The sequence below is a fragment of the Mytilus galloprovincialis genome, chromosome 4, assembly GCF_965363235.1.
Source record: "Mytilus galloprovincialis chromosome 4, xbMytGall1.hap1.1, whole genome shotgun sequence".
Taxonomy (NCBI): Eukaryota; Metazoa; Mollusca; class Bivalvia; order Mytilida; family Mytilidae; genus Mytilus; species Mytilus galloprovincialis.
In genome coordinates, this window is record NC_134841.1 from 90,744,407 (window position 1) to 90,805,354 (window position 60,948).

The following is a 60,948-nucleotide window of genomic DNA, read 5'->3' on the forward strand; positions in this document are numbered from 1 at the left end:
ATGTACACGGGTTTTAAGGGGATTATGAGAGGTGACCTTTGGTGACACCCTTCGCTCAATAACAAGATAAAAGTCTATGGGGGGCGCTTGAAGTACATGTTTCCCTAAACCACCAGCGTATTCTACTAACACATTTATGCAGTCTGTATGTATGGTGTCTGACTGTTAAATGCAGCCTGTATATATGGTGTCTGTGGTTGTTAGATGTAGTCTATATATGCCTGTTGTCTGTGGTTGTAAGATGTAGTCTTCGTATATATAATGCTGGTGTGACAGTTAGTTAAAGTCTGTATATATATGACGTCTGTGGTTGTTAGATTTAGTCTTTACATGGTATCTGTTGTTGTTAGATGTAGCCTATATATGGTGTCTGTGATTGTTAGATTTAGTTTTTATATTGTGTCTGTGGTATTTAGATAAAGTCTGTATAGATATTATGTCTTTGGTTAGATTTAGTTTTTATATTGTGTCTGTGGTATGTAGATAAAGTCTGTATAGATATGGTGTCTGTAGTATGTAGATAAAGTCTATATATACATGGTGTATGTAGATATAGGAAGATGTGGTGTGAGTGCCAATGAGACAACTCTCCATCCAAATGTGGTTGTTAATTGTAGTCATATTATGGTATATGTTGTTGTTATATTTAGTCTATATATGGTGTCTGTGGAAGATAGAAGTCTGTGTATAAATGGTGTCTGTGGTTGTTAAATGTAGTCTTTATAAGGCATCTGTGGTAGTTAAATGTAGCCTTTATAAGGCATCTGTGGTAGGCAGATGTAGTCTGTATATATATGGTGTATGTGGTAGTGAGATAAAGTCTTTATATGGTGTCTATGGTAGTTAAAAGTCTGTGTATATATGGTGTCTGTGGTTATTAAATGTAGTCTAAATACGGTATCTGTGGTATGTAGATGTAGTCTTTATATGGTATCTGTGGTAGTTAAATGTAGTCTTTATATGGTGTCTGTGGTTGTTAAATGTAGTCTTTATATGGTATCCGTGGTAGTTAGGTATCTGTGGTAGGTAGATGTAGTCTGTATATGGTATCTGTGGTAGTTAAATGTAGTCTTTATATGGTGTCTGGTTGTTAGATATAGTCTTTATATGGTGTCTGTGGTAGTTAGATGTAGTCTTTATAAGGTGTCTTTGGTTGTTAAATTTAGTCTTTATAAGGTGTCTTTGGTTGTTAAATGTAGTCTTTATATGGTATCTGTGGTAGTTAGATGTAGTCTTTATATGGTGTCTGTGGTTGTAAGATAAAGTCTGTATATTTAAGGTGTCTGTGGTTGTTATATGTAGTCTTTATATGGTGTCTGTGGTTGTTAGATACTATCAACGTATAACAAAATAGAAGTTGTTTTTATATGGTGTCTGTTTTTGTTAGATACAGTCTGTATAAGGTGTCACTGTTTGTTAGTTACAGTCTGTATATGGTGTCTTTGGTTATTAGATGAAGTCTGTATATGGTGTCTGTGTTGTTAGATACGGTCTGTATGGGGTGTATGTGGTTGTTAGGCACAGTCTCACTCTGTATTTGGTTTCTTGGGTTGCAAGATGCATTCCGTATATGATGTATGTGGTTGTTAGGCACAGTCTCACTCTGTATTTGGTTTCTTGGGTTGCAAGATGCATTCCGTATATGATGTATATGGTTGTTAGATAATGTCTACGTATAACAAAAACAAGTAGAACATGTGGTGTAATTGCCAATAACATAGTCAAACTCTCAAGGGGAACCAAAACAATGAAGTGTTACAACTTTGAAATCGTATAAGGGGAAAAGAGGAGGGTAAACGTAATAGTAAATGCATGTTTTCAATTATTTAGTGACACGGATTGAGTTTTAAAGGTATGCAAAGGAAAGTTATTGCTTTTCATAATTATGTTTATTATTTACAATCAAGTCTATACAATATGGCAGCGAACACAATCATGGAACATGATGTTATGTGATTTAAACCCGCTTTGAAATTAAGCAACACTGATTTTTATTTTAACTTGATACTCCGAAAGGTTTTATTGCAGAATTAAGGACACAGGTCACCATACCAAGTCCCATTAACTAGTGCGATTGGGCTGACCAGTATTTTTCCTATTGAACAATTACTTGCTTTGAATCGAATGTTTATCCATAGTACGAACATATAATATGATAAGTGCATGTCTTTTGCTGGACTTCTGATGCACGTAGTTTTACATTTATGTCAAGGTAGCACTGTACAGTTAGAAAAACATTAATTAAAATTGAACCACAAAATGTTTCATCATCCTCTATTCATATTTTTCAAATACATTAACATAACTGTTTGTGTTATACATGTTCAAATGTATCTTTCATAGATTTGATTTTCAAAAGTTAAAAGAGAGAAATATAATTCCTGTTTTGTGTATCCATGGGAACATTTTGCAAAAAGAAGGGTGAAAATGTCACATATTCCCCAAAAATTTGAATCAAACTTGAAGTTCAATGCCTTTGAGTGATACCTTTTCAGAAACTGTTGACAATAATCTACCCAATGATCAAATAAAAAATGGGTGTCTCTCGACCCATTTTTGTCGCAAAATTAATCACAAAGTTCGTGCAACAAAAAGTTTTAAAAACATATTACAATAATTGACAAACCATTGCCTGGTCTGGATATGCAAAGACAGACTGACATACAGAAAACAGGCCACATTTCATACATTATATACTCTTGATGCTCACTATGAAGGCTATTTTAATCATCTTAATCATCAGCTATCCAAAAAAGAATTTTATTGAACACTAGCTCTTATATTTGAAAAAGTGATCAAAATGCGAAACTACACATCGAACTGTGGAGTGCTACCTAAATCATAGTTGTGGTATAAATAGGAAGAACTAATGTACATGAATGTCGTGTATTTCCAGTACTCATTATATCACTGTATTGATCATGAGTTCTTTCTGTAAGTGTATAAGTAAATTGCGTTGCTTTAAGCTTAGTACATTATTATACAAAAGTATTTTTTGTGAAACAAAAATTTGACAAACTCAGTGGCAGATCCAGAAATTTTCATGAATGGGGGCCAATTGAATGCCTAAGTGGGGGCCCGCTCCGGTCATAATTTGTTCATTTCCTGTATAAGCAAATAAAATTTCTCCCAAAAATAGTTCATGCATGTAGGTTCTCAGATACTATCAGAATTTAAACCAAATCATTCTGAAAAGCACCTAATGTATTACTCTCCTCTCTGGTTTTAACTGGCATTTAATTTCAGTTATTTTATAAGAATCATTTGGTAATGCATGCAATTAGCGTCTCCTACGTGAAGTCTTTAACAATAAAACCAGAGATAAATCGTACTATAGAAAAATGAAAACCCACTCAAATCAGAAATGATCATTATATCTTAAATTGATGCTATAAAGGTTTCTTAATCTTTGTTACGTTCGAAAGATGTGTTTTTCAATACTGCAGTAACCAATCGGCATTGTAATGAGAAACAAACGTGTTTCTCTTCTTCTCGACTTGTTCGTGCATTTACCTGTTTACATTAGCTTCTAAAGACGAATGAAAAGCAGCTATACAGATATTTGCATCTCACTGAATAAGTCAAGTTTGATGACTATGTTACGTTGAACGCATTGATCTCATCGATCATGAAATAAAAGGATAAAACATATATACAATTAAGTCTGTCTTATAACTTGCATCTTTAATTGACAATGAGGGTCGGTTAAAAACAAATCTGTTGATTTTTACTGTTTTTGTATACAAGGGTTTAGACTAAAAGGAAACAAGTAAGATTTCCTCAGTATTTTTGTTGAATACTAGTAGGTGCAATTTTGGTACTCGGTGCGATTCGGGTACTGTGACGTTAGATACCTTCCAAATATCGTGGTGTATGTGAAACCATGCCCCCTTTTATACTCAGTGACGTGAACGACAGACATGATACATCGTATATTTTGTTTCTCTTTAGTTTAGCTACACTCTGTCAAGTTCATTAAGAATGAAATGGATTGGTTGAGTTGACACCAAAAAAATATTTGATTGTTCTTAATATTTTGTTTATGTATGACACGTTAAATTTTATGGAAAAGTGTTTGGTTATTGTAACAGATATGAAAAATGACTGAATGATACTCAGCTACATCATGAAGGAATAGACCAATATGGCATATTTAAATGTGTCGGACTGTTATCAATTTAATGATGACTCGGGCATAGGAAAGACTTGTTAAAAGAAACAGTAGGCATTTATTCTTTACTATTTATATAATACTAAATACAACAGAACATTTTCTTTCAATGTTTACATCGATTCTGACAAAAAAGAAGCATAATCAACGAAAAACAAGAAAATTAGTATGTACACATTATGCACTTCAATGTTGTTCTTTGCATCAACAGATCAAACATCTTATGCGCGTATATATTCGGGTCCATATATTCGACAACATGGTGACATAACAGATAATTATCATAAATAATAAATGAGCTGCGTCGGATAGAAATCGACCGTATGCAAATCAACATCAATGTATCTGTTAACCTATTTAGGTTTGAAAATGAATTCAACGGAAGGCCTGCAACTGTTTGTAAGGTGAATGTGTAAACGAATGCTACAAAATGGATAAAACTTCATCTTTTATTTTATTGTTTTTCGTAAATGAATGCTCCAAAAATAAATCAGAGTGTTGAACATGTACATATTTGCCTTAACATGCATAAGGTCGATTTCTATCCGACGCAGCTCAAATGTTAAATCTGTAAATGTCTATCGATTTAACAAATGTTGTGATATTACGCCTGATAACAAGTTGAACAATTCTTTGGCCTGTGTTGGAGTTTCAATGACATCGAATTCTCCGATATCTAAAAACGTGAGAGTATTTATTAATTGTCTAAATTCTTCTTTAGTGCCTCTAGGTAGAACAGCATCCGTGTATATATCAGTTAAGTAATCCAATACAACTATGTCGCACGGCAGTTCATAAGAGCAGTCATATTTATCGTAAATAAAAGGTTGGTAGAACATAACGTCAGGTATACCATGTGGACATTCAACATTTCTTTGAGATCTTATTCTGTCAATAGCTTTCAAAACTAGTCTAACCGTGTGTTGTGAAGCTCTTACGCCTAGGCAGCGAAGTACATTCCATAAAGATCGATAACCTATATTGGTATATCCTGCATTTCTTAACTGTAGAATTTTTGTAACAATATCAGCAATAGCACTTTCAACTCCTCTTTTTTGCAATCTCAAACGTTTTTTAATTCTATAAAAGGGGGGGGGGGGCAAGGGGTTTAACTGTTATGCTGTTATGGGGCATTTTAATTCTTTGTTATCTGTTATTCTGAAAATATATTTACTGTTAGCTGTTATTGTCTTATTCTTTGTTAGCTGTTATAGGACTATTGTCTATTTTGTTATCTGTTATTGTGAGAATCTATTTGCTGTTAACTGTTATTGAAAATTGGAATGTTAGCATTTTGACAGCCAATCTTCCGTAGAAATTGAAGATGATTGAAAATTGTGATTTGAATAGATAATAGTCTCATTGGCACGCTTACCACATCTTCTTACAATGTATATCTATTGGGGTCTTTCTACTGGTAATATCGGGTGGCCCTGTATTTGCAGAAGAATTTTAGTAACATACATCACATAAACATATAAAATCAATGGTCCTGGCAATTGGACCGCCAGGACCATTCCAGTATATATTATTATTATCCTTTGTAATAAATTCCATTGTCTGTGAACATGTAGCATTTTGTACAAATTATAATTCGCTTATTACTTGCACAATAACTTATAGTATGGATTTTGTTATAATAAAAAAGGCATTGATACACCCTATAGATTTTTTTATTCAATGACCACATAATAATCTTTATGTTGTACTATTACACCACTGTCCCTGATTAGGGGAGGATTAGACACCAACTAGCATGCTTAAGTTGACGCAGTAACATCCTTTTTGTGCCTATTTCCAAGTCAGAAGCCTGGATTCAGTGGTTGTAGTTTGTTACTGTGTTACTAAGTTTCTCGTTCACTATATATTTTGTGGATAAATTAGGCAGTTAGTTTTCTTCTCCTTTAAATTGTTTTACATTACTAAGTGGTGTGGGTTTGAATTATGGCTTTGGGAATTATACAACATCTTTTTCTTTTAGCATTTATATTATAAATAAACTCATCATAGATACCAGATCATACCAGGACTAAATTTAGTATATACGCCAGACGCACGTTTCGTCTACAAAAGACTCATCAGTGACACTCGAATCCAAAAAAGTTAAAAAGGCCAAATAAAGTACGAAGTTGAAGAGCATTGAGGACCAAAATTCCTAAAAGTGTTGCCAAATACTGCTACGGTAATCTATGCCTGAGGTAGAAAAGCCTTAGTTTTTCAAAAAATTCAAAAATTTGTAAACAGTAAAATCAATATAACCATATCAATGACAATTCATGTCAACAAAAAGTGCTGACTACTGGGTTTGTGATACCCTCGGGGAAATAAATCTCCACCAGCAGTGGCATCGACCCAGTGGTTGTAAATAAACTCATCATAGATACCAGGACTAAATTTAGTATATACGCCAGACGCGCGTTTCGTCTACAAAAGACTCATCAGTGACGCTCGAATCCAAAAGTGCTACTCCCTCTCTTTTCATTTACATGAAAGAGAACCCTGACCACCATATTTTTAAAAGCTTTTTAACTGCTTCACATGGCGAAAATTGAAGTTCTATTATCAGAATAACCATAACTGGCATGCGTGTTTCAGTTACACGTCCTGTCTCTCCACTGATCTGGGTATTTTTGTATTTTATAAGTAATTTTTTTTCATGAGGTCATTAAATAAAAAAAATATATTGTGCATCAATGTTTTTTTTTATTACTTGTAAAGTATATATATTGCTTTTCAGAAAAAAATTTCTAAAAATCAAATTGATAATAAAGTGTCACTGGCTGCACTATTTTCAAAAATTTAATAAAAAAACCTAAATCATTAAAAATTCAACATCCATACTATAACTTATTGTACAAGTTACGGAAAAAAAAATCAACCAAGGCAGAACTGCCTCAACGGCCGAAACGTCTTGTTTACACAAATTACAATTTTCTAGGTCCATATCACAAGTTATATACTAAGACCTACGAGTCATCTACTGGATTGGTCCTGGACAGATTTATTTTCATATTTCATTCACTGTTATCTGTTATTGTCCCTTTTCAATTCCTTGTTATCTGTTTTTCACCAAATCAATTCACTGTTTTGCTGTTATGGGGACCCCCCTTGTCCCCCCTCATAAAATGATCTTTCGCTCAGCATTATATGATGTATGTTTAGTAAAAACCCGAGTACTTCTTTTGTTGTAAATGAAAAACTTGTATAGTATACAACTAGTTCGTCTAATGATGCATCTATGTCTGGATATGGAATAGCACTGGCCTTGCAGAACAGGAGAAGAGCAAGTACCATCTGAAACATAAAAGTGTACAACATTAGACTGTTATGATATAGCATTTGTTCCACTGAAATGGTCTTATCCGATGTATAGTAAACTTGGGGAAGATGTTCAGATTGCCTAAAAGATTGGATCAAAATGAATGTATGCAAAGATATTTATCAGTAGATAACTGTCTTATATTTTAAGCTGCGACGGCAGCAATTCGCGATTGGATGATTGCAAATTAACTTTACTGGCAACGCGCTGGCAGAGCCAGTAAACGGGTATTTGCGATCTTCAAATCACCAATTGATGCCGTGGAGCTTAAAATAAATATTGTTATCTTCATTCTTATGAAACTGAGAGAAAACTCAAATCATCAATTTAAAATCTGCCATGCATCGTATGCACTTGTGTGTACATTATCACAACATCATTTGTCAATTGATGCCATGAAAATTAATGACGTTATCCTATCAAATGGAACTGAAATACTGAACTCCGATGAAAATTCAAGACGGAAAGTCCCTTATCAAATGGCAAAGTCAAATGACAAAACACATCAAACGGATGGACAACGACTGCCATATTCCTGACTTGGTACAGGCATTTTCAAATGAAGAAAATGTAGGATTGAACCTGGTTTTATAGCGCTAAACCTCTCACTTGTATGACAGTCGTATCAAATTCCATTATATATAAAACGATGTACATGTATGAACAAAACAGACATAATAGGTCAAATAGTCACAATATTGGTATAGCAGTCATACTTGTGTCACAATCTCAAAACAAACAAATATTTAACAAACAGTCACCTATCAAATTAAAAACCCGCAAAGGGTTGCTAGCGAACTCGTACGAGCTTTCTAAAAACTTTTTTTTCTTCAATGCCAATTTTATAGGTCTTATTTTGAGGTTAATATTGGATTATGTGTATGAATGTTGAAATATTGAAATGACTTAAGGTTAATTTTGTTCTACCAAACAGATCATATTGAAATTCTATCACGATGTTAATGTTGATTAAAGAAAGATTTGTGTGGAAAATTTGGATTGTACTTTCAACCGTTTCTTAATCACAGTTACCTTGTTGACCAGACTAACATCCGCCCCTTTTTATTTTTGCTTATTTCTAACTTCCTCTGTGGTAGGTTTTTTGACATAAAAGTAATAATTTAAAACATTTTAAATTAAACCACGGAAAGTCATGAGCAGTACAAATCTATTTCAAATAATTCATGCTCTTAGTAGTTCAAATGTAAAGAAACTGTATTTTTGCTCATTTTGATATGCATGCAAGGTGTAAAAACTAAAGTTGATTATTTTCCTTTCTTCCTTTCAGGCTGAATCGGAACCAAACAATTTATTTAATCTATTTCCCTTTGGATCAGAAAGCATGCACTACTCAAAATTATTTTTTGATGACACATGTAAAATTGTATATGATTTGATATGATTAACCATATATGCCTGTTATAAACAGGTCGGGAACTCTAGATTTTCTGACGTGAAAATATTTTGCATAAATATGGCCTTAAAGTACTGACCAATCGACTCAATGAACTACAATGCATTGTAGGCTACTTCGAGTTTACTATGACTCGGAAACACGTGAAATAAGTAGGAAAACTGTCCACTATTATAGTTTCTCGGACTCTCATAATAGATGGTGTTGTTCTGTGAATATGTCTAATGTAAAATACATAACATAATATTCAATTTGCATGTTCAGATTAAAATAAAAATTGTTTACTGGCTTCACGATTCTATTTTCCTTTTCGCCTTGTAAAAGTAGTTGAACTGTTTTTTATACGCCTGTCAAAATTTTGACGGACCTATTATGGTATATAATTGTCGTCTGTCCGTCCGTTTTGTTCAGTAGTTTAGGTTGATCTTGCAGTTGCGAATAAGAAATGAATACCCGTTGATAAGGGATGGCAAAGTCCATATTTTGCTATGGAAAACCCCAAAAAATATAAATTTCAATCAATATATGAAATAAAAGGAGCACAGAGGCATTATATTATAAAGAATTTGTGAAAGTTTTATTAAGTTTTGTTCAATGGACAAGGAGGATCTCGGAGTTGCAGATAAAAGATTAGTACCTCCTGCATGACTTCCATAACGGACGGAAAGACGGACGGGGGTAACGATTACTATATCATGACCCCCACGTTTCAAGTGGGTGGTATAAAAAGAACAAACAGTAGCTATTATGTTGATACAATGAAATATTTACTTACCAAAAGCATTGTTCAGAATGAGGGGTAGCTTTCTTTGAATGTAGGTCCACTTAGTCTTCTCTAGTCAAATGAAGAAATTATTAAACAAATGATTCATACGGGAGAAAATGGTCTGGTTGATCGGGTGTTGATCATAACGAAAATGGACGTTGAATGGCTGCTCACGCTACATATGTAAATTGAAATGTGCTATCGCAATAATTATGATGACTTAGCTTTAACTTCCGAAATTTAAAGCGAAAAAAATTGTAAATCGCGTTAAATAAGTGGTACTGTTTTTACACAATAAAATCATCGCAATAACAAAGACGTCTTGTTGTTAGATATAACGAAATATTGCCATAAATAAGGCGACTTGTGGTATATATATAGCAAATATTGCGATAATTAAGTCTTCTTAGTGTTAAATTTAACAAATCATTGCGCTAAATAAAGTGCCTTGTTGTTAGATACAGCGAATTATTGTGATAAATAAGGCGTCATTTTGCAATATACAAAACATTATCGCAATAATTATCAAATATGGTTTAGTTATAAACAATTACACAAGGCAGCTCCAGGCTTCCGTAGATAACAAATCGATCAAAACACAACAACTTGTACATCACAGATCATCACAAACAATACATCGTGGTTAACATGGTCCGAGTACACAGTTATTTCGTAGTGCATTTCCTTTAGACAATAAATGGAAATAAAAAAAATCCCACCTGCGCTTTCTCCATAATATTTTTACAGTGTGTTGTACTACTTTTGGGACAAATTATATCAAAATTATAGAAAACTTCATCAGCTCTAACTCAAAATATGGACAATTTTATGTGAAGGGGGGCTTGAAATCTTTTGACAGCTTCCGAAATGCTAATTTTTGACCTTTTTCAACTGGACCAAATCACTACTTTACATAATAATTCATGAATCAAATTTTTTTACAGTGTAATTTTATCCCCCTTCTTGCTACTTGAGGCATAAAACATAAATAAATAAATTTGGAAGGGGTATAAAAAAAATTGACAAGTAACACACTGTCCACAGTAGGGACTATATTCGTGGACAACGAAAATCAAGGGACGATAACTGTGTACTCGGACCACATGATTAATCAATGAGGGCCCTCATGGGGTTTTTGATTATGTGATTACTTGGCCGTTTTTTTAATGATTATTTGATTATTAAGCCAAATATTTCATGATTATTTGATTACCTAGGACTGTATTTTTAGTTTATGATTATTTGATTACTAAAGATAAGCAAATATTTAATGATTATGTGATTATATTGGCAAAAAAATGGTGATTATGTGATTACTAGGACCCCCCCATGAGGGGCCTCATCAATACATGAAGTTGCAAGAAGACACTTTGCTATGAGAAAACCACACATAAAGACAAATCGTACTACATTTAAACCAACTATGTAATTGATATATTTTTTTTTTAATCATTTACTGTTGATGATATTGATATCGTTCGATGATATTGTTCTAAATATGCCTATTGCTATTCTATGCATTATTACTATTTGTATACCAGTTGTATGGGCCATTGCCAATTATTGTAATTGTGTTTGTGCCAATAAAATATTTGTATTTGTATTTAAATGTTAAAATGTTAAAACGTATATAAACTGTTTTCATTGGGATTCTCGACAACGCAACATTGCAGTAAACTCCTTCCTAAATTTTGTTCCGCTCAATATGTATAACACAAAGCTAATAGCATTGTTTGAATACATAAGAATGTTGACAATGGCCCACATCATGTTGAAAAATGCGCTATCTCTTCCCTTTAATGTATCCCTCAAATGTTCATATTGTATCAAATATATACTTATTGGTATGTTGCAAACGAGAAACACTGAGTTCAAAGTAAACAGAGTAATACTCATTGATGCTAGTTTCGAAGACTGCGTGACACTAGATGGCGTTGTTACTGGTGAAATACGGCGCTGGATCGCACGCTTATGCTGAACCACTTTTATAATGATAAACAGATTTCCAGTAAATAAAATACAAAATGGAAAAAGAAAAAACACAATTAAATAAATCCAGGGCCATGTTGATGTGAAAAACTTCTTGTAGCTTTTTGACATGTAAGTACATTTGGTAATTGATTCCGTGCCGTTAATGATTTCTACATAGTCCCCGATTCCATAAACAATATGACTGTTTATTGCTAAAAGACAGCATGCTATAGCTACTAAACTTACAACGGCAGTGTGTCGTGAACATTTGTATTTACCAGACACTGGATACCAAACAGCACATAACCTCTCTATGGTGACGGCCACTTGAATCCATGCTGAAAAATCCAGCGAAAAATACAGAATCCAAGTGTGAATCTTACAAAATGTATTTCCAATGTGGCGGATATCAATGTCGAATGTCATAAACATCCATTGTCTCAATAATCCAGTATATAGTACCAGAAGATCGGAAACCGCTAAAGCAACGAAATATATGGTACAAACAGACCTTTTGAGGTTCTTTCTGCGTAATACTATAATTGAGAGAATATTTCCAGTAGTTCCGAATAGAAGGAGAAATGGTGGTATATATTTCCACAGTTTCATACCGATTACATATTCAGTGTATAGAGTTATATCGTGAAAAACAAACATAGAATAATCGAAAGATTCGGTCGTTGTCATTTCTGTTTTTCAAATGCCTTATTCTTGTTATTTTACTTTTTTTTATATCAGCTTAATGACGTACTTGATAGTACCGTGTGACTAATGAGACTATTGAAACGATGTAGTTTTGATGACCAAACGACTTTTACAATTGCAATTTATGGTAGAATTGTAATTAAAGGTGTGTTTGAACTTGATTGGACCTTATTATTATCGACAATACAGTAAAATGGCGCAACTATTTGCATTCAACTGTTTAATAACCAAAAAATCAACATAATAATTTACCTAAAATGGTGATGAAAGCTGTAATCATTATTCGATTTACTCTTCAATTCATTAACAATAAAAATTACTCGTTATAAATTGTCAAAACCCTTGTATTTAGAAATATTCATCATAAGTGGATGCAAGCAGTATAGATTATGAAAGTTTATTACAATTTCGACAGAAAGACAACTTAATATAAAAATAAGGACATGTGGTATGATAACCAATGAGGCAACTATCCACCAAAGCTCAAGTGAAGGGGTGCAATCAATGATAGGTAACCGTGCAGCCTTCAATGTTCAGCAAAAGACGAGACCGTATAGTCGGCTAAAAAGGGCCGACAGAAAAAATATGAAACATTTGAATAGAAAAAAATAACAGTAAAACAATTTACGATAGAATCATATTCAAAACAGTGTAGCTGTGGCCATTGATTGACAACCTTAAATTATCCCATTGACTGGGGCAGATTATGTGAACGTGTGTCTGTAACGACAACTGCTCACTACTTACTTATTATAGAATTTAAACTGTGGGGTCACCAAAGGTTCTTAACGCCTTTAATATTAAAATAGTTCGAAAAATTAATCAGGAATAACTTTATGTTTTGATTTATATTATTGATATAAATCAAAACATCGTGTTATTTCTGATTAGTTTTTCTAATTTCTTTATTTAGGTGTTGAGAACCTTTTGTGACCCCACAGTTTAGGTGCCTTTAACAAGTACATAGTGAGCAGCGGTTGTTACAGACAAACGTTCACATAATCTGCCCCAGTCAATGGGATAATTTAAGGTTGTCAATCAATGGCCACAGCCACACTGTTTTGAATATGATTCTAAACAAATATGACAGAAATAAACCAACGACAACTTCTAAACTACAGGTCTCCTGACTTAGGACAGGCACGTATACCTGTTTAAATTTTAAGTCAAAGTAAAAAAAAAAACCCATTCATTGGTTTAATTTATGTTCTTTTAAATTTTGCTGTTTACTTTGCTTAAAATTTCAAAATGTCATTTGAAAAATCTGTAAAAGAATATCTGGGACTATTGGTATACAACGTTTCTGTTTCTTTTAAACTCATATTGACTATGTTTAATCAATTTTTCCTCGATTGACTTTCGTGAATGTAGGAGCCTAAAGATATAAGACGATGGGGTATGAGTGCCAAATGAGTCCTTGTACAGGTATTGTAAAACCACTTACAATGTACTTTGTTATTCAATTTTTCACCGAAACTCAAAAGGGTTCCATGTGCATGGAAACTTTCCCATGTCACTCCTATTTTTAAGGGAAAGGGAAGTTGTCATGATCCAGTTAATTACCGACCTATTTCGCTTACAAGTATCATATCCAAAATTATGGAGAAAATTTTATTCAAGCATTTGTTTAATTACATGAAAGATCACAATTTATTATGTAAATTTCAATCTGGTTTTCAACCAGGTGATAGATAAGTAAATCAACTAGCAGAAATATATAATACTATTATTTCCAATCTTGATCAAGGAAAAGATATTGGCTTTATTTTTTGCGATATTTCCAAAGCTTTTGACAAAGTTTGGCATGATGGTTTACTATATAAATTGAAAGTTTTTGGTATCCATAGTAATTTAATTGATTGGATTGGAGATTACCTAGGTGACAGATGCCAGAAAGTTGTTTTGGATTGGTTTTATTCATCTCAAAAAGGTACCAGTGCTGGGGTACCCCAAGGCTCGGTACTGGGTCCATTTCTTCTTTTTTTTTTAACTTATATTAATGATATAGTGGAAAATATGAGTAATCATATTAGATTATTTGCAGATGACACCTCTTTATATGCCATTATTGATGATGACTATGATACTGTTTCTATGTCTTTGACTGATGATCTTGGGAGAATTAAAACATGGGCTGAAAACTGGGCTGTAACCTTTAATCCTTCCAAAACAGAAACCCTTTTATTTTCTAGAAAAGATATCAATCCTCCCCCTTTATACTTTGGCAGTGGAGGGGACCAAATAAAAGAAGTTAAAAGTCACTGTCACCTAGGTCTCAACTTTGAGAGTAAGGCTAATTGGAAATTACATATAAATGCAATTTATAAAAAAGAATGTTCTAGATTACATTTATTAAGACAAGTAAAATATAGTTTGGATCGAAATGTACTTATTACAATTTATACAGCATTTATTCGCCCTATTCTAGAATATGCAAACATTATATGGGATAATTGTACTTTACAAGAAGCTAACTTATTAGAAAGTGTTCAAATTGAAGCTGCTCGTATTATTACTGGTCTCCGACGTACAACTTCTCTTAAAAAATTATACACTGAAATAGGTATTGAAAAATTATCAGACAGAAGGAAGAACCATAAACTTACTACATTTTATAAAATAAAAAATGGATTTTCTCCAAGTTATATGATAGATTTATTAGAACCTTGTTTTCTCACACTGAATGATTACAATCTTAGGAGAGACTCTCAGAATTATACCATCCCAATGTGCAGAACAGTTTCATATTATAAAAGTTTCATACCTACTGTTGTTAAACTCTGGAATGAATTAGATACTAATGCTAAAAATGCTTTGTCGATTAACCAGTTCAAATCTGTACTTGATAAAATATATAAACCAGAGATTCCTCCTAAATATTTTTGTTCAGGTATAAGAAAATTTAATATTATTCATTGTCAATTACGAAACGATGCAAGTAATTTAAATTCTCACTTGTTTCATGATTTTTTGACAGAAGAACCTTCCTGTCCTAAATGTTTATATAAATTTGAAGACAACCAACATTATTTTTTTGATTGTCCATCATACACTATTAAACAGGATCACACTCCTTGATAAACTGTCTGCTTATGGAGTTGATATTGATTTAAACTTGATACTATTTGGTGATCAATCTATGAGTATTGAAGACAATGTGCAAATAGTTAAGGCTGTTCATGAATATATAAAAAATTCAGAGAGATTTGTATAATGAAATGTATTTTATAGTCCAAAACCAAATTAACTTTTACTTTGTATGTCTGTATTTTATATTATATTAAGCTCTTAGACCCGAACCAGCTGAAAAATAATTAGAATTGAAACAAAAGTTATAAGGAAACGACAGTACATTGAAATTAATATTATTAAAGCTAAAAAGCTAATAAATGGACTTTTATTTCTGTATATATTCAATTTGTATATCTTTAATTTCTTAAATCTATTTTTTTTTCTTTTATTATTAACATTCTAAATTCTTTTTATATTATTATAATTCTTTAATGTATCAATATGGTTACTACTCGCTGTCGTTTTTCTTCAGGTGCAATAATTTAGTAACTAGAGGCTCTAAAGAGCCTGTGTCGCTCACCTTGGTCTATGTGAATATTAAAGGAAGCAGATGGATTTATGACAAAATTGTGTTTTGGTGACGGTGATGTGTTTGTACATCTTACTTTACTGAACATTCTTGCTGCTTAAAACAATCTCTATCTATAATGAACTTGGCCCATTAGTTTCAGTGGAAAATGTTAGTAAAAATTTACAAATTTTATGAAAATTGTTAAAAATTGACTATAAAGAACAATAACTCCTAAGGGGGTCTATTGACCACTTCGGTCATGTTGACTTATTGGTAAATCTTACTTTGCTGAACATTATTGTTGTTTACAGTTTATCTCTATCAATAATAATATTCAAGATAATGACCAACACAGCAAAATTTCCTTAAAACTAACAATTCAGGGTTAGCAACCCAACAACGGATTGTCCGATTCATCTAAAAATTTCAGAGCAGATAAATGTTGACCTGATAAACAATTGTACCCCCATGTCAGATTTGCTCTAAATGCTTTGGGTTTTGAGTTATAAACCAAAAACTGCATTTTACCCCATGTTCTATTTTAGCCATGGCGGCCATCTTGGTTGGATGGCCAGGTCACCGGACACATTTTTCAAACTACTAACCCAAAAGATGATTGTGGCCAAATTTAGATTAATTTGGCCAAGTAGTTTCAGAGGAGAAGATTTTTGTAAAAGATTACTAAGATTTACGAAAAATGGATAAAAATCTACTATAAAGGGCAATAACTCCTAAAGGGGTCAACTGACCATTTCAGTCATATGACTTATTTGTAAATCTTACTTTGCTGAACATTATTGCTGTTTATAGTTTATTTCTATCTATAATAATATTCAAGATAATAACCGAAAAGAGCAAAATTTCCTTAAAATTACAAATTCAGGGCCAGCAACCCAACAACGGGTTGTCTGATTCATCTGAAAATTTCAGGGCAGATAGATGTTGACCTGATGAACAATTTTACTTCCTGTCAGATTTGCTCTAAATGCTTTGGTTTTTGAGTTATAAGCCAAAAACTGCATTTTACCCCTATGTTCTATTTTTAGCCATGGCGGCCATCTTGGTTGGTTGGCCGGGTCACCGGACACATTTTTAAACTAAATACCCCAATGATGATTATGGCAAAGTTTGGTTAAATTTGGCCCAGTAGTTTAAGAGGAGAAGATTATTCTAAAAGATTACTAAGATTTACGAAAAATGGTTAAAAATTTACTATAAAGGCCAATAACTCCTAAAGTGGTCAACTGACCATTTGGTCATGTTGACTTATTTGTAGATCTTACTTTGCTGAACATTATTGCTGTTTACAGTTTATCTCTATCTATAATAATATTCAAGATAATAACAAAACAGCAAAATTTCCTTAAAATTACCATTTCATGGGCAGCAACCCAACAACGAAATGTCCGATTCATCTGAAAATGTCAGGGCAGATAGATCTTGACCTGATGAACAATTTTACTGCCTGTCAGATTTGCTCTAAATGCTTTGGTTTTTGAGTTATAAGCCAAAAACTGCATTTTACCCCTATGCTCTATTTTTAGCCATGGCGGCCATCTTGGTTGGTTGGCCGGGTCACCGGACACATTTTTTAAACTAGATACCCCAATGATGATTATGGCAAAGTTTGGTTAAATTTGGCCCAGTAGTTTAAGAGGAGAAGATTTTTCTAAAAGATTACTAAGATTTACGAAAAATGGTTAAAAATTTACTATAAAGGCCAATAACTCCTAAAGTGGTCAACTGACCATTTTGGTCATGTTGATTTATTTGTAGATCTTACTTTGCTGAACATTATTGCTGTTTACAGTTTATCTCTATCTATAATAATATTCAAGATAATAACAAAAAACAGCAAAATTTCCTTAAAATTACCATTTCAGGGGCAGCAACCCAACAACAAAATGTCCGATTCATCTGAAAATTTCAGGGCAGATAGATCTTGACCTGATGAACAATTTTACTTCCTGTCAGATTTGCTCTAAATGCTTTGGTTTTTGAGTTATAAGCTAAAAACTGCATTTTACCCCTATGTTCTATTTTTAGTCATGGCGGCCATCTTGGTTGGTTGGGCAGGGCACCGGACACAATTTTTAAACTAGATACCCCAATGATGATTGTGGCCAAGTTTGGTTAAATTTGGCCTTGTAGTTTCAGAGGAGAAGATTTTTGTAAAAGTTAACGCAGGACGACGACGACGACGACGGACGACGACGGACGCCGGACGCCAAGTGATGAGAAAAGCTCACTTGGCCTTTCGGCCAGGTGAGCTAAAAATAAGTACATGATATCAAACATGTTGTTTTAAAAATGAGTTATTAAATTTATTATTTTAGATAGCTGACTGGAGACCATTTAATTTAATGTGAGACCTCTAAATCAATGTTGGAGTTTATAACCTAGAATACTAAAACTTTTTTTCATAATTTATTTTTTATTAATTTTCTGAGTTAACATTTGAAGAATTTTTAAAATAGTCATACTTTTGATCTGAGTTAACTATTTGAAACATCATTCCAGTCAGCTAAGAGGTATTTTTGAAAAATTAATTCTGTTTTGTCTTTATGTTTGTGTATGTGTTGCTTTGTTTGAATGTAATATATTGTACCTTGTTTTGTGGAGAGGGCTTACATAGGCTATGCCTGTTGCCCAATCCAATTCAATTTATTTGAATAAAATATTGTTTAAACTAAACTGTACAGACCGTCGACTTACCGTAGATGAGGCTACGGTAAGTGGTTAGCCTCATTTCACTTAAATAAATGATACAGCAATACTACTCCAAGTCTCAAACATCACTTATTATAAAAACCTTTTTAAATATCACCCAGAAGAAATAGGGATTGTTAACTAGTTTACCGTTGCCCGTATGTGCGTTCCGTGAAATCTCCGTCGCATTTTCCTTAAAAACTAAATATCAGAGTTTGCTAACATTTTGTATCAATCAACATGTGAACATGCTTTACCGTGTGATGCGTTTTCATATCCATCGAATAATAACTTGCTTTTACCAATATCTATATTATTATTAGTCAGTAAAAGCTTGAAGCATATCTTGTGCGTTAGGGAAAAATGCAGATTAATGAGGCAACACCGTGATATTTCATTCTTTTATATGAGGAACAACAAAAGTAAATTGTTAGAAAATAATGAGTTATTTTTGGATTGCTTAGATTGTTGTTTTCATGTGTATACAGTTAACTTTAAAACACTAACTAAGTTTATCCTTGGCACAGCTCATATTTGAACGATTTCAAAATCACTATTCAGCCTGCATGGAATCAATTGATCTTGTGGTTTTCTTGTCGTCGCAAAGTTCTGTTTCTTCTGATATCCTGCCATGTCGAATTTCAGTTGTAAGCGATACTACATAGTTGTCTTATATCAGAGCTACAGAAGCAGCAGTTCTCCATACTTTCTCCATAGAACTGCCCACATGCGCCACAAATTGTAGCATGCTTAACTAAATCAAGCATTGGTATTTCTAGAGGATCACATGGGTTACAAATGTGTCGTGGAACTGCAAAGTGGAAAACTGCAAACAATATTAAGATGTACATCTGTATAAGTTAAAAACAAAGGATGACCTTGATGAGTCTTATCACTTACTAATTTTAGAATGACAGAAGTTATTTTGTGAAATATATAGTCGATATAATGATGGTTAGTCCGATGACATATATCCGTTATAAGTACATTTAACTTAAATCACTTTCTTCACCCATCTCTTAACGAGTACTTTCATTTGTTGAATTGTTTTAACGGATATAAAGGTTCGGTTCTTATGCGTTTTATTATGCATCAAATATTCAAGACTTTCCCCATAAACGAGCTTCCGAAGGAAAAAACCAAAGCATTTGTATTTTTTTTTAATACCGTATCCATGTCAATCCTTTTTCTGCCTCTTTATTACGGTTGTTTTCATTGGAACAGAAGGCTATACATCCTCGTTCATTTGATATATCTAATAGTGGACTATTAGTCCCCGAAGGTTACATCATGAGTCCTTACTTGGTCGATCCATGTGATGGTAAACTATTAAAAGATCCGACACGATCACTCTTTCCTTTTCCTAATACATCGTGCGAGAATGCATGCATGCTAGCACGAGATCACTGGGGCGATTCAAAACGAAAAAATGTTGGGATTACGTGTTTTATATATAAGTTGGTAGTTTCGACTATATATATGTATATCAAAATAAGAAGACGAGGTATGATTGCCAATGAAACAACCATCCATCACAGACCAAATGATGCAATGATAGTTTACCCCACAGCCTTCAACAATGAACATACCATATAGTAATTTACAAAATGGGAAACAATTCAAACGAGAAAAACAACGGCCATGATTACTGCGGGGGGGATAACTTGGGACGATATTTACTAAGTTTTATAATAAGTAATGCACGAAGAACTCCACTATTAAAGGAGTGCAATTGGTGTACGTGACATGAATATACAATACGTGTCGATACACATTATTGTCGAAACGAACGTAGAGGTTGTCAACGAGAAAAATTACATTTAAACAAGCATATTTAGTTTTTCTGTATTAAAAGTTAAACAAAATGATATATTTGAAGCTCCCACAGGGTACCCCCCTCAGGTCGCAAGGTCGCTTTTAAATTCGTCGAGAGGTCGTTTTTAAGGGAAATGTACATGTCGCAGGTCGTTTTTCCCAATACAGAGAACGGAAGTCAGTCGGAGGTCATTTTTTTCAAATTTTACAGGTCGCAGGTCGTTTTTAGAAGGCACTCAGGTCGGAAGTCGCCTCTAAAAAGCCTAGAGGTCGCAGGTCGCTTTTGACCCTGCGGGAGCCTAATATTTAATCATTCAAGAATCTACAGTAAAAATTACTTGAGTGAATAAAAATCACTAACAAATCAGCAAGTAAGTAATCTTTATTCAAAGTCGAAAACACAAATAAACATGTACATACAATAACATGGAATATGGGTTCTTTTTTTTTTTTAGAACTATTATCACACGCTGATATATTATAAAAACATAACATAATTAATTACATATAATAAAAACATAGTTAGGCAATACATAGTAACACACCATGGGTAATACAAACTAAGGACATGCTTATAAAAACATGGAAGCATATTCACGGTAGGTATAGTTTCCGGCTAGGATCGAGGTTTTTCGAGTGATTCGGTCCACTTTTTTCAAGTGTAGTTCCGGCTTTTTCAAGTGATAACACATGCGATAAGTTCAATTAACTGCTATTTCGTAATTATAATAGTTGTTTACATTACTACCCATCTTACATTAAATACTTTACATGTTTCGATCAACAAAGAAGCACAATTTCCTTGTATTTAAACCAAAAATTCAGTGTTTATTATTGTCCGGGTTTTTTCGAGAGCAACTGTGAGAAATTGTCCGGATTTTTAGACAAATGGTCTTTTTTTTACAGAAAATTTGAATAAGGAAAAAGAATTCTAGACTTTAAAAAATGACTTTTCTAGTTTATACCTGTAATTTAAGGAATGAAAATATTATTTGTTCTCAATAAATCATAAAGACATAATACTACATTGATCAAAACTAACCTTTTTGAATTTAATGCAAGTTTTCTGTTCGGAAATCGTTCTACCACAACTTTCCAGTATTAAATAAGAAACTATTAGATCCTTTAAAAATGGTATTTAGAACAAAGTGCATGAATCATGTTCTTTTAAACTTCATTTCATGCTACTTTTGTTAGTTTAAACATATTTATTAATAGTTGATTAGGAAACAAGTTTTTGCAACTTATATTAAACCCTTTCCACTTTAGTACTTTTGTTGTCAAAGTAAATAAAAATTTCGTGGTGAACCATGGATGTTTTATACGGGACGTATTATGGTACCCTGTTGTCAATTCGTCAATCGTCAGCATGTCGGACAAAAACTCAAAAACGCTGTAACCAATTTACATGAAACTTCGGTGAATTGTCTATTGAGGTATTATCCCTTTCAAATTTTTAGAAATTATTGATTGTACGTTTCCGAGTTATGGGATTTTATTAAACATTATAGAGTTTCTTAAGAGCCTGTGTCACTCACCTTAGTCTATTTGCTGCAGTGCATGTCAAACAAAGGGCACTATTCAACATTAAAGACAAGAATAGAATTCACGGCAAAATTATGCGTTTTGGTGATGGTGACTTGTTTGTAGATCTTATTTACTGAACATTCTTGCTGTTCAAGTTATAGTTATCTCTATCTATAATATAGAGAAACTAAGTAGTTTCAGACGAGAAAATTTTTGTAAAAGTTAAGTTTTTGACATTGAGAAATTATTTATAGTTGTCATAATGAGTGAGAATAGATATCGCTTTTCATCAACTCGAGTTATTTAATTTCAATAAAATAATAAACGAGAAAATTGTAATTTAGTTTGTTTCCATTGACTTTTAAAATTTGTGTCACAATAGTAAACATTACAGTAAGCATTTATCGCCTTCTCTAACAAAGAGCTTCGATTCTTTTGTTCTATTTCAACTGGGTTTCCGCCTGTTACTATTTGAATTAAATAACGAGTCTCAGAGTGGATATCAAGCGATATCCCATTCTCACAAGTTATTAAACCTAGTTGTCTTAATACAGTCAACACACTCATTGCATTAAACTAAAAATTCCGAAAATCGTTGTTCTAGCATTTTGCACACGAAATGTACACGTCGTAACCTTTGAGGGTCATTAATGACCTTACGAATAGCCAGTGAAAATGTAATATTGTCTTCTGATGATGTATAAGGTGTCAGACCACTAATTTAAATTGGTTCATACCCTTTATTTCCCACTTTTTATAAATCTGGTAAGAAAAGGTAAAATTTCATGCGGGAATAGGAGTAAAACTTGTGCAAACAAAAGATTATACTGTACAAACATTTTTTAATCAGCTGTTAATTGACCAGTGTTTTTTTTTTTTTTTTTTTATTATTAGAACAGGTAATAAGTTATTTTTGTATTTGTATGAATTCTGTATTTTTTTAAACAAAATAAAGATGAAAGAAATTGAAACAAATATAAGTAAATTATTTTGTTATTTTTATAACAAATTCAACCGTAGATTCAAGCAAGCATAATATAACACAAATTATACAACAGCGCTAAATCAAATCACACTTTGTAGCACAAACATTACACAATCACTGTATACAAGTCTATTAAAGTAGACCTGTTTCATGTGCTTTTCTTCTGATGCATTGCGTGTAGTGGAAGGACCAGCCTTTTGCGTTGATGCCAGGAAATACAGAGTATGCTGCATTTCGGATGGCGACTTCATAGTCCAGGAGGATAGTGGTAGGGTGAAGTTGTAGTTGGTGTTGGTTTCAGCGATCTTTAAGTAAATTCAGGAACCTTGTATATACTAGTTCACTCTTGGCTGAAAGTAAACTGTGTACGAGTGGATACATTGCTCCGTCAACCATTGCGTGAAAAGTGTACAGTTGGAAGAATAGACTTGGACACGTGTAAAATGTACCATCACCATATATGATATCTGCAGCTGATAAGTGTGTTAGATTCTTTTGCGTACTGAAGATGAGCATACGCCCTACTGTGTTGTCGTCTGTTAGCAGGAATGGATCACCTTTGGTTGTACATGTCCGAATACCATCTATGTTGATTTGATCAACAGTTTTTGGTAAAACTGGAAGGTTCTTCTTGCCTTTGTTGTACATTGTGTTCTTGCAAGATGGAAAAGTTGGAATGTTCTCTACAAGTTCTTGTGTGTCGTCGGTTCTGAGTTTAACTAGATCTTCCTCGTAGATGGTTGGAATTGGTGTCAGCTCATTTGTGCAGCAAACTTTCGTTCTTTGGAGGACCCATGGTTTGGGTTTGCTGAGACTTTTGTTGGTATATGTTCAAAGTATTGATGGTGGCAGGATTTTAAATTTAAAAATAAATCTAACTTCAAACTATTCTCCATATTTTTTCTGTAATAATTTTTCTTTATTTGAAACCATTTTTTTTTTATGAAAAAAGAAACATATTACAAATAAACAAGGTATTATATACCTAAACAATGTATTTTTTTGCATTTGCGCCGATCTGCATTTCATTTGCGCCGATTTTTTCTTTCATTTGCGCCGATTATTTTTTTTTCATTTGCGCCGATTTTTTTACAGGTAAGTTACAGGTGAATAGATATAAGAAGATGTGGTATGAGAGAACTCTCCATCCAAGTCATGTAATTTTTATTTTATCATTTTAGACCTCTTCCATTAGCCATTTGTATAAATGTAATAATTGTCAATCATAACATAGATATAGGAAGATGTGGTGTGAGTGCCAATGTGACAACTCTCCATCCAAATAACAATGTATAAAAGTAAACCATTATAGGTCAATGTACGGCCTTCAACACGGAGCCTTGACTCACACCGAACAACAAGCTATAAAGGGCCCCAAAATTACAAGTGTAAAACCATTCAAACGGGAAAACTGTTGTCTCCTGCTCACTACGGGGAGATGGAAGAAGGCCTAGAAGATACACCTCCAGACTTTTTCCTTGACAGTACCCGTTTATCTTTAACCTCTGTCTTTCGGACATCTGCCACATGTTTATGCTCGATCAGTGTTTTGACACTAGAATCCGTGGTGACTATGGCTTAAATTTACACGATTTCTGGCACATTTGTAAGATATGTTTTTATGTTTCAGGACACTAACCTTCCGATGTGTATGGCCCTCGATGACTAAAGAATTGACTCCTCGGCTCGTTTCAGTGTGTAATATGTCCATATGTTACAACGAAGTTCCAGAACAATTAGAATCAAAAGTTATTTAAACATAAATGAACAACAATTTTAACCAGATTTTATCAATGGTATAGAACAGTATATGTACAGGTATTAACTTACCAGTAAATCTAATTAGGAGCAAATATAAAATCGGCGCAAATGAAATTAGAGGCTCTAAAAAGCCTGTGTCGCTCACCTTGGTCTATGTGAATATTAAACAAAGGACACAGATGGATTTATGACAAAATAATTGTGTTTTGGTGATGCTGATGTGTTTGTAGATCTTACTTTACTAAACATTCTTGCTGCTTACAATTATCTCTATCTATAGTGAACTTGGCCCAGTAGTTTCAGTGAAAAATGTTAGTGAAAATTTACTAATTTTATGAAAATTGTTAAAAATTGACTATGAAGGGCAATTACTCCTTAGGGAGTCAATTAATTGATCATTGTGGTCATGTTGACTTATTTTTAGGTCTTACTTTGCTGTACATGATTCCTGTTTACAGTTTATCTCTATCTATAATAATATTCAAGAAAATAACAAATAACGGCAAAATTTCCTTAAAATTACCAATTCAGGGGCAGCAACCTAACAACCAATTATTCAATTCATCTGAAAATTCCAGGGCAGATAGATCTAGACCTGATCAATAAGTTGACCTCCTGTCAGATTTGCTCTAAATGCTTTGGTTTTTGAGTTAAAAGCCAAAAACTGCATTTTACCCCTATGTTCTAGTTTTAGCCATGGCGGCCATCTAGGTTGGTTGGCAGGGTCACGCCACACATTTTTAAACTAAATACCCTAATGATGATTGCGGCCAAGTTTGATTTAAATTGGCCCATTAGTTTCAGAGGAGAAGATTTTTGTAAAAGATTACAAAGATTTACGAAAAATGGTTAAAATTGACTATAAAGGGCAATAACCCCTATAGGGGTCAACTGACAGTTTTGGTCATGTTGACTTATTTGTAAATCTTACTTTGCTGAACATTATTGCTGTTTACAGTTTATCTTTATCTATAATAATATTCAAGATAATAAGCAAAAACTGCAAAATTTCCTTAAAATTACTAATTCAGGGGCATCAACCCAACAACAGATTGTCTGATTTGTCTGAAAATTTCAGGGCAGATAGATCTTGACCTAATAGATTATTATACCCTATGTCAGATTTGCTCTTAATGCTTTGGTTTTAGAGTTATAAGCCAAAATCTACATTTTACCCCTATGTTCTATTTTTAGCCATGGCGTCCATCTTGGTTGGTTGGCAGGGTCACGCTACACATTTTTTAAACTAGACACCTCAATGATGATTGTGGCCAAGTTTGAATTAATTTGGCCCAGTAGTTTCAGAGGAGAAGATTTTTGTAAAAGTTAACGACGACGGACGACGACGGACGACGGACGCCGGACGACGGACGCAAAGTGATGGGAAAATCTCACTTAAAATGAAATCGGCGCAAATGAAAGAATGAAAATTTTCAAAATCGGCGCAAATGTCATACGCCCTACCAAATATGTTTTGCTTTGAAAAAAATACAGGTAAATCTTAGGTGAAATTATAATTAACCTTGATTGTTATAAAAACAAACTATTTATCAAAACATCGATTGTTATTTGCAAGTGGGAATAGAAGGATTAGTATTTTTAAAAGTGTTGTATCAAATTTTGCAATTTTCACAGTTTTTTAAATATCTTACCCTAAGTTTAACTTTCTAGAAACCAGGTATATCCTGATATGTACATGTATCATCTTTCTACATGCCAATTCCCTTAAAGCCTTCTTAGAAAAAAATATGACATTCGAAAAGAGGTACTCCAAAAATAACCCCTGTTTTTCTCGAAATCTGTGCACACCGGGACAGGATGTCACTGGAATACACAAGGACATGTATCAAATATACGTCCTTTGAGATATCTTGCTGAAATTGTCACTCTGACATTACATCTAACAATAATTCTGACATACCTTTTGTCAATTCGGGAGGAAGCCAAAACATATATTTAATAAGATAACGAAATAAAATTTAAAAAGGAAACAAAACCTATACATTTTTCACCGAATATACTAGATAGGGTCACACATTTTACTGTAAAGTGTCTTTATAAATGACCGTTCTGAATTGATTCCGTATATCATTCAAAGATTAGTTTAAAAAAACAACTATTTTAATAAAGAAATTGAATGTCCAATATTTCGATATTTACATTTCTATAACCTGGCAGTGTAAATATTATATTACATTTGTATATAAACATATTATGTCCAAGCTAAGGCTCTTCCTTACATCTCTCCTTGTTAATAGCCGTTGAATAACATAATTAAAAAAATGTTATTTACGATTGTATAACTTTATTAATTTGAAAAATTATCTTGTCTATATACGGAACTGTTCTTGATATAGATCAATGTACTTTAAATAAAAGAGGCATACTAATGAATCTTTCGTATATCCTTGATTGTTACAAGAACACTGCATTTGTCTTTGAATTTTCTTTTATTCCTCATCAAATTTATATATTTTTTTATCAACGAGATCATATATGGATTTGATAACTATAGCTATCAGCACTGCTAGGTTATTTTGTTATTAAAAGTATATAACTACCAATCTCCCTCGAAAGAAGGTTGTTCAAAATGGTCTTCACACACCAACTTAAGCTTGCTATAGATGAAACTTAAAAAAAGTTTTAATTTTGCTATTAGTTTAAGGCTGCACAACCATGTCTTTCTTGTTTTGTGGGATCGGGAAAACTATGTGCACTTTTGTCACAACCTTGTTTGACATAACAACCCTACACTTGACAAGACATTTTTACACTGTATGACGTCTACGGCAATACCCGATTGATTGATGATAACGCACGGTCGGTAAATCCCCGAATCTGTTTGTTCTTTTGGGTTTATACATATCACCAGAAGTCACGTGACTTTTTATATCGGACATGCCGACAAGATGGCGATTTCCAAGAACTGATTATTAATTTCAAAAATCGATTTTGATCTCTTTACATACAGAATAAAACTTTTTTATTGATGAACATGTGGTTTTTAATGCTTCAAGAACAAAGTATCAATTTTTCATTTTTTTGCGGAGTTCCCCTTTAATTAGTATATCGCGGAGCGCAATAATCCTCAATTTTTAATTCTGACTCATTGACGAGTAAATTTTGGCTCAAAATGGTCTAAATATATTTCTCTTTCACCAGAAGTTTGATTTTTGAAAATTTGTTGGTTAGTTTAAGAAAACAAGGACATCGAAAGCACTATTTTGTGTCAGAGTAGGGCTACTTTTATTGGTGGTGTGACCCCAGCAGATCAAATTAACGCAGATTTTCGTATTTTCATATCACACTTTTCTTCAAATAGCATTTTAAACTATAGGTAATTTGTATAATCACTCGAAAAAATTGGACACACTCGAAAAAGCCCGGACTGCTCTCGAAAAAAACGAACATAAATAAATGAATTTAGTCTCAAAATGTCGTTTTCAATGCAAACACAAGAATTTTTGTAAAGAGTCTGTATTTCTAAGGATATATAGATTCCATGTATTCATTTTCTTCAACATTATCAGTGTTATATGTGTCAAAAATGGCTTTATTCTGTATTTTGGAATTAAAGCACTTTTAATGCTTATTTTAACTTTTAACGAAAAATAATGTCGGGTAAGTAATATCTTTCTATATCAAATACTATCATACATAATATAACTTTGTATATTAAACACAAGCGTCTATATCACGTCTTTTTAGAGATGAAGTTTGTTTGTTTTACATTTTTGTTCATATTCACTCGAAAAAAGTGATCACACTCGAAAAAGCCCGATCAAATCACTCGAAAAACCACGATCCTAGCCAGACACTATACCTACCGTGATATTTACTAATCCACAAACAAGCATTACAAACCATTATCAATAAACTAAGCACATGAAGAAACTTGAAAGACAAATAGTCTTAGAAACACAAGGATGCCAGGCCGGTGTCAAGACTGCATATAAACCTTTTAAAATTATGATTTGCTGTTATTTTACAGACCTGAAATGGTCTGATAGAGTCTGTTCTATAAATCCTTACTGCAGAAGTATATGATTTTTTTTATTCATACAGACTATTACAGTTATAAAACCCGGCGGCAAAAACAATGTATTTGTTTTTATATTAGATCTTATCTGGAACAATGACCTTTTTCTATCTTTCAAAACCTCTAGCGTTGTCTTACATTATCTGTTGTATTACATGCACAATTTTGGTAACTGAGCTTGCTAATTTAGGTTCAAGCTCGGAGTTGCTGAACGTAATTTTGTAAGTTTTTAAAGCGCAATGATGATCGAAATTTTGGTTTTCAAATCAATCAACCATGGCACATGAAAATAAACGACTTTTCAGTGAAGATTCGGCCTTCCTGATGGAGTATCAGGCAAATCAGAAAATCGTGCAGAAATCTCCACAACAAATAAGCCTATTGTCAGGAAAGGTATGCACCATGTAATGGCGAACACACCAAATATGTATAGGGTTCATATAAATTATTAATTAATTTAGAAAAAAAATATATGGCACAAAAATCAAAATTGAAACATAGACACTGACCTGTTTCTACCCATCATGATTTAGAGGCACACCTGCCAACTGTCACTATTTGCGGGGGATTTCCCCCATGGAGCTCCCAAATTGAAATTTTGAAAGAGCAATTTTGTCAACAATTTTAAACAAAACAATTAATTTTACAATGACCGTATTGACATCAGGCTAATAAAATAATGTAGAAGTCAAAAAACAAAATTAAAATGTATTTGATGGCCCCCTTGAAGTTTTTTAGGACTGTGGCGGCCATCTTGCAAGCAAAACCCCCATGGGCATTTTGAAAAGTTGGCAGGTATGTAAAGGTCGACTAGTAAGACAAAAATATTCGATAAAGATTAAAAATGTTTAGCCAGCACTGATTATTAGGAATCCGGGTCCGTTCTCGCCCATTCACGTTCGCACCCACACATGTTTGCCCCCTTTCACTTTCGCAACCTACATGTTCGCACCCAAAGTCCGTTCTCACCCTACATGTTCGCGCCCAATTTTAAATGTTTTTTGTTTGTAATCATGCAAGTTTTGGCAAGAGTATTCTTGTTGTCATTGTCTTAAAATAAAGTGAGACAGCATTTTTAGTTTCATTGACTTGTTTCAAAACAACTAAGTGAGATTCTGACTACTTTTTTTTTTGTGTGTTGAATAAATTTTATCATGTTTTGGTTATAATAGTGTACTGCTATATTTTATTGTTTCATTGTTTCAGATCAAAGTTACCAAGCTCAGAAGCTGTCAAAAACAATTATCTTTTGTGTTTTTCATTTAAAATCTTCAATGTTTTACTCATACCAAGCTATAAATACATTCAATATTTACACCAAAGCAATTTAAAACAACAATCATGATTTCCAATTACTCAACTGGAATGTGAATTAAAATTGGGCGCGAACGTGTAGAGTGCAAACAGACCTTGGGTGCGAACGTGCGAGGTGCGAACGTGTGGGGTCCGAAAGTGTATTGGGCGCGAACGGACCTGATACCGATTATTAGTGCTCGAACTTACAATTTTGGTTACTATATATTTTTATCCTTTTTTATGCTTTATCCTTGATAGAAGTATTCAGTTGGATATCTAAATTATAAACATGTATACAAGTACAATACTTTTTCTTGCTTTTGACAGATTTATAACAAGGACATATACATGTAAGAGAGTTGTAATGGGGGAACCTTCAGCAGACATAATGGTAAAATATCTTGCCAAATGACATCAACGGTAAATTTTGGTCCATGACTTTAAAATGTACCTGATCTTTAAGACAATGTTTAAATCCCTGATTTTGAAGAATCACATTTAATTTTTTCCAAAAATAAGGGTAACAATAATTATTTGAGACCTCTGACAAATCACAATAAGGATATTTGGACAAAAACACTGTAAAATTTTAACCATTCTTTTTCTTCCAGGTAAGGAACCGAATTCAAATTTGAATGTATGATGTCCCTCGAAAACTAACGCAATGTCAGACTACACAGAAAGTTTTCTCTTGGCTATTTACAGGATAAAATGTTCTCTCTCTATATATATATACACAATTAAAACTATGTACAGGATGTTACTGCCTAAATTTTAGCAGAGCATGCCTTCGGGGCAGCTCTGAATCCATCAACTGTGTCAGCTGATGTTGTTTATGTTGGCAGTTGGTTCCATTCTCTAATGGTCCTTGGAAAAAATGATTGTCCAAAGGCGTCTGTTGTGGCCCTTTCTTGGAAGAAACGGTTTTTACCTCTGGTCCGGCTATCGTTTGGCGTCAGATACATGTATTAGTGCCTATCTATGTCTATTAGATCATGTTGGATTTTGCGGTCTTCAAGGCTTTCTCATATTAAAGATGTTACCATTTTTGTTACACAGCCAGGTGTGCAGTCTGTGTAGTTGTTTACAAATTTAGCTGCTCTTTTCTGTACCTGTTCGATTGCTTTTATTTTAGCCTGTTTCGTAGGGTCCCATACTGTGCAAGCATACTCAACCGAAGGTCTTACTATTGTTGAATATGCTGCTGCTTTGACCGGTTTAGTGCAATCTTTTAGGTTACGTTGTATGAAGCCTAGTGTCTTGTTTCCTTTTCCCACTATATTGTCGATGTGTCTGTCCCAGGTTAGATTATTGCTGAAAGTAACTCCCAGGTATTTACTAGCTTCAACGGTGTCCAGTGTGTGTCCGTGTAATTTGTAATTAGTTTGTATAACAGGACGGTTGCATTGAAGCTCATTTGCCACTTATCTTCCCAGTCCTCAAATGAAGTGAGATCTTTCTGTAGTAGTTCACTTTCTGCTTTGTTGCTGATAGTTCGATAGAGGAGGCTGTCGTCTGCAAAAAGTTTGGTCTCTGATGATGTTGCTGTTTCTGGCATGTCATTTATGTAGACCAGGAACAGTAGGGGTCCAAGATCTGTTCCTCAAAACTGTTCCTTGAGGAACACAAGAGAGTACTGGTACTTGTTCAGAGTCAGCTCCTTCTAGAATAATGCTTTGCATTCTGTTTTTTATAGGAATGATCTTATCCACCTGCTTTAGGATTTACTTCATAGTACTCAAGTTTGTGTAGTAGGCGATGGTGTGGCACTTTATCAAACGCTTTAGCAAAATCTAGTAGGATGATATCTACATTTTTGTACCTGGCTGTTACTTTTTAATGTTGATGCAATATCATGAATGGTGATGGTTAGTTGGGATTCGCAAGATTGTCGTTTGCGGAATCCATGCTGTGCATTTGTGAGAATTTTGTATTTGTTGAAATGGTCCATTACGGTGCTGTGTACAATATGTGTTCTAGGACTTTGCATGTAATGGAGGTAAGTGATACAGGTCTGTAGTTTGATGCTACATTCGTAAGTGTCTTTCATCCTTTTTGAAAAGTGGGACTACATTTGCATCTTTCCAGTCTTGTACTTCTTGTCTTAGTCTCTTGTATCTGTCTGGGTCTCTTTTCTTTTTGGTTTTCCTAGCTTTCTTGTGCGCTTTTTGTTTTTGGTTGATCTTGCGTCTTATTGCTGTGTTCATCCATGGGTGTGTGTGTCTACCTTGAGTCATTTTTATTGGTACTCGCTTCTCAATGGTTTTTTGAATTTCTGATTTGAAGCTTTGCCACATGGATTCTACATGTACAGTTCTGTTGCAGGTGTTTTTAATAGATGTCTTGAACGTTTCGAAGTCTTCCTTCATTTGACTCTAACGGTAGCCGACAAAGTTTGATTGACGCATGACGGTACATTGTAATTGGTATTCCTATCCTCATAAAGGATGGATGTGAATGAACACAACACATCCTTTAAAAAATCTCTCCCAACCATTGATTTTCATTTTGCGGTGATCCCTCAGACTGAACAGTGTTGGCATAGAAAAATCTACTGTTGTGTTAAGCACCCCTGGGACTTTAAGGCAAAAAAAAAATATATGTCTGTTTACGGTTACCCATCCAACCCTATTTTGAGCGCCAACCCTAAGCCATTTTATTTCCATCGTAAAGTGAAAAATAAACTGAACTAGTGTTAAAAGTGAAGTTAGTGTTGCCTGATACATCCCAATGTTCATAATCATGAATATTGATAGATGTTTTAAGGAAATTCGCGACTCGTGTGATGAAATAAACATTTTGCTGCCATTTTTCCAATTAATAGCAAAGGGAAATAATCCAATCATTAAAGTTACGGGTAAACTCGGAACCACAACAAGACGAAACCGCACGCCCAAAAAACATGTCACAAAAAATAAAATGAAATGAAAATACACTGTACTGACCTACCTACCCTATTTTTTTAAAGCATGTAACCTTAAACAGACATATATTTTTTTTGGCCTAAAGAAAAAAAATTATCCACTTCATGGTCTAGTGGATAAGACTTGTAAGTTATATGTATTGATACAGTACTGAAGGTCCAAGGTTCAATTCTGACTCCATTCTTTGGAAATTTCAGAACATTAGATTTTCACACAAATCTCTGGTACTAAAACCCAAGTTTGAACCAGAAGAAGTACTTTGGGGGCCTGGGTTGGTCAAAGTTGCCCCCGACGAAGATAAATCTGCTGATATCTCTTTGATTTGTCTTTTCCTGCCAAGCATCCCAACGAATCTTTCCTAGTACTTTGGCTTCCTACAACATAATAACAGACTTTTCCTGCCAAGCATCCCAACGAATCTTTCCTAGTACTTTGGCTTCCTACAACATAATAACAGACTTTTCCTGCCAAGCATCCCAACGAATCTTTCCCAGTACTTTGGCTTCCTACAACATAATAACAGACTTTTCCTGCCAAGCATCCCAACGAATCTTTCCCAGTAATTTGGCTTCCTACAACATAATAACAGACTTTTCCTGCCAAGCATCCCAACGATTCTTTCCCAGTACTTTGGCTTCCTAGTACATAATAACAGACTTTTCCTGCCAAGCATCCCAACGAATCTTTCCTAGTACTTTGGCTTCCTACAACATAATAACAGACTTTTCCTGCCAAGCATCCCAACGAATCTTTCCTAGTACTTTGGCTTCCTATAACATAATAACAGACTTTTCCTGCCAAGCATCCCAACGATTCTTTCCCAGTACTTTGGCTTCCTACAACATAATAACAGACTTTTCCTGCCAAGCATCCCAACGATTCTTTCCCAGTACTTTGGCTTCCTACAACATAATAACAGACTTTTCCTGCCAAGCATCCCAACGAATCTTTCCCAGTACTTTGGCTTCCTACAACATAATAACAGACTTTTCCTGCCAAGCATCCCAACAAATCTTTCCCAGTACTTTGGCTTCCTACAACATAATAACAGACTTTTCCTGCCAAGCATCCCAACAAATCTTTCCCAGTACTTTGGCTTCCTACAACATAATAACAGACTTTTCCTGCCAAGCATCCCAACGATTCTTTCCCAGTACTTTGGCTTCCTAGTACATAATAACAGACTTTTCCTGCCAAACATAATAACAGACTTTTCCTGCCAAGCATCCCAACGAATCTTTCCCAGTACTTTGGCTTCCTACAACATAATAACAGACTTTTCCTGCCAAGCATCCCAACGATTCTTTCCCAGTACTTTGGCTTCCTACAACATAATAACAGACTTTTCCTGCCAAGCATCCCAACGAATCTTTCCTAGTACTTTGGCTTCCTACAACATAATAACAGACTTTTCCTGCCAAGCATCCCAACGAATCTTTCCCAGTAATTTGGCTTCCTACAACATAATAACAGACTTTTCCTGCCAAGCATCCCAACGAATCTTTCCCAGTACTTTGGCTTCCTACAACATAATAACAGACTTTTCCTGCCAAGCATCCCAACGAATCTTTCCCAGTAATTTGGCTTCCTACAACATAATAACAGACTTTTCCTGCCAAGCATCCCAACGATTCTTTCCCAGTACTTTGGCTTCCTAGTACATAATAACAGACTTTTCCTGCCAAGCATCCCAACGAATCTTTCCTAGTACTTTGGCTTCCTACAACATAATAACAGACTTTTCCTGCCAAGCATCCCAACGAATCTTTCCTAGTACTTTGGCTTCCTATAACATAATAACAGACTTTTCCTGCCAAGCATCCCAACGATTCTTTCCCAGTACTTTGGCTTCCTACAACATAATAACAGACTTTTCCTGCCAAGCATCCCAACGATTCTTTCCCAGTACTTTGGCTTCCTACAACATAATAACAGACTTTTCCTGCCAAGCATCCCAACAAATCTTTCCCAGTACTTTGGCTTCCTACAACATAATAACAGACTTTTCCTGCCAAGCATCCCAACGAATCTTTCCCAGTACTTTGGCTTCCTAGTACATAATAACAGACTTTTCCTGCCAAACATAATAACAGACTTTTCCTGCCAAGCATCCCAACGAATCTTTCCCAGTACTTTGGCTTCCTACAACATAATAACAGACTTTTCCTGCCAAGCATCCCAACGATTCTTTCCCAGTACTTTGGCTTCCTACAACATAATAACAGACTTTTCCTGCCAAGCATCCCAACGATTCTTTCCTAGTACTTTGGCTTCCTACAACATAATAACAGACTTTTCCTGCCAAGCATCCCAACGATTCTTTCCCAGTACTTTGGCTTCCTACAACATAATAACAGACTTTTCCTGCCAAGCATCCCAACTAATCTTTCCTAGTACTTTGGCTTTCTACAACATAATAACAGACTTTTCCTGCCAAGCATCCTAACGATTCTTTCCCAGTACTTTGGCTTCCTACAACATAATAACAGACTTTTCCTGCCAAGCATCCCAACGATTCTTTCCCAGTACTTTGGCTTCCTACAACATAATAACAGACTTTTCCTGCCAAGCATCCCAACGATTCTTTCCCAGTACTTTGGCTTCCTACAACATAATAACAGACTTTTCCTGGTGTCCTAGCACTTCCTTTCTGTTAAGATGGATACAAAATGTATTGTCAAAACAGTTTTATACATGTGAATATTGTTAATTTCTGATTTCTATATGTTAATGACACATCTCCATTATTCCTGATAGGGAGTGGACATTTGTACACAAATTCCACTGTACCCATGAAGCTCAAGAGGTGCTCTTGAAATAATTGAGGGATGTTTGTAGTGTTCACATTAAATTAAATTTTATAAAAAGATGATGACAGTGTCCATTGTGCCCTTGTTTTGTTACCCAGTATTATTTTGCTTTATCAATTTACTACCATTGAACAGCTCTATACTGACTACTGTTGCCTTAGCTTTATACTACTGTTGCCTTTATTCCTAACAGGAAACCCATTGGTCATGTTTATAATGTTTAAAAGGTATTCAATAATCTTTTCTAAACTTGTTGAAACTATATAGCTAGTTAAGGTTAATTTAGAAAAGCAATACCAACCAATGAAATTTATAAAGTGTTTTTATTTTTATGACCTCCTGCCCTCTAGTGAAGGGAGCATTAATAACACTTGACCATCCAGTGTCCATTTGCTCTTCCTTTTGTCCCATTTTCATTTCTGCACTCTAACTTAGCTTTTTTCATCCAAATTTTATGAAACTCCTACACAATCCTAAGAACCAAAACTCAAATACAGAGTTAAAATTTGGGCACTTACTGTTTTAGAGTAATGCCTTAGTTGACCAAAGTGTGGCAGACTTTGAATCTATTTATAAACAACACATCTTTTTTTTGTTTCAGATAAGAAGTAATTTGCCTGGTAGTTTGTTGCAGCAGCAAGCTTCAAGGTAGATATGTTTGTACAATGTATACATTTATCTTTCCTCGTAATAAAAAAGGGTAATCACACAAATTTTGTTAATGCATACTGAATATTTTAATTCTTTAAATTTGATATTCTTATTACATTATACTCTTTAAAATTCCCATCTTTCAAAATTCATGAACATCATGGTTCCAGTGAAACTACAATTTTGAAAATAACTGTCATACTTTTGGTCTTACCCCCATCCTCAAAAAAATGTCGATTGAAAACATTGAAATGGTCAGTGTTCAAATCATCATTATAAATTTGTTGAGATACACTGGTTTCTATTATACTTATCATTTCACTAGTAACAATATACAGAGAGTTTTTGTTGGTATTGAAATAGCATTGTTTTTTCAAGAATGAAAATTTGCATGGAATTATCAAGGTCAATTGAAAATTTGCATGGAATTATCAAGGTCTGGTGAAAATTTGCATGGAATTATCAAGGTCGGGTGAAAATTTGCTTGGATTTATCAAGGATGGGAATTTGTATGGTTTTCTCAATGACAAAAACTTCCATCATGCATATTTCTAATAACTTTTTTCTGTAACAGTCTTCATTTCAATAACAAGACAGTTAGTGTTGTACACAATCATTTTAACTGAACTGGTGCTGTCTTATATTATTTCTTCATAATTTTATACATGTATGAATACTTGTTTTGAAAACCACAAACCTTTTTTTAGATTAGCCAGTGGAGTATCATCACGTTCTCTTGCACAGAAACAGTATTACAGAAAACTCAAAAGATTGAAGAAAGTTGTCAAAGATCTTATATTTGTAAGTATTGTTAAAAGTCCTGCACAATCCAGGACATCCTCTCTAACATGTCAAAAGGAATGGATGATGCTTGTTCATATACTGCTAAATCATGTTTTATGATTAAAGATAAACACAAATATTAATTAGTATTATGAAGGGGATATTTCACTAATGTGAGAGGAACTGTGGGGAGAAATTGTCCCATGATTTTAAAAAGGCAAACGTGTATCCGATAATAACAGTGTTTTTGAGTACTCAACTTCTCATTGCCATCCCGGAAAAAATATATATGGAATCAGAATATATGAACTGATGAAGATGAACACGAGGCAACATTACAAATACAATGTGCATGTATGTATAATGTAGGGTTAACACTAATAACTGGAGTTACCCCATGAACTTCATCAAAAACAGTGTAAACGCATGATCACTCCATGAAGAGAGATTAAATCAAGTAATTTATAGAGGATCTTGAGTAAAAAAGCATGGAAATAATGTTGAAAAATCTATCAAAAACAAATTAACATAAATTGTGTATGTTAAATTGTTAATACATGAATACTTCATTAACAATTTTACATGGTACATGTACAGAAGTATTCTATAATATTAGTTTGCTTTGTTGTAAATGGTAATTGTGGTTTTATTTCTGTATTTGTCATATGGACATGAGTTAGAACTGAAATACTTATGTGTAACCTAAACATTTTAGCGACTGAAAGCTATCAAGTTAAGCAAAATTATCTTAAGTTAGTTTTCGCTGTAAACTATAATTACTTTTATATATATTTTTAATGTATTTTTCAGGTTAATGCTGCGATATGTGATGAAGTTGTGAGAGTAGAGGAAAAAGTTGCCAAAGTCAAAGAAGAAAGGAGGTAAAATGTGTGGATATCAATAAAATTTGATACTGGATTCATTTATATTAATAAATTATATACAAATAAATATGAGTGCACAGTAATATACTAGCATAGAAATATTTGTATATATATTAGATGGTGATAAGATTATACACTTATTGAATTAAATGAAGTGTGGGTTATAGAACAATGGTACATATATGCATTAACACACCTAAACTGAAAAAACTTCTAGAAATCAACATAGACCTTCAACAGTGAACAAATGTTATACCTAACTTTAAGTTCTCAATATTAATGAAGAGGCTTCTATGTCCTGACAATGATAGTATATGACAATATAGTATGATTGCCAATGTGACAACTATCCACCAGAGACAAAATGATGAAGATGTAGATTTTTTTTGTCATTTCAGATTTCTTTTGAGGAAAGTTCTCCATTATCAGTCCCAGTCAGATATTCCAGCTGCTATCAGTAAAACTCCTCCATCAATTGTCAAAGTGAAGGAAGAACCTATCGACACACAGACCAAGGCTAAACCAAAGAAAAAACCTGACAAAAAACGACCACCAACTACTAAACAAATACTAGGTAATAAAGGTTGAGAGCTGTGAATAACACCAACACATTAAGAAATCAAAGCTGTTATATTCATTATATTCTAGTTTACAAGCTGACCATATTAAAGAAGAAAATGAAATGTTTTATATGATCATGCCATATATCTTTCTATGATATAATTTAATAATACATTGTACTTACAGAAGGGTTACCTCCACCTTAATAATACATTGTACTTACAGAAGGGTTACCTCCACCTTAATAATACATTGTACTTACAGAAGGGTTACCTCCACCCAAACCTAAGAAAGGAGGTAAAAATCAGCCAACAAAGAAGGTGATACCTCCATTACAGCTGGATTCTTTAGGGAGACCCGTCTTTCCTCTGATTATAGGAGACTTAACAATACACAGCATTGGAGAGGTATATATGTTACACTGGGCACATGACATGTTGTAAAGTCATTAGGAGCATTTTTAAATTTCTGTAGAATTTCTTTTTTCTGTTTGCTGAGACTTTTTCAATATCTATGAGTTAATATAACTACTACCTGTTTTCTGATACTTCGATGTTTTCGTTATTTTGAATGATCTGATAATTTTTATTACACATTCGTAAAGATTCGTTAAATACTACAGAATAACTTTATCGTTGGTCAGACATTTACGGACTATTTTGTGATACTTTAGACAGGTAACATTACTTTATAGTTTTAGTGTATGTTTAGACACTGTGTAAATAATACATTTTGTTTTGTTTACAGATTGTAGTAGACAGACCAGGATTTCATTCTGTATCTAACATCTATCCTGAGGGGTTCTGTAGTACCAGAGTATATGTTGATGTTAATAATGTAGACAATAGATGTTTGTACACATGTAAAATATCTGATGGAGGAAAAGGACCAGTGGTAAGTCTATCCTGAGGGGTTCTGTATGACAAGAGTACCAAAAGGGGGGGGGGGGGTTGCTGCAAGAAATCCTCAATTGAATATACAAGAAATCTGCAATTACTTTTATCAACCATTTTCAGCATTTTCAGCTTATTAACAACACATATTAATCTCCTTGAGTAACATTAGTATTTTTATTAGTCACTTAAAAAGCAATTATATGTTTTGTTAAACAGAGTTTACCATGATGCTGTGGTTACTATAACTAAAAACTAAGTATATATGTTCTTATGATATAACATTTTTAGAGTAAATGTAAACTCAGATTTTTGTGGTCCAAAAATCTGGATATGTGATATATCAGGAGGATATTGTACTCTGTTCAGGGAATCTAGTTGTCATTGATTGCAATGTTTGTCCTGGTTCAATGAACGAATGTTATCTAGAATCAAGTATTTTTGAATGTATATATGAAAAAAAAAACATTGTTTCTCTTTAATTTCATACAATTTATTTAAGATCTGAAGTGTTTATCTGTGTCATCTATTCCTTTCATTTTGGAACGCCATATGTATGTGCACATATTTTGTATATTCACCCCTTGTACATTTGTAAGAAGCACTACCGTGAGATTGTTCCAATTTGTACCAAGGAAGATAACTGAATCATTCAATGAATCAATTTTTATACGACCGCAAAAATTAAAAATTTTTTGGTCGTATATTGGTATGATGTTGGCGTCGTCGTCCGAATACTTTTAGTTTTCGCACTCTAACTTTAGTAAAAGTGAATAGAAATCTATGAAATTTTAACACAAGGTTTATGACCACAAAAGGAAGGTTGGGATTCATTTTGGGAGTTTTGGTCCCAACATTCTAGATATTAGGGGCCAAAAAGGGCCAAAATAAGCATGTTCTTGGTTTTCGCACTATAACTTTAGTTTAAAGGGAAACTTCGCAAAAAAATCAAAAATTGATATTATGTTCATTCTGTATAAAAATGCTCAAATCCTAGATATTAAAGTTTTATTCCGCTAGATAAGCGATCACGATCGATTTTAAATTTAGAGTATCAATTCTCTGCGTTCGGCCATTTTGTCTTCTTTCCCGATTAATAACAACGATATGTCTATAAACCACAAAGGAACAAAACTACAGTAACCGATGTAGTCTTAGTTGCGTGTCGATATCTTGTCAATCGTACGGTTGTTTTATCCGACTAACTAACTTGATACGGAAAATATTCTTATTTTTTAAAATTACCATGGTCTGTTGTTTTTAAACTGTAAGTTGATATTGGAATAAGGTAAAAAGTCAAAGTTGAAATCATAAATAAGTGTTCCGTGAAAATTGTTTTCGAAAATCTAATTTGTTCATAATTCTTTAATAAACTTTTTTCAAATAAATTCTGATCTTCCCTCATCTGATCACCAGCATGGCTAAAGGTATTACTTCCAAAGGTATTGTGAGGGGTGTGAGGTGAGGTGACACGTCCAGGTATTCAAGCGATTTCCTGTCGGTCTTGCAAGTTCATGCATCGTTTCACTTCTGCAGGTATTGATCAGTGTACACGGCCGATAACTTATAACTTTCCATTTTGAACTATCAGATGTATAATATACAACTCTGCCTTACTTGTCATTACTAAACTCATACGCTTGCTTTTAAATAATATTTCTGGTGTAAAGAATATTATTCATAAAAACATAAATCATACCCTAAACATAAGATTTGATGAAATTAAAATCTATTTGAATATTTTTTCCAAGGGTGAATTTGGGAAAATGTAATATTTATACTCATTGTCAATAGTGAAGGACAGATTGGAACATACCAGAAATATTGATTTAATAAAATGTACGCACTTGTCGACGATTCGTTTATACGACTGGGTAGAAAGTTACGGAACTATAGCGCAATTTAAAATATATATATGTATACATTGAACATAAGAAAAAAAACATATATTTTGAATAAATTGGGGTAAAAGTTTTGTAAATAGACTAGTCCACGTATGCCAACAGTATGTTATCATCGAATGTCAATAGACTATTGTATACCAGAAGAAGAAGAAAAAGAAGAAGAGAACCAATTTGATTTAAATACAGGTTGATGTATAACTTTTGCTTTGGTTCATTGAAGTTGTGGCCATAGTAAAATCACAGATTTATGTTTCAATAAGATTGTTCTCGAACAAAGGAAGGAATTCGTCATCACAATTGTTATATATGCCACTGAACGAACACTAAGTATCCCCAAGGGATGTGAATATTTTGCTGGGAAACTATTGAGTATCAAAGTTTCAAATTAATTTCGGGATATATTTTCTTTCTTGGTATTCAATAACAGAAAAAAAAAATTACTTGTCCGCTAAATAGGGGTATTCTTGTCAGATAAAAGACTTTTAGTTATATTTAAAAAAAATAGGGAAATATGACATTAAATTTTTTTTTTAAACATCGTTAAAAAGATGTGTGTCAAAGGTGAACGCCACAAGAACCCTGTAATACTAGTACGAGAGTATAACATGTAAACAATCCTTCTCAATAATATGTTTGTATTGGAAGTCTTTTCATACAGATTGACAACTCATGGTTCTATATGCATGTAATATTTGCCACATGACGCCCATAGTTCTTTCTACCATCATCATCTTATTCTTTGATATTGCTGTAAACATCGATGGTTCACACCCTAACAAAATGGAAGTAATGTACCTTCAGAGCTTCTCCGTGTTATGCACTTGTGAAACTTAATATATAGACGAAATTTCTGTATTGAAATGAATCTACATCTCACAAACAGGATTTTCAAATAACGATTTTGAGTAATCACCTTAATACAAACCAATATACACGTATGGCAAGATATAACCACGAAGGAATTTATTTTTTGTCAGACGCAAGAACTCATCACTATCATAAACGTATACGTATATATGCATGCAGTTTCAAATATCAAGAACAAGCGGTCGATGTCGATAGTCCGTTTTCTAACTGTTCAAAGTTAGACATGTCACTTGTTCATTCTTGGAAGCCTTCATATTCTCCGTCCAACGATGGGAACTCTTTCTGATTGTGTTGACTATAAATGCTTGTATGGTAATTCTGTCGTTTATCTGTACAAGTGGTTGCACTTCCTCTCCTTTCCCAACAAACAAACGAACGAAACGCTACTAGTCTTCTTTCTCTGGAGCTCATCCTCAATGGCGCTTATACGTCAGGAAACTTACATGTATACTAATAATGATTGTTTCAAGAACAACGATGTATGGACAAACTATTTTAAATTCGTCAATATCAGTTATGCATGACTAAAATATAAGTTTTATTACAACTACTGTATTACTTATTTGGATTAATGACGGCTATCATGTTCAACATTGCACAAATATTATTATAAAATTTAAAAAAAAGATGTACAAAAATTCTCAAAAATAATAATGCCTTAGCTTAGATAATTGGTATTCTTTTCACAAAAAGTTCGTGTAAATGATTGTCCAATGAATTTAATTATGTGAAAATGAAATGTTAAAAAGAAACTAAAAAAAAATCATGCATGTTGTAACAGTTGTATTTTTTTTTCAATTAAAAACTTTAAAATTGCGATAGTTTTATTAGCATTTAAACACAGCCAGATTTGAATACAAGTTAAGAAATTCCGGTAAAGTCAATGATATCAAACAGATGTGCAATGGTATATCAAATTGGGTAATATTGCATCTAGTTTTTATCAAAGATTAAAACTAATATTTTTTACTTCATATTTGAATCTTTACGCCAATTGCCGCTAAGAAAGTAATCAAAAATTGTTTCCTTTTATTTTTATACACTTTCGGAATTACGAATCTGAATTTTATTTTCAATTAATTTACACAATTTTTAAAATTATTGTATCTTTATTCTCATCGTGTATTAAATCTTAGTGTATTTTAATTAAATACAGCATATTCTTTCTAATCCTTTCTGTTTATCCTTTCCAAATAACAACATTCATACCTGTGTACGCTTGAACTCACACCTGCGGCTAAATAGCTACAAGGTAAACGAATTGACCTCAAGCCGAGAAATATACAGTGATCTTTACAAAATGATATACACACTCTGCTCACACATTAGTTGCATTAAAATGATTATTAAAACAATAACGGTAAAAAGAACTGAAATATTTTCAGTTCAATATCAGTAAAAATGTTTAATAAATATTTTATGAAAAAAATCTCAACAATAATTAATGAAATTTATTCGAAAACATTTACTAGAGATAATTTTATAGGAGTTTAATTCAATCAATACAAAACGGTATATGCATATTCATTTTCGTTCATTCTTATATTGTGGTTAATAACTACGACCATTCGTCAGCTGTGCGCTTTTAATTACGTATATTGTCGATAAGCTATAAGAGTTAAACAGATTTTATTTTTTCCCAGAATTCAACAAATCGGGCTAAAACGTCACGACCCACTCGAGAATTCAACCAAAAAAGTTACAAATACTTGATTTTCTCCGTTTTTAGAAGGAATATAAATTTAAAACTTTGCAAATGTGTTTTTTATATTAAGATGAACATAATTAGATGATAAGTTAAAAATCGCGGAATTTCCCTTTAAGTAAATAGGAATCTATGAAATTTTGACACAAGGTTTATGACCACAAAAGGAAGGTTGGGATTGATTTTGGAAGTTTTGGTTCCAACAGTTTAGGAATTAGGGGCCAAAAAAGGGCCCAAATAAGCATTATTCTTGGTTTTTGCACAATAACTTTAGTATAAGTAAATAGAAATCAATGAAATTTAAACACAAGGTTTATGACCACAAAAGGAAGGTTGGGATTGATTTTGGGAGTTGAGGTCCCAACAGTGTAGGAATTAGGGGCCAAAAAGGGGCCCAAATAAGCATTATTCTTTGTTTTCGCACCATAACTTTAGTATAAGTAAATAGAAATCTATGAAATTTAAACACAAGGTTTATGACCATAAAAGGAAGGTTGGGTTTGATTTTGGGAGTTTTGGTCCCAACAGTTCAGGAATAAGGGGCCCAAAGGGTCCAAAATTGAACTTTGTTTGATTTTATCAAAAATTGAATAATTGGGGTTCTTTGATATGCCGAATCTAACTGTAATAATAATGTAGATTCTTAATTTTTGGTCCCGTTTTCAAATTGGTCTACATTAAGGTCCAAAGGGTCCAAAATTTAACTTAGTTTGATTTTAACAAAAATTGAATACTTGGGGTTCTTTGATATGCTGAATCTAAAAATGTACGTATATTTTTTATTATTGGCCCAGTTTTCAAGTTGGTCTAAATCGGGGTCCAAAATTAAACTTTTTTTGATTTCATCAAAAATTGAATAATTGGGGTTCTTTGATATGCCAAATCTAACTGTGTATGTAGATTCTTAATTTTTATACCCCCCCTTTAAAAAAGGGGGGTATACTGTTTTACCTCTGTCTGTCCTTCCGTCAGTCTGTCAGTCAGTCAGTCAGTCAGTCAGTCCGTCCGTCCCATGAATATTTTTCGTCGCATTTTTCTCAGGAACTACAATACAAGGATTTCTGAAATTTGGTTTCAGGGTTTATCTAAGTCAGCTATACCGTGTGATGCGTTTTCAGATTGATCACTCGACAACTTCCTGTTTACCGAACACTTGTATGATTTTACACACGATAGCCAAGTTGAAAATTTTCGTCACATTTTTCTCAGGAACTACAATACAAGGATTTCTGAAATTTGGTTTCAGGATTTATATAAGTCAGCTATACCGTGTGATGCGTTTTCAGATTCATCACTCGACAACTTCCTGTTTACCGAACACTTGCATATTTTTACACTATTAATATTATCCACTTGCGGCGGGGGTATCATCAGTGAGCAGTAGCTCGCAGTTTCACTTGTTGGTCCCGTTTTCAAATTGGTCTACATTAAAGTCCAAAGGGTCCAAAATTAAACTAAGTTTGATTTTAACAAAAATTGAATTCTTGGGCTTTTTTGATATGCTGAATCCAAACATGTACTTAGATTTTTGATTATGGGCCCAGTTTTCAGGTTGGTTCAAATCAGGATCCAAAATTATTATATTAAGTATTGTGCAATAGCAAGAAATTTTCAATTGCACAGTATTCAGCAATAGCAAGAAATCTTCAATTGCACAATAGCAAGAAATTTTCAATTGCACAGTATTGCGCAATAGCAAGAAATCTTCAATCGCACAGTATTGTGCAATTGCAAATATTTTCAATTGCACAGTATTGCGCAATAGCAAGAAATATCTAATTGCACAATAATTGGAGTTATCTTTCTTTGTCCAGAATAGTAGTTGAATCAACTTAAATCATTGTTTTATACATGTACAATATACAATGTATATTCACTTTTACTATCAACTGATAAATTAAAAAAATCTTTACCATTCAGTGATAACAAGCACTTTATTTTACATTTTAATATTTTATGATGTATTTAAATGAGTAGTTATTGTTGCAAACTCCATTAGAAATTTGAATTGAGATCAGTTTTGGAAAAAGGGAAAGGAGGGGGGGGGGGTTAAATTTTTCTCATTTCAGATTTCATAAGTAAAAAGAAAATTTCTTCAAACATTTTTTTGAGAGGATTAATATTCAACAGCATAGTGAATTGCTCAAAGGCAAAAAAAATATTTTAAGTCTCATTAGACCACATTCATTCTGTGTCAGAAACCTATGCTGTGTCAACTTTTTAATCACAATCCAAATTTAGAGCTGAATCCAGCTTAAATGTTGTGTCCATACTTGCCCCAACCGTTCAGGGTTCAACCTCTGCGGTCGTATAAAGCTGCACCCTGTGGAGCATCTGGTTAATATTGAAAAAAAACTTGGTTCTATCAATAGTTGGGTAACAAAACACCCAACCCTCTGTAGGTAGAATATCCATATCTAACAGAAACATACTTTGTGTGTCTTTGTAGTTCGAGATAGCATCAGAAGAGAGTCCTGGTGTGGTATTCTATAGCAGATCAATATCTGATTGTCATAATCAACTAATTAAAGCAGTTAAGAAAAACAAGTAAGTGCTGTTGTGATAAATAGGACATCAAAGTCAAGTTCAAAGAGGATCTTCATATTCAGGGTCTTTTTTTAATGGTTAAAGGGAGGGGTTAAATACTACTACTTGTTCTTAATATGCATGACACATTTGCCACTGGACAATACACAGGCAACACTTAGTAAATGATATTGGTTGTAATTTTTATTTGTCTCTGCTTGACAAAGATAAAAAGAAAACTAGACTTTCAATTGAGATACAATCTTGCCCACCCATCAGCCGTGTTATATACACTTTAAAATTTTTGTTTAGTGTACATGTTCAAGTTTGTAATAACATCAGTTTAAGGTGGTACCCAACACTTTCACTAAAATTAATTTGGCTCGTTTAATTTTCATAAAATTTCGACAAAGTATTTACTTTGACCCTTTGACAAAAATATAAAAAATTTGAACCAACAATTTTGTCAGAAATATTACACTGGTTATATAGCAATTTGACAAACACTAATTTTGATCATTGAGAAGCTTAATATTCCCTTAACAACACAACGTAATTAAAACGTTAAGCTGATTTTACAGAGTTATCTCCCTGTAGTGTTAGGTACCACCTTAAGGAGAACCTCTTTAATATAACAAGTCAATAATATTTGGTATACACTGATATTAGCATTGTCACATCTGACTTCCTTGAAGATTATTTGGTCATGGTTCATTGAATAGTGGTTTGCATAGTTAATAAACTTACAATTAAATATTCAGGTCAACAGCACATTATACTAAAATATAGGTTCTCTCTAGACCAAATTTTTTAAAAGGAACAAATATATGAAATGCCAAAGTGTTATCACACAATTACAAGTGTCTAAATTTATAACTATCTGGAAGAACTTGTCAAAAGTCGAAATAACAGTAAGAAAATATCTCAGAAAATAGAAGACCAGGTGGTGACATACAACTATAATAGGTTATATGTAGGGGAAAGTTAAAAAAAATGTAAAAATAGGAACAGAATAGAATAGAATTTTGCACAACTTGTAAACAAGTGGGAATATCAACAGTATATGTACTCCAAGTCTTATCTAGTCTAAACATGCTTAAGGATATGAAAAGGTAAACAAATCATATGTATAATAATGCAATCTTTTCTGATTTCAGAAAATTAGAATTTTTAGAACAAACAGGAAAAGGAGCTGATTTCTTTGGTTTATCACATCCTGTTACACAAAACTTAATACAAAGCTGTCCTGGTTCTAAACGTTGTACGGGATACAGATGGGTTAAATTTGAAATCAATAAAAATGCAGACACTGTAGAAATGGATGCCCTTGATCCTACAACTAGTCACACAGCTCTTAAAATTGTCTTAAATAATGGTGAGTTATACAGCTCTTAAAATTATATTAAATAATGGTAGGTTATACAGCTCTTAAAATTGTTTTAAATAAGTTTGAGTTAGTCAAGAAACTTGCTTTGTTTACTGAGATGATAAAATTTGTTACACATATATTTATGTAGTAAATAGAGTATTCAGTACAAAATAAGATAATAGGATTAACCAGAAATATTAGTCATTATAAAAGACCCACAAGACTGAGAAAAATAGATTTACAACAATAAACAAACAAGACATGATCAACATATATAACGTGACGGTACCCAAATTGCACCTATTTTGACAGTTTTTTCACATACGTTTTTTTATGATCAAGAAAAAAATGTCCATACTGTGTTTATTTTGTAGCCCTACCCTTCTTTATTGTATAGGTACACCGATTTAATTTTGAATCCATATTGAGTCATACAAAAATGGGTTTAAATCAACCTCCAAACTATCCATGATTCTGTATTGAGGAGTACCCAAATTGCATCCATGCTTAAATTCACATCGTCAAAAGTCTAATAACCGAGCTTTTGTTTAATTTCTTCAAATATTTTGAACAATTGGATATTAGTCCATGCTTACTCTTCATACTTTACGAAATGGATACTTATAATATATTGTATTTGCTAATTTTAAAAAGATGACGTTTTGATGACGTCGCATGGTGACGTTTTCGTACATTTTGCTTTTTCAGTAAACAGTCCATCTGTTGATAAATACTGTGCACGTTTTGTGTATATCTAAATATGTTTACCTATGCTGAAAGACGTTCATAGTATCAAATCATAAAAATACAATTGTTTAGTCTCTAGGAAATCTTGTAAGATTTCCGTTGCTATTTTTTCTAAATAGGTGCAATTTGGGTACTCGGTGCAATTTGGGTACCCTTACGTTATATAGATGTAGTCTGGCTGAGTTAAGGCACAAAATGTTGTCAGGTTTCGAGTACACTAACTACTTGCCATAAGTATGGAATAAAAGTAAAAATCACTATCGCTTGGGCAAAAATAATCACAAATATAATGCCTACCCATGTTAAAACAGCAATAAAGTATAGCTTGCATCAATTATTTCTTAAACCTATGATTTTGCATTTTCAATTCAATTCTTTATTAACCAAATGATTAACAACATATAGGTACATGTATAATCAATATATACTAAATATAGATAACAAAAACATATGATCTTGACAAAACAGACAGAAGTATAAAATACACAAAAAATAAATACATATAGATATAATTCCAAATATCAAATATTTGTAACAAATAAATTACAAATCATCTTACTGAAAACAGTAATTTCGGAGCTTCAGTGCTATAAATATATATTTTCCTAAGGTGCACAAGTCTTTTACATTACGTATAGTGCTTAATAATTGTAAAAGTTTATAAACAGATGGCTTACACCAATAATATGGTTTTATCAAAAATTCAAGCAAATTTGAATATAATGGACATGATAGATAAAATAAAATGCATTTCATCCTCAATATCATCAATACACAATGTACAGGTTCTAAGGTTTCTATTAACATTAGAATACCTTCCCTTCTCTATAGCTAGATAATGTGTTGACAATCTTAATTTGATAATACACGCTTATAAATTTCATGTATGAGTTTACACAAATATGACTGCAAAGAAAAATTGGATATCATATATCTTTACAAAAAAAAACATTTTGATGAACTTTCTAAAGTAGCATTAAACTCGTGTTTGACAATATCACAAAGTCTCTGCTTAATAACCATAATATGATCTTTACATAAAGAATTTTGTGAATACCACAAATGATTTTAACCAAGATGAAACAATTTGTGGTACAGTCCTTTTTTTTTTTTTTTAGAAAAGAATTTGTTAAAGGTTAATTAAAAACACTAAAAGTTATTTAAAATGTAATACTGTATAACAAATGTTTCAAAACTATGTTGGTCACTGTAAACCGTTAAAAAAAAATATGCTTTATATTTTTATAAAAATTAAATTTATACATTCTCATATTATTTTCTTTTTCAGGATCCAAACTGCCAGAACCATCATCCAACTTAAGATCTCTTTTGACAAACAAAGCTTTAATGAACACTGCCAAAGTCAGACAGACGTGACAAAGATGGAAAGTTTTTATCATACATTATCTGAATAAAATGACTAGTTATGTAGATATACTTCTGGTCATAATACATTTTGATACTGAGATATTAATGAGAAATAAATGTTAGTTAAATTTACTTTCTGTTTTGTGAGAAAATATAATATGCTGGTACTATAAGAAGAATGGATAGCAGTCTGATTGAAATAGTAATCCTATGGCCACACTTGGCTTACAAGGGTGTGACATCTCTATAGAAATCCTATGGCCACACTTGGCTTACAAGGGTGTGACATCTCTATAGAAATCCTATGGCCACACTTGGCTTACAAAGGGTGTGACATCTCTATAGAAATCCTATGGCCACACTTGGCTTACAATGGTGTGACATCTCTATAGAAATCCTATGGCCACACTTAGCTTACAAGGGTGTGACATCTCTATAGAAATCCTATGGCCACACTTGGCTTACAAGGGTGTGACATCTCTATAGAAATATTATGACCACACTTAGCTTACAAGGGTGTGACATCTCTATAGAAATCCTATGGCCACACTTGGCTTACAAGGGTGTGACATCTCTATAGAAATCCTATGGCCACACTTGGCTTACAAGGGTGTGACATCTCTATAGAAATCCTATGGCCACACTTAGCTTACAAGGGTGTGACATCTCTATAGAAATCCTATGGCCACACTTGGCTTACAAGGGTGTGACATCTCTATAGAAATATTATGGCCACACTTAGCTTACAAGGGTGTGACATCTCTATAGAAATCCTATGGCCACACTTGGCTTACAAGGGTGTGACATCTCTATAGAAATCCTATGGCCACACTTGGCTTACAATGGTGTGACATCTCTATAGAAATCCTATGGCCACACTTAGCTTACAAGGGTGTGACATCTCTATAGAAATCCTATGGCCACACTTGGCTTACAAGGGTGTGACATCTCTATAGAAATATTATGGCCACACTTGGCTTACAAGGGTGTGACATATCTTTAGAAATCCTATGGCCACACTTGGCTTACAAGGGTGTGACATCTCTATAGAAATCCTATGGCCACACTTAGCTAACAATGGTGTGACATCTCTATAGAAATCCTATGGCCACACTGGCCACACTTGGCTAACAATGGTGTGACATCTCTATAGAAATCCTATGGCCACACTTGGCTAACAATGGTGTGACATCTCTATAGAAATCCTATGGCCACACTTGGCTTACAAGGGTGCGACATCTCTATAGAAATCCTATGGCCACACTTAGCTAACAATGGTGCGACATCTCTATAGAAATCCTATGGCCACACTTAGCTTACAAGGGTGTGACATCTCTATAGAAATCCTATGGCCACACTTAGCTAACAATGGTGTGACATCTCTATAGAAATCCTATGGCCACACTTAGCTTACAAGGGTGTGACATCTCTATAGAAATCCTATGGCCACACTTAGCTTACAAGGGTGTGACATCTCTTTAGAAATCCTATGGCCACACTTAGCTTACAAGGGTGTGACATCTCTATAGAAATCCTATGGCCACACTTAGCTAACAAGGGTGTGACATCTCTATAGAAATCCTATGGCCACACTTAGCTTACAAGGGTGTGACATCTCTATAGAAATCCTATGGCCACACTTAGCTTACAAGGGTGTGACATCTCTATAGAAATCCTATGGCCACACTTAGCTTACAAGGGTGTGACATCTCTATAGAAATCCTATGGCCACACTTAGCTTACAATGGTGTGACATCTCTATAGAAATCCTATGGCCACACTTAGCTTACAAGGGTGTGACATCTCTATAGAAATCCTATGGCCACACTTAGCTTACAAGGGTGTGACATCTCTATAGAAATCCTATGGCCACACTTAGCTAACAATGGTGTGACATCTCTATAGAAATCCTATGGCCACACTTGGCTTACAAGGGTGTGACATCTCTATAGAAATCCTATGGCCACACTTGGCTTACAAGGGTGTGACATCTCTATAGAAATCCTATGGCCACACTTGGCTTACAAGGGTGTGACATCTCTATAGAAATCCTATGGCCACACTTGGCTTACAAGGGTGTGACATCTCTATAGAAATCCTATGGCCACACTTGGCTTACAAGGGTGTGACATCTCTATGGAAATCCTATGGCCACACTTGGCTTACAAGGGTGTGACATCTCTATAGAAATCCTATGGCCACACTTGGCTTACAAGGGTGTGACATCTCTATAGAAATCCTATGGCCCACTTAGCTTACAAGGGTGTGACATCTCTATAGAAATATTATGGCCACACTTGGCTTACAAGGGTGTGACATCTCTATAGAAATATTATGGCCACACTTAGCTTACAAGGGTGTGACATCTCTATAGAAATATTATGGCCACACTTAGCTTACAAGGGTGTGACATCTCTATAGAAATATTATGGCCACACTTAGCTAACAAAGGTGTGACATCTCCACATTCTACTTTCTTTTTTTTAGAAACTTTTCGAGATACTGGTTTTGTAGTAATGATACACACCTTCAACAATTTAAATACTAAATTTCATTGGCTTTTATCATAATTGCCAGGACAGAAATTGAAACCAAGCATTGTCACATCCATATAAGCTTGGACACAAGATTTCATTATCATTTCATATGATATGGTTTGGAAAGTATGAAGAATATTTTGGTAAATATCTGGGACATTGTATGATTGTAAGGTATACATGTCTTTCACACATGATTCATCTGACTTTGACATCATGTAAATGGTCCATTAGTCAATGTGCAACAGCTTTTAAAACAATAATTGAGATCTGAATTGATTGTAAAAAAATGATGAAAAAATGAAGGTGTACATGTTTGTATAGCAGGGTTCATCTAACCTTGCCCTAATTGTACCCTGCTTTAAAAAATTGGGGTTATACCGTTTCACCTTTGTCTGTTCGTCTATCCATCAGTTTGTACATCTGTCCCATGTATATTTTTCGTGGCATTCTCATTAACTACATTACATGAAATTTGGTTTCATGGTTTTTATGAGTCAGCTTTACAGTGTGATGCGTCAATTCATCATTCAACAATTCCTGTATGGAATGATTGAAAGATGTACATGTCCGTATGGTACGATTAATCTGACCTTGACCTCGATTTCATGGTTCATTGCTTAGTTCAATCGTGGTTATGTCCGTTTTTCTGATTCTTTTTAAGCAACATGAACATTATAGTTGGTAATTGAAACATAATTGTCTTGCAAGGTTCGTCTTACTTGACCTCAATTTTTAAAATCATTTTTCTAATGAACTGATATTTCCTATCAGAAAAGATCTTGGTAAGTTCAAAACCTGTCTTATCCTTTATCATTTTTCTTCTTTTGTTTTTAAATCATTGTATGTTTTACGGATTTTTTATCTACATGTACCTTATTTCTTTTCTGTGCTATCTTGTTACCACTAGCTAAATTAAATTTTAATTGTGATAATGCTACGCTGGTTTGAAAAACAATAACTTGTCCTTACATCTAGCCAGGGACTTTCTATACAAAAACAATAAGTTGTCCTTACATCTAGCCAGAGACTTTCTATACAAAAACAATAAGTTGTCCTTACATCTAGCCAGGGACTTTCTATATAAAAACAATAAGCTGTCTTTACATCTAGCCAGGGACTTTCTATATAAAAACAATAAGTTGTCCTTACATCTAGCCAGGGACTTTCTATACTTTAGTATAGAAAGTCCCTGATCTGGCACAGTGTAAATCAACAAATCAAGCATTATTTCAAAAGAATAAGTTTTATTTCCTGTTGTAAATAAAAGCAACTAAATAATAGGATTATTAATGCTTATACTTATAAACAGCCTAACCATAAACATGTCAAGTAAGATTCCGATCATTTGTGAACTTTTAACCCTTAAAAATGTTATTCAGTGTAAACATGTGATGATTAAAAACCAACAAAACCGGGAAAACAAGATTTTTTGTATATAAGACAGTGCATAAGAGTATATATAATAAGACCATTCGAAATAAACTGGTACAACCTGGGAACAGTATATCTAACGTAAAATAAATCTGATAGGCTTTTCAGTATAAAATATCGTCAATATATATGTTCCTGGTACAACTAAGAAAAATGAACCAAATAAAACCTTAGTCCATGATCTGTATGTGATAAAAGATATCGTGCTTTTGGTGATTTTTGTTTCTATCTATTTTTATTTTTGTAAAAAAAAATTATCAGTGAAAGGTACCGTTTTGGTTATCAGGGTAAAACACTTATGCAGAATCCTGTCTTTCAAATTGCCTTTCCCAAAGATAAAATTCGAAATTTTTTTTGGATTTAATTTTTGGTCTGACCAATTAAGAATAAAACATTTGGCAAATTAGTATTATGAAGATTCTTAAGCTATAGTATTTCACTGTGATTCGCCAACTGTTGTGCCAAAGTTATTATGAATAAAACTGTAGGCGGAATTTATCTGAACAATAATAATTATAAACTTATGAAATCCATTTTAAATGTGTTCTCTTGGATAATCAATCTACTGAGACCACTATAAAAAGTGTGTTATAGTACTCTCAGATTTCTATTATACAATCATTCATATTGCCAAATGTGATTCAAAGACTTTTGGTTTTGGAAAATGCACAAACGTGCACATAAAATCTTTTAATACACTAGTCACTAGCCCCAACGTTGGACGTTTGGTGGTTTACGTACATTCATCCCAATTAGATTTTCGTCGCACTTTTCAGCGGAACAACAAGTCAGATGTTGACAAGCTTCAAATAAACATGCTTTTCTGTGTGTTGCTTTTCACATTTATTGCTCGTTAACTTCCTGATTGCCGAATACTTCTATATTCTTACACGTAATGGCCATGTATATGGATTATTCGTCGCATTTTGTCCAGGCTTCGTTTATTTATAGCAGGCTTCATGTGAGCATACTTTATCATGTGATGCTCTTTGGCATACTTCTTGAAGTTTGACAAATACTTATAGTACCGGTGGTATCATTAGTGAGCACTATAGAAAAAAGCTGAACTACTATATATATATATATATATTTATACAACTCGTCTAAACATCAACCCAACAATGTTAGATCTGTAAATTTGCTTTCGCAAATTTTTGGTTCTTCCCTCGCCGGGATTCGAACCCATGCTACTGTGATATCGTGACACCAAATCGCCCATATATATATATATACTGTTGAGATACGGATTTGGGTGAAATATAGGAGGCCCTGAACTATTTCATAGTTCGATACAAGATGACGCTATGCACAGTTTAATCACAACAGAGTATTAATGTAACAGTTCTCTTTATTTTTAACCTTATCAATAAAATAAAAGTAACTAAAACTAGCATCAATAGGGATAACGTATTTAAGACATATTACACACTTGATTTCGAATAAACTTGGATTATATGTGATCCCAAAACGCTATAAAACAGTGTAAGGAAAATAGACATTATTCATCGGTTTGACACTCTCACGATAGCAGGATGAGGGCTTTTGTTTTGCTATGTATTTTGTCTGTTTCATTTAGGCTGTGTACGGGCGCTTGTTTTATGATTCAACAAAAAGGTAAGTTATTTCTGGAATTCCGTTTGAAGTGTTTTGGAGATGTTATGCTTGGGTAAACAAACAAAAAATAGGGAGCAAAAAGTATGGGAATTAAAACTTAGGTGACAGGTTTGAATGCCAAGAAAAGACGAAGTTTTCAAATTTTAATTATAATTCGTAAATTAACAAAGGGACATCTCAAGACAATAGCCAAAAATCAGGGAAAAGGACTATAACCGACAAAAGAAATATTTAAAAAAGAAAGAAAATAAAGAGGGTAAAAAAATACCAAATAGATATTCACACTTACATATCGAAGAAAAACTAACTAAGCCATGGCAAAAAATGTAAACAACGGAAAGACAAACAATAGTCTCTACAACATAAAAAAACAACGGAAAGACAAACAATAGTACGGAAAGACAAACAATAGTCTCTACAACATAAAAAAACAACGGAAAGACAAACAATAGTCTCTACAACATAAAAAAAACCATGAAGACTGAGCAAAATACTTGCAATTATGACACTACGCGAATTTCCACGTGATGAGCCTCTGATATTTTCTGTTCGCAAAAAACGAAATCGATGCATTTTGCAACTTTCGCGAAATGAAATTTCTAAGGCGAAACAGATGCTGCATCCGCTGCTGATGTAGAAGTTTGAATAACTTTGATAAAGCTAGGAACTATATGTCGGATGTTCAAATAAACCTGAGAATGGAAATGGGGAATATGTCAAAGAGACAACAACCCGACCGAACAGCCCAAGCAAGGCCACCAATGGGTCTTCAACACAGGAATGTCTTGAACAATAGTGATAAAAATAAAATTGAGAATGGAAATGGGGAATGTGTCAAAGAGACAACAACCCGACCATAGATTAGACAACAGCAGATGGTCACCAACAGGTCTTCAATGCAGCGAGAAATTCCTGCACCCGTAGGCGTCCTTCAGCTGGCCCCTCAACACATATATATACTAGTTCAGTGTTAATGAACGCCATGCGGCTCTTGGGCTGATATTGAACCTAGGGCTGATAATACATGCGATATGAAAAATGCCATGTAATAATCTGATATTAGTATACATACTTAAGTCGTCATTATTGAGAGCCAAAATATCATCCAAATATCTAAAAGTATTATTAAATTTGTTTATCAGATGTTGTTTCGATGGGTCTTCGCTGATTTTTGTCATAATTTGTAACTCATAGCATTACAAAAACAGGTCCGCAATAATTGGTGCACAGTATGGCCCCATTGGAATTCCGATAACCTGATATACGTAATCCCCAAGGCGAACAAGAATGTTATCTAGTAAAAATTCAAGGGCAGATATAGTATCAAATAAAATTGAGAATGGGAATGGGGAATGTGCCAAAGAGACAACAACCCGACCATAGAAAAAAACAACAGCAGAAGGTCACCAACAGGTCTTCAATGTAGCGAGAAATTCCCGCACCCGGAGGCGTCCTTAAGCTGGCCCCTAAACAAATATATACTAGTTCAGTGATAATGAACGCCATACTAATTTCCAAATTGTACACAAGAAACTAAAATTAAAATAATACAAGACTAACAAAGGCCAGAGGCTCCTGACTTGGGACAGGTGCAAAAATGCGGCGGGGTTAAACATGTTTGTGAGATTTCAACCCTCCCCCTATACCTCCAACCAATGTAGAAAAGTAAACGCATAACAATACGCACATTAAAATTCAGTTCAAGAGAAGTCCGAGTCTGATGTCAGAAGATGTAACCAAAGAAAATAAACAAAATGACAATAATACATAAATAACAACAGACTACTAGCAGTTAACTGACATGCCAGCTCCAGACTTCAATTAAACTGACTATTAGATTATGATTTCATCATATGAACATCAGGTACAATCCTTACCGTTAGGGGTTTAGTATCATACCATCATAACATATATGAGAAGAACATAACCCGTGTCATGCCAACAAGCATGTCCAATTAATGTACATAGTTTTTGTGTTTATCGATACTAAAAAATTACCTAAAAGAGTTTGAACATATATATTCTGACTTTTTAAATGCCCATTTAATTAGGTGTGTGAATTTTTCTTAATGAGAATGTGACGCAATGTGGTATATAGGGTAGAAAAATCAAAACTTTGAACAGATTCAAAATCACCAATATAAGCATGCAATTTATCAAGTACTTCCAACGAGTTCTTGACACTCCAAAAGTAATTGATTCCACTATTTTCGAAGGCCTTATTTGAACAATTTATTATCAGGTTTTTGATTGTACCAAGTGTACTGGTAGGAAGAATAGACAATTTTGTAGTGGAACAATGGCTTGAAGACGAAATAAATCTATATTTGTAAGGTGTTTTGTGTAGCTTCGGAACTTTCAGTGTATTTGGTTCTGCTTGTAAAGCGACAGCTAAAAGTGTATGTTTGTTACAGATGTCGTTTTCTGAAAATGGAGTCAGTTGGAATGTTGGTGAATTGGTGATTTCTTTTTTCAGAACCTCAATGTAAAATTTTCGTCAAACAATGATAATATTATTAGCAGCTTTATCGGCCGGGACAAAAACAAATTCTTTGACTAGTTCTTTTGGTTTATGTTTGATACGAGAAATAGGTTTATTGTGGTTATTGTTAAGAATAAAATGTTCTTTAAAATGTTGAATACGTATATCAACTATGTTCATTACTGAATTAAAAAAAGAGTCCAAAGATTTTTTGTCAGCAATTGGTAGGTTGTTCGAACGTCTTAGAAAAAATATGCACTATTTGTGGAATCTTCCAGTGACTTTTGAATATAGTTATATACTATTTGTGGAATCTTCCAGTTAATAAAGTTATGTATTGATTACAGGCTGCTACTATGATAAGATAGGCTTCCTTATTCCATCCAAGGGGAGTGTAACAGTGTGGACTCCTGACTGTGTAGACTGTGCATGTGGTGCTACTGGAATCGATTGTTGTTCGTATGTATACAATCTATACTTGTTGTTCGTATGTATACAATCTATACTTGTTGTTCGTATGTATACAATCTATACTTGTTGTTCGTATGTATACAGTCTATACTTGTTGTTCGTATGTATACAATCTATACTTGTTGTTCGTATGTATACAATCTATACTTGTTGTTCGTATGTATACAATCTAAACTTTGACGTTATTTGCTGTACAATTATAACATGCTTAAAATACCATTTTTCATTTGTAATCTGTGAAAAACAATGTTTACTGTCATCAAAAATGGAAACGATGAATTTATCAGAATGATAAGAGGTTTGGGTATATGTCAATGAGACAGCATCCCAACAACAAAAACACAATGTATACTTAATTACCCTCTGATATTTGTTAAGAATTTGGTAAAAAAAAATAATGTTCATTCATTAAAGTATATATATTTACAGAACTGCAGGTAGACCGACAGAGTTCCCAGATGATTGTGAGATAGTAATGGATGGATGCTATGCTAGAGTGGTCAAGAAAAAGGATCATACCATAGAGTGTCCAATCTTTGCTATGGTTGGATAATAATGTTTCCCTGTGTTTAACTACTGCAATTTGATTTGAACAGGGTTTTTTCGTATGCTGTTGAGACATAATTTAACATTCATTTGATGAAAATATTTAAAGAAAAAAGTTTATCATGCTATGTACAACTCCGACTTGTTTTGCTTTATATTTAATTGCCTTATCTTTATTCAAGATAGTGGAATTATTTAACTTGTATTAAATACTTTTTTCAAAATACAATTTCTGGATTGTCAGAACTTATTGAAATATGGTCTTTAAACCAAGCAAATTCTGTTTATTATGTTTTCATTAAAAAGACTATTTTTAAATATAAAACAGTCTGGTTTTCTTTTGAACGCCAAACAAAACAGTGATACATAATTTTTCTTGACCGCTGTAATGCCCCAAAACAGAGAAAGAATGACAAAAACAGCCTACGCAAAAATGCAGTGCTAACATTGTTTGGTTTAATTCAACCAGGCAACAACCAATGCACTGAGTGCAAGCAAATGGCATTGTCGAGGACTAACACAAAGATCACAAAAATAGTAACAAATCAGTGTTAAAATGTATTAAATAAACCTGCACAGAAAAAAAAAAACATTGAATGACTCGTATGGAGTATCATTTTCCACATGTCGTAGCCACCATCCAAATTCCCAAACTGTTCCCTTGGAACCTTCTCCCTTTTAGTTGATAGCAATTGTCAATTTTGAGACCATAGTTTTTGTTTTGCCGAAGATTCACTTGAGGAATAAATGTCACACTACAGAATGATATGCCACCAAAGTTTACACCATAACACCTAATTAGCTGTTGGTTTCTGTCTTTAATAGCGTTCAATAAAGGATATACAATGCACAATCGTTGGTTTATTAAAATTAAAAAGATACCATGAGCCCAGAGTGCGAATTGTATCTTTTTTACCACCTAACGCTTATTCAATGTGTCTTTTATTCGAATCATTGTTGTGAGTGACGACCTTTCAAAATAAGTAGGCAAGTAAGCAAGTTCATTTTATTAAGAGCTTGCACAAATGTACAGTTAACAATTAACGTGACTTTAAGATATTTTTAACCATCGACAATAGCATACATACATGTACAAGACATCACAATAAAAAAAAAGAACCATATAAGAAAAATACACACCAAAATAAAGATATTAGAACACATGCTTATCTAATAAGATTAACACAAAATAAATTCCAATAAAATAAGTATAATCTTAAAATAAAACATTCTCTTGAAATAAAAGCACTTTTAAAATCTTGAACACGAATAATAATTCAGAAAAAACCAATGAAGTTATATCAAGTTTTAAAATTCAGCAGGAGAAGAAAGCACTGGTTACATGAAGCTATTTAAAATAGCATATAGCCAGGAATGAAGCCAATATGAAATTATGTACAAAATGTAGCAATCACTGCCTGCGAGTGGAGACATGTGATGGCATAATGTTCCAAAACTAGATAGATTATGCCACAATTTCTTCTCTCCTGATATCAGCGATATATTCCATTAATATGTAATGTCTAGTACCCCCCCCCCCCCTTTTTTTTATAAGCGAAATCGATATTTAACACACAAGTTTTATACATATATTAAAAGTCTTAAATTCAATAAAGTATTCACAGCAGAGATCGAATATTATTTGACCATAAAGTTTGTAGATTTATTAAAAATTATACTTCAATTAAAGTCTATCCAACTGGTTACAGAACTATTATTTTTGTATTAACACGTGCATTTTGTATCTTATCATCTCTGTAATTCAGTTAACGAGTATAAAGATCCATCCATTTGTAGATATATACAAGTGC

The 60,948-nt window shown here is 33.4% G+C and overlaps 3 protein-coding genes across 3 annotated transcripts; 2 read left to right on the plus strand and 1 right to left on the minus strand.

The window, feature by feature from the left end:
* Positions 1 to 11,280: 11,280 nt before the first annotated feature.
* LOC143070836 (G-protein coupled receptor daf-37-like) lies at positions 11,281 to 12,324 on the minus strand. The gene has a single exon (XM_076244958.1). It carries the CDS (start codon positions 12,296 to 12,298, stop codon positions 11,312 to 11,314), a length of 987 nt encoding a protein of 328 aa, XP_076101073.1. The 5' UTR covers positions 12,299 to 12,324; the 3' UTR covers positions 11,281 to 11,311.
* Positions 12,325 to 29,001: 16,677 nt separating this feature from the next.
* LOC143073367 (transforming growth factor beta regulator 1-like) lies at positions 29,002 to 50,185 on the plus strand. Its single transcript, XM_076248852.1, has 10 exons — positions 29,002 to 29,158; positions 36,397 to 36,443; positions 37,154 to 37,247; positions 38,040 to 38,110; positions 38,512 to 38,687; positions 38,939 to 39,081; positions 39,422 to 39,568; positions 46,493 to 46,590; positions 47,727 to 47,944; positions 49,974 to 50,185. The coding sequence occupies exons 1-10, from the start codon at positions 29,042 to 29,044 to the stop codon at positions 50,060 to 50,062; spliced, it is 1,200 nt and encodes a 399-aa protein (XP_076104967.1). The 5' UTR covers positions 29,002 to 29,041; the 3' UTR covers positions 50,063 to 50,185.
* Positions 50,186 to 55,413: 5,228 nt separating this feature from the next.
* Positions 55,414 to 59,397, plus strand: LOC143070837 (beta-microseminoprotein-like). The gene is made up of 3 exons (XM_076244959.1): positions 55,414 to 55,638; positions 58,468 to 58,579; positions 59,021 to 59,397. The coding sequence occupies exons 1-3, from the start codon at positions 55,557 to 55,559 to the stop codon at positions 59,142 to 59,144; spliced, it is 318 nt and encodes a 105-aa protein (XP_076101074.1). The 5' UTR covers positions 55,414 to 55,556; the 3' UTR covers positions 59,145 to 59,397.
* Positions 59,398 to 60,948: the final 1,551 nt, after the last annotated feature.

Coding starts and splice junctions, on each gene's coding strand:
- LOC143070837 (XM_076244959.1), top strand. CDS start 55,557: ATGAGGGCTTTTGTTTTGCTATGTATTTTGTCTGTTTCATTTAGGCTG. Junction 55,639..58,467: donor TTTTATGATTCAACAAAAAG/GTAAGTTATTTC, acceptor TATTGATTACAG/GCTGCTACTATGATAAGATA. Junction 58,580..59,020: donor ACTGGAATCGATTGTTGTTC/GTATGTATACAA, acceptor ATATATTTACAG/AACTGCAGGTAGACCGACAG.
- LOC143073367 (XM_076248852.1), top strand. CDS start 29,042: ATGGCACATGAAAATAAACGACTTTTCAGTGAAGATTCGGCCTTCCTG. Junction 36,444..37,153: donor TTGCAGCAGCAAGCTTCAAG/GTAGATATGTTT, acceptor ACCTTTTTTTAG/ATTAGCCAGTGGAGTATCAT. Junction 38,111..38,511: donor AAAGTCAAAGAAGAAAGGAG/GTAAAATGTGTG, acceptor TTGTCATTTCAG/ATTTCTTTTGAGGAAAGTTC.
- LOC143070836 (XM_076244958.1), bottom strand. CDS start 12,298: ATGTTTGTTTTTCACGATATAACTCTATACACTGAATATGTAATCGGT.